General features: G+C 35.2%; 5 protein-coding genes and 1 pseudogene across 5 annotated transcripts; 1 reads left to right on the top strand and 5 right to left on the bottom strand.

Moving 5' to 3' along the window:
• Window positions 1-26,286: 26,286 nt before the first annotated feature.
• LOC133179863 (tigger transposable element-derived protein 6-like) lies at window positions 26,287-29,272 on the bottom strand. The gene is made up of 3 exons (XM_061314559.1): window positions 29,149-29,272; window positions 28,140-29,003; window positions 26,287-26,537 (listed from the first exon to the last, which is right to left on the bottom strand). The coding sequence occupies exons 1-3, from the start codon at window positions 29,270-29,272 to the stop codon at window positions 26,287-26,289; spliced, it is 1,239 nt and encodes a 412-aa protein (XP_061170543.1).
• A 6,523-nt stretch (window positions 29,273-35,795) lies between these two features.
• LOC133179862 (uncharacterized) lies at window positions 35,796-36,546 on the bottom strand (annotated as a pseudogene).
• On the bottom strand, window positions 36,474-40,642 carry LOC133179861 (uncharacterized). The gene is made up of 3 exons (XM_061314557.1): window positions 40,566-40,642; window positions 36,767-37,021; window positions 36,474-36,610 (listed from the first exon to the last, which is right to left on the bottom strand). Exons 1-3 carry the CDS (start codon window positions 40,640-40,642, stop codon window positions 36,550-36,552), a joined length of 393 nt encoding a protein of 130 aa, XP_061170541.1. The 3' UTR covers window positions 36,474-36,549.
• A 1,023-nt stretch (window positions 40,643-41,665) lies between these two features.
• LOC133179778 (uncharacterized) lies at window positions 41,666-44,216 on the top strand. Its single transcript, XM_061314468.1, has one exon. The coding sequence runs from the start codon at window positions 43,248-43,250 to the stop codon at window positions 44,214-44,216; it is 969 nt and encodes a 322-aa protein (XP_061170452.1). The 5' UTR covers window positions 41,666-43,247.
• Window positions 44,217-49,343: 5,127 nt separating this feature from the next.
• LOC133179777 (uncharacterized) lies at window positions 49,344-54,669 on the bottom strand. Its single transcript, XM_061314466.1, has 2 exons — window positions 51,580-54,669; window positions 49,344-51,436 (listed from the first exon to the last, which is right to left on the bottom strand). The coding sequence occupies exons 1-2, from the start codon at window positions 54,563-54,565 to the stop codon at window positions 49,836-49,838; spliced, it is 4,587 nt and encodes a 1,528-aa protein (XP_061170450.1). The 5' UTR covers window positions 54,566-54,669; the 3' UTR covers window positions 49,344-49,835.
• Window positions 54,670-54,758: 89 nt separating this feature from the next.
• LOC133179776 (rho family-interacting cell polarization regulator 1-like) lies at window positions 54,759-59,725 on the bottom strand. Its single transcript, XM_061314465.1, has 5 exons — window positions 58,155-59,725; window positions 57,302-57,394; window positions 56,981-57,145; window positions 56,506-56,649; window positions 54,759-56,030 (listed from the first exon to the last, which is right to left on the bottom strand). Exons 1-5 carry the CDS (start codon window positions 58,435-58,437, stop codon window positions 55,717-55,719), a joined length of 999 nt encoding a protein of 332 aa, XP_061170449.1. The 5' UTR covers window positions 58,438-59,725; the 3' UTR covers window positions 54,759-55,716.
• Between the last annotated feature and the right edge of the window lie 12,364 nt (window positions 59,726-72,089).

Raw genomic sequence — 72,089 nt, 5'->3', positions numbered from 1 at the left:
ATGTTTTTGAAGCATTTTCATTAAATGATAGACCATGTACATTTTTGTTATTTCTAATTTGGATAGCAAGTGTTTCTAATACGAAAATGAAGAGAAGTGCAGACACCGGACATCCTTGACGTATTCCCCTTTCCATAGAGCAAGATTTTGAAATCCATCCGTTATTTTTAATTTTGAAAGTAGGATTATTATACAGAGTTTTGATCATGTCAATAAAGTGTTCTCCAAAGTTAAATTTGCTTAATGTTTTGAACATGAAGTTATACTCAACAGAGTCAAATGCTTTTTCGAAATCTAAAAATAACAATATGCCATCAAGATCATGATTCATACAGTGCTCATATATGTCAAATATCAGTCTCGCATTTTCTCCGATGTATCTTCCTTTGATATATGCACTTTGTTCTTTTCCTATAATATTTTTAGCAACTAGCTGTAATCGTAAGGCTAAAATTTGTGCAAAAATTTTATAATCCACATTTGTAAGACTTATCGGTCTATAGTTTTTTAATTTATCTTTTTCACCTTTTTTGTAAATTAGGGAGATTATTGCGTCTCGTTGTGAAAATGGTAGAATTCCAGTTTCAATACTTTTAATTAAGCATGAGAAGTATATATCTTTAATATCATTCCAGAACATTTTATAAAATTCTGCTGGAAGTCCATCTGATCCAGGAGATTTGTTATTTTTCATATGACTAATAGCTTCCTTACACTCAAACATTGTCGGTAACTTATCGCAATTATTTTTCTCATTTTCGCTAATTTTCGGACATTCAATATTTTCAAGGTATTTTTCGATATCGTGATCACAAATTCTTTTACTCTTATATAATGTATTATAGAAATCGACTAAAGCTTTCATAATATCATCATTTTCTTGATAGACAATATTATCGTCATTAGTAACTTTATTAATTGTATTGTCGCCCTGTTGCTTTTTTTCTAGATTTAAAAAATATGCAGTACTTTTTTCGCCCTTTTCCATCCAGATGGCCCTCGATCTTATGTAAGCCCCTTTACATTTTTGTGCATAGAATTCATCAATTTCATTTTCAAGTTGTCGTTTATATCTCATATTTATGTGAGAATAGGGTTTATTTTCCAATATTTTAATTTGATTCTCAATAAAATTAATTCGCTTTTTTTTGGAAATTGCATTTTCTTTAGAATAGGCTATTGTAAAATTTTTAATTGATATTTTCAGGCATTCCCATTTAGCGATGGGGTCATGATCATGTAATCTAGATATTTCTTTTTTAATGAAGTTTCTTATTTCATTGCAAAATTTTTCTTTGTTTAAAAGTGACGTATTCATTTTCCAATAACCACTCCCTCTAATATTTTCTGTTGTACAGAAATCAAAGTATAAACCTAAGTGGTCACTAAATCTTGTCCCGTCATAATTAGGAGCTTTTCTTAATAAAATTTGATTAAATCTAAAGCAGAAACTTTCTGCCATAAATACATAATCAATTCTAGATTTGGGATTATTGTCCGCATCACACCATGTGTATCCCTGTTCGTTATTTTTATCACTGAAGGACCAACAGTCGATCAAATTAAATGATTTCATAAAGTTTCTTAAAGCCTTTACATTTCTATTATTTTCGATGATATCTATTTGACAGTTGAAATCTCCGCATACTATTAAGTTAACTTAATTCATAGCATGTTTATTGACCCATTTCAACATTTTATGTAAAAATATACTCTTCTCATTTTCATTATTTGGCGCATAAAAATTGGCCAAACTTAAAATTTGTTCAGATAATTTAAAATTTACCAATAATTTTCTACCATCAATAGAAGAATGTTTATCTAGTATTTCAATGTCAAGATTTTCTTTAAATAAAATCGATACACCTCTACTATACACCGAATTAGAAAAACTATGAATTTTATATCCATACCAACGTGAATTATAGATTGCTTCACTTGTTTCAACAAAATGTGTTTCTTGCAAACAAATTATGTCAAAATTTGCATCTTTCAGCCATTCAAACAACAAAATCCTTTTCCCATAAGTATTCAAACCTCGTGCATTTATAGAATAGGATGATAGTAGATTTGTCCCCATTTACATGAAGCTATATAGATATGCTTAATTACCCCTGGTCCTTTACATTTCTCTTCCTGTTAGAGTTTCGTCTTGCCTCTCGGATGAAGCCGTCCAGATTAGTCTGGTTATCGTCTGTATTCTTCCTTTGTAGTGAGTTACTTCTGAGTTTCCTGGTAAAGTTTGATGCTATTTTACTCAAAACCGTGCCTAGTCTGTTCTCACCCGGCCATTTATCCGGATTTGTATGGAGGGTGGCTTCTGGATAAAGTCCGGTTCCCCAGAAGATATCGTTTGTGGCTTCGGCGAATAATGTGCTAGCATCTGAATTTTCCAGTTTCTCGCGAAGTTCTGGTACCTGTGTAGCTTTAGCATGGATAATCTCCTCCATTACCGTTTGTTTTTGATCTTGCCACTTTTCTGGAATCTTCACTTTATCTCCTATTCTCTTAGCCTCCAGAGCTGTTGGAGCAATACGGATGTTTTCAGTAGCGTTGAAATCTCCAGAACGAAGAGCTTTAGTAAGCTGGTAGGCATGCTCAGCCGATCTGTGGGTTTCCCCGAAGACCTTGATATCACAGGGGAAAAAGTTAGATAATGGGTTTTCCTTTCCTTGGAACATCCATACCTTCCCCATGCCCTGAGGCGGGGTTGAAAGTAGCAAAAGCATACTACAAAGATTTTCCCGTTTACTGTCTTGTTTTAATCTGAGCCTGTCCTCATGCAAAGTGATGTATTCAGACACTTCTTCCTCAGTCTCTGACAACGCGGATAGGATAAGGTTGTCCGTAAAATAAACTGTTCCAACTGTAGTAACTTCTCAGAACTACCTAGATATGACGTCATAATAGCATATGACGTCAATTCACTACATTTTGAGATGACATGACGAGGAAAGTGTCGTAACTTTTACATTCCTTTCACTTGACATGTAAAGATTTTTTAGCGTTGTTGTTTGATTCAATTGTCTGGGTTGTTCTTTAAGCTGTAGTTGCTGTTATGATGTTGAACATTTTCAATTTAATATCGTTATTCCTTTAACTTGTCCGACATATTCAAACATTAACAAAGAAAAATGACTGTGAAACGCTCCCCCTTACACGTTGGTGGACAGAGTTACAATTTATCAATCGTGTAACAAGTGATTAATAAGGATAAATTGAAATTCAAAGGCCAAGTGAGATCAATGTGAGAGGTAATAGACAGTTTGTTAAAAGTCTGCATGGTACCGGTAATAGTGATAAAAGTGGGACAGATAGATACTAGAACAATTATTTTGTTGATTTTAATCGTACTATTTTTCTTGCTTTTTTGCAACAAAGCTTCATTTATCAGTTTATGGATACATTGTTGTACTCATGTGACCGTTAAGGCCCTTAAGCCTCTTGTAGTTGTTTAAGGTCCCTCCTGAACTATATCACTCATATGGAGCCGCCACCACTTGCCGGTGGACAGCTGCAAATTTTGTCCTATACTCGACACTTACGGCCATTGAGCAGTGAGGGATCGTTTTTTGTGCCTCACCTACTGCGACACGGGACCTCGGTTTATACGGTCTCATCCGAAGGACCGGTCTCCAAGTTCCACAGTGTTTGACCCTTTTAAACCTACCAAGAAGTGAGCGATTAAAAAAAAAGTCATTTAGTTCGTCTTATTCCTGATATGGAATCAGGGCCTCCCACTTATATATTTATTGAGCCCTTAGCTGAAAAACCGAAACAAGCTTGTAAGGGTTTCTGTATGAAAAGTTTCAACTCGCCATCACAACCTGTAATATTCAAATTAGCATTAATTTGTGTCGGCTGTGATGTTCCAGCAAGTAGTAAATTGTGTGGGTTTTGAGGGCATGCAGCAACTAAAGGTTGCAACAAGTGGATGAGAGCACTTGAAGATGGGGTGGGAGAAAAGAATAATGGTGGGTTTGATATGTCAATATGGGAACAGAGAAATTCGGATGTTCATAAAGAAATTGTAAGGAAGATTGTTAAAAGCAAAACAAAATCTAGTAGGGAAAGATTAGAGAAACAACATGGAGTGAGATATTCTGTATTGTTAGAATTGGAGTATTTTGACCCTGTTACAATGACTATCATTTACCCTATACACAATATATTTTTGGGGACTGCAAAGCGAATGTTTTTTGATATGAAAAGATCATAAGGTTTTACTACCTGGGCATTTTGATACGACACAACAACGAACTGAAAAAATATTTTGTCCATCAGATGTAGGAAAAATTTCCCAGAAAAGGGCGAGTAGTTTCGCCATTTTCGGATCCTTTAATGCTGATCATTTCAAAAATTGGACTGTTCTTTTTTTATCTATGCATTATAAGGGGGTTTTGCCAAGTGAGCATTTGGAACACTGGCAAAAATTTGTATTGGCATTTAAAATATTCTGTACACGAACTTTAGCAAAAAATGATGTGAAGGTTGTACATCTTTTGTTAATTTCTTTTTGTAAGAAAGTAAAACAGGCATTTGGTAGGAATGTATTACTCCAAATAAGCACTTGCATGCTCATCTTGACAAATGTTTATATGACTTTGGACATGTATATTCATTTTAGCTTCTTTTTTGAAAGAGAAAATGGGATTTTGGGATCAATACACACTAACAAATGAAATATTGAAATTCAGCTTATGAGAAGGTTTTAAATAAGTCATGCTGTTGACCTTTTTTTCGGATGAAAGAAACAATTTGGACCATATTTTCAAAAACTTCAAGGTCTTGCATGAAGACAATGAATGAGGGGCATTAAATCAGATGAACACAGGTTCCAGTTATGAGCTTGTCAAAATGTTATCTAAAGATGACTGTGTTGGACAAAGGTTCATTTGATGGTGTAAAAATATCAACACTCAAAAACTGTACTTTAAGTGAAAGGGATGTATTTTTTTTAGAAGAATGTACAATGTTTTATGTCCAAATATTAAAGAAAGTAGAATCCTGTTTGTAGTACCTGCGGATCTACAAAGTATAGTTGTTTAGTTGACTTTTAGGCATCAAACGGGGGAGAAATAATACTAAATACTAAATTATTTCATTGATCCTGATCACCCTATTTCTCTTGCTTTTGGGCAACAAAGCTTCATCTATGAGTTTATTTCATACTCTATGGATCCTCTTAATTGTATTATATTCAGGTCCTTTTTTGTTGTTTAACTTTCCTCTCGAGAATTAATTCTCGAGAGGAAAGTTAAATAACAAAAAACAAAATTTTTCCAGATCCTGTTGTATTTGCCAAAAATTAGCAAAATAAAAAAAAACATATACATGTCACTATATGAGCAATAAAGAATCTGACCAGACACAGGACAGTCATCCCCAGCAATACCAGAAACAACAGTACTGGACATTATTGGAATTATCTAGAGTGACATTTATCAGGAATTTAATTAATATAGTAACATTATCAATTCCGTATATTTAATGAAAGGTAATCTTTACTTTGGCTCGCCACCTCCTCTTTGCCCTCTGTCATCCCCTTTAGCCATCCGAGGTCTTTTTGTCTTTGGTGTCAGTTGTAATGAATTAATAAATAATTCATTTAACAAGTCATCAGAATCATTGGTGTCTGATATTCTAAAGAGAAATTCACTACTTTTAAACGATGAAAGAAAAAAAATTCAAAGGCAAATTCTGTTTTACCTTGAGATAGTAGTAGCACAACATCTACGTCCTCGAACACGCCAAAGTTTGAATTTAGATGTTGGCACAAGCATGCGAGTATGACATGGCTCTTTTTGACCACTGAGTACATTCGAGTTGTTATTTGGGTCAAGCTGCTTAAGCACACGGGTAAGACAGGGTTCTTCAGTGACTGGACTGGTAAAGCTCTGTTGCTGACAGAAGTAAACACATTTTGACCGCCGACTACATTCGAGTTATTTGGCACAAGCTGCTGAAGCACACGAGTGTTCTTGTCATGATCGGGAAGTAACGGCAAAATGCAGAGCTGCAATTGAAAAGAGAGCTGACTAATAACTTCTCCCTAAAGCAAATTGGGGGTACAGAATCAGGAAAATTGATATCTTCTATGATAGATGTCTTAACCCCTACCATCCATCCCTACCCCTTTCAATTTATTGAACACTGTTTAAACCAAACCATACGTTTAAATACATACGAGGGGTGATCAAAAGTTCGCGAACTATCTCTATATTTACAAAACCTTAATTCAGATCAGAATGAAATTTGGCACACATATAACCATACACGTTCTATAAATAGCAGATGTTATGCAATATTTTGCTCCATGTTTGTGACGTCACAATGTGAAAATGACGTCAATATGTAGGTGACTTGTTAGAAAAAATGATTCAGTCGTACTCGGGCAACGAACGGCTGTAAAGTTTAACATGTATCTTGTAAATTCCTTTGCAGTAGCATACAATAATTTGTATAAGGTTTATGAAGAATAAAGACTTGCTAGAAGTTCAACCATTAATTGGATTGATTGTTTTAGTGAAGTAAGGGAGATGATTAAAAATGATGTTTGTTCTGTTGCCCAATGAAAGCAAGCTGGGGAAGAGATGTGTCCTTAGTTGAGCAATTTGTTATAAAAGATTGCCAAGTTACAGTTAGAAAAATAGTTGAATATCTTAACAATAATATAATTATTAAATCCCTAAAATTTCGTTTAATTTAGACTTTAAACATATCAGATATGATAAAAAGAAGGCGCCCATACTTTATCCACAATGGATAAACGACGCTTCCAAGACAGAGGACTCGGGTTCTGATGGTCACCATGCTCATTCTGGGAAAGGATATCCTTATCCATCCTATTGCTGAGATTTGGCAATTCCTGACAAATGGATTGTTCTTGTTATAAAGAATAACTTGCATGGTAAGAAATATAAGACTCGGAAAAATCTTTTAGCTTCTGTGAACAGAACGCTACGGAGCATGTCACCTGACCGCCTATATCACGTGATTCGCGTATGGTCAGAACGGTGGCATATGTGATTTAAATCGGAGAGGACAACGTTAAAAAATAAGGAACACTGAAACCTAATTTAATTTCTTTTATGGAAGTAATTCAATTATTTCGCGAACTTTTTGATTACCCCTCGTACATTTTTATGGGACGAATTTAAATTTAGTAATCAAATTCAAATCTAGGGAAAAATCAGTACATATCAAATTGTTGAAGACTTCTTTAGTTTATCATTTCCATGATTAATTCAATGATTGATAACAAAAAAGATGTTCCGTTTGCGACCCTCATTGGTCATTGTCATCTCGAGAGCGAGATGACACATTACGTTTGAAGACGGATATGAAGCCCCAGTGTAAGCTGCCTTTAATAGCTGGTGGTCTGGCAAATGACACAATTTTTAAATATAGAGATGTAAACAAAACTTCTAAGAATGAGGGATCTGTCTTATTATCAAACAATTTAAACAGGCCATCTTTGAAAACACTATTCAGGAATCATGAAGAGTCATAGAGAAAGGATCGCATGGGTAGTGGTGGGCCTTCAAAATACGTGTAGTTATCTAGGCTGTTGCTTAAATGATGGTCAGCGTGCATGTATCAAATGCACTAAACATGGCATTGTTTAGGTCAGCCAAATTGTGGATCAAAAAAATTTACAGAAAAAAAAAAATCAAAGTGAAAACATTAAAATACTCGGATGAAATGCTTAAATACAACTGGTATGAATTGATGGCGAAAACTTTCATGTGTATTTTAAATATTCAATAACTTGCTGACCTTTTTATAATAAAAGAAATCTTATTCAGGAAATATATTGAAAGCACGAGTTAAGCAGAGATAAAAGTGTCTCTGATACAAGAATCTAAAGGTATTGGAAGAAAGATCATTAGAATCATTGTGAATATTTTCATGCATGTCTGTACTATTCTTATTTGTTATTTTTTTAAACATGTAAGAAATACAATATTGTTTGTGTAACCCCTGAATAAAAAACGAAATTTCTCACCTGACTAACAATTTAAGGATATATCATTAAAGCACCTGCAATAATTTTCTTTATTTAATATTAAATTGCATTGCTGATAAATGGCAAAAAAAATCCTCAAATAATTTCTCCTATTCTTGAAACATAGCCAGAATTTAAACAGCCTAAACATCAGGCTTGGTAAATTGGGACCCTTTTTCAGGAAATTTGTAAATGCTACAGGAGATGGGTGAACAAAGTGCGCAGAATACCTATAGTGCAACAAACATGAAGGTGAAAAATTAAAAAAAAAGATTGATAATATTTGCCTATGAAATAGCATGCATAGACTAAAGAGGGCAAAGAGGATCATTTTCTCGTTGTATAAAATTTTGTCGATTTAAGTGGATCTTCGCTCCATTTTTTTTTTTTTTTGAGTTTGTATTCAAATTTTCGTAAAAATATAACAAATACCCACTATGCCTTAGAAATACACTTTTATGACACAACATTCGCACCTTTCCAAAAAATACTTGATATTTAATCAACGGTCATATCACAAAGAAGATTTAAATTTCCACTATTCACTAAGAGCTGAGCAGCGGGGTGGTTAATGTGTTGGTCTCTAGGAAAAATTATTCGGGTTTTTATTGATAAGGGTTCGAACCCAACCAATACCACATTGGTTTTTTTTTCATAACAGAATAATTTCTGCCGAGAAAATTTTCCTTCGAATAGTTTTATTCATCATAATTTTATAAATTTTAATAATGAGAACTTTACTCTTAACAGCACGTCTCTGAGAAAACCATGCAATTTTCCAAAAATTGTCCGAAACTCAATGTTTGGAAACACTTTCTTGCATACATTTTTTAAATAAATGATAGTTGATATTTAAAAATGTTACACTTTTTCTCAAATGAACTTTTATTTTTTTCAACAGTTTGGTTAACATATAAATGGTCAAACAAATCTCTGGAGAAATCTTTCAAATGTGCAAAAACATCTATTTTTCAACCAGGTGTAAAATTATCAAATTAGATATCATAAGTGTAAATTATATTATAATTTCAAAGAACAGTTAATTTTGTCTAAAACAAAATTGAATTTTTGCCTTGGATCCCATTACATTATTTTTAACAAAAAAATTAAAATGCATATCTTGATGCGAATAATGATTTTTCTGAAATTAGTATAAATTTTATATGAAATAGTAAAATTGGGGGGCTCTTCATGTTATTAATCTCACATATTTTAAGAAGTATTTTTACTGAAGTACAAAATATAAAAAATCTGTCCTTGGCCTAATACAATGAGCTTTGCTATTAACACAAAAAAATTCGTTCAATTTTAGCAAAATTGACAATCCTTCAACATTAATATTTTTTTCTTAAATTATGTATGGAATGTAAATCTAATTAAATATGATTATCATTAATTCTAGGCAGAATTTTGTATTTTTTTACTCACAGTTTAAGCCTAATTCTTTTATATAAAGCTTGTTTTATATACTTTCGCCAATTTATGCTGGTCAATGTACGAGTTTTCTCCCCTTGGTGGAAATCTTCAAATTTTAGGTAGAAATGACATTTGCTAATGGCGGCCTCCAGTCAGGCCAACAATTCTCCGTGCTACTTTTCAAATTTCTGCAACGTTTTGTGCAGTGCCAGCAAAGAATTTGAAGAAAACAACCTTTTAAGTTTGCACGAGTTTGATAAAAGTACTTCTTTTCATCTTGCTGGATTACATGCATCAGAAAGAATACCAGGGAAGAACGCGCAGTTCTATGATTGTCCCGAGGCCCTTCTTATTCTCTACAGATATGGCATATTCCCAATAGATCCACGGTCTTTAGATTTGAAAATATGTCATAAACATAGAGAGTACTTTGGTACAAGATGGAGAAGGAGCAAAACGCTCTGTTCATATCCAGAACATTACGGGCAGAAGTCGAGGGGTGACAGGGGGCGCAAACCCTTCACTCTGCAATGAGTACTGGTTGAAAACAAGAACTACGTTACAAGTTGGAACTGGTAGGTAATTTTTTATCCGAATCAGCATTTTGTTTTTGCTCTGTTCAAGTTTACTAATTACCACCCAACTATGTTGTCCAAAATATATTGTTTTTTTTTTTTGCATCAAATTCAAACTCTAAATAGTAAAACTTACTTGTGGGTTTGAATGCATATGGAATGATAATGTTACAACAAAATTATATGTTTAAAAACCAGAATATGGCAAGTAGTGAATATATTTTGTGTTGTTATTAGCACTTGGTGAACAGTACTCATGGATATACATGTATAGGTATTTTGTAATAAATATATGTGAACTTTACAGGCATTTGCAAGCAGTGTCAGCAGTTTCTCAGGAGCAACATATCTAAGGAGTTTAAAGTTGATTTCAAAGATGAAATAGGTATGATTGAAAATGCAAGGAATGTATGAAAATACGTTCTATTTCCATTAGTGAACTCTTCAAAATTAGAGGCGCGTTTGGTCGTCTGTCTGGGACAGCATGGACAAAACATGCCAATCTCAATCCAACTTTAAATGTTAAATGTATTTGTCATTCCAATTAAAGAGTAGAAGAACTAAAAGACATATGTAAGAGAGCGAGAACCATAAATTTATCATCCATTAATAAAAAATACATTTCCGAGGCATGTGTATTGTATTTAGATGTACCATACGATAAATAGATACATACGATCAACAATAGATATAAATTGATATCGTTGTCATTCCTACTCTTGATGTATATAAAGTTCACAACAATAAAATATTTCATTTGCATTTTCTAAGGAACTGTTCATCGACATTCAACATATTGTTTACATGTTTATGTTACGTTTGTCCCAGAAATCCCGCGAGATTTGTACTTTTTCCGACTTTTTCACAAAAGAGCGCACTAAGAAGTATAACTCTTCCATAGTGGAAATAGAACGTATTAAATGGACAGTTTGAAACTTTATATACATTTCAGAGCTACATGTATTCTGGACATTGACTTCATTATTTAATAAGAAGGAAATGAAAATACAATGATTATGTGGTATGAAAAATTAAAACGTAAATTGAATCAGAGTATTTCGGAGTTATCCCATACCAAAACATTCTCACAATTTGCTCATGAGCAGCTCACATGAGGACTAACAAGATTTCCTCACGTGAGTCTCATGTGCAATTTAACATGCAAATTGATAAAATGCTCACGTGAGCAAAATTCTGCACATGAGGCTCATAAGGCTTATGAGGCTCATGTGCAACACTTGCTCACTTAAAACATAATGGAGAAAAATTGAAATTATAATCATATCATATATTTACAGCTGTCATCATAAAAATATAATTTTATACATTGTTGAACATTATATTTACATATACATATATAAAGTTTTCAGATAATAGAAATACTTGCATATTGAAAAACTATAAACATTATTTACAAATATATAACAATTTTATTCTGAGGCTACACATTCTTTGAAGGTATTAAAAAAAAATCATCACCATTAATATAACTGAAATGACATAAAATGTAACTTGTAAAATTTATAAATTGTAGGGCTGTGCGGTGCACCGAAAATTTTGGTGCACCGCGGTTCATACTGTTCGATTCGGTGCACCGATCCAGAATTCCGGAATTCGGTTCGGTTCAAAATTTACATAACACGTATAATCAAAAATGGCCGCCAATTGGAGATCAGAATTGCTTGTTCTCATGATTTTAATACTTTTTATAATGATTGTGCCGGTTTGAAGTCAGTGATTAGTTTTTTTTATTCCAAAAACACCCTTTACTTTGACAATAGAGGTTAGTTTAAATTGCTATGGGCTAGTAAATAGCCCGACGGGCTAGTGAAAAAGTAGCAGGTAATTTCCATGTTTTGCTTTGAAATCCCCAACCAATGAAAAAAATAAAATAAGTGTGGTTCTCTTGTTGTCTATCTAATTCTTTCAGCACTTCTATATTTATTTATTTCTAAAAACCATGAAAACGATCGTCTTTTTTTCTATTAATCCGAATTTCCTCCATTCCGATTTTATGGAAAATACATGTAGATATTACAATAATTGATTAATTTATTTATCATTGACTCAGAAGAAAAATACAAAATGAGAAAATAAGCAGAAGAAATATGAAAAGAAGAGTAATTCAATATGAAATGGAATAAAATAATGCAACCAAAGGTTTCAAATTTTATTATTTTTCTGGGCTAGTAGAAACTTTACTTCAGCTAGCAAAAATGTCAAATTCACTTGCCTCACTTGTTAGTGTCTCAGAAAAGTTTTTGTGAAGACTGGAGTAAAGGATTTTAATCAGTTTTTAAAGCAGAGGTTATCATTTTTCATTTATGATGAGAAATATTTTGACTGTTTTAGGTTAAATCGAACCGAATCGAAAAAAACCGAACCGTATCATTCTGAACCGAACCGAATCGATTGAACCCTGAATCGTCCCAGCCCTAATAAATTGACATCAATTCACCATACAAAGAACCAGATACTTATTGATAACATTTACAACATCAGTTGAACTTTTAAATGTTATTATCCTTGACCATGTAAAGAGATAAATAATCACTTTATAACATTAAACAACTAGTATGTTATATTTATAATGTGCTTCTCAAAATAACTTTCGACTTATCTTGATATACAGGTATATTTATATAAACTACATTTTATTCTATATCAATCAAAAGAGATTCTTAGTAGATCTATATTCAATACAGACGTCAACATTTTTTGGATCTCTTGCATCCAAGCACTTCCGGTTGATTATTGCATTAACGACAGAGGAATCCACTTTAAAATGCTGCATGTAATCTGAAAAGTATAATTGAATGACTTAACTGTAATTGTATATATTGTAATTTTTTTTTATTTATTTGCAAAATTTGCTACTCAGAATATTAACAAACATCACAATTTTTATCAATAAACCGTGAAAATACCCCTAGTTGGACTTAAAAATGTCACTGGTAGGCCTGGTTTTGTTGATTTCTCTCCTGTGGCAGAGTGCATTGCTAGGTACTTTGGAGTGAAGTAGAAGTCCAGCAAAGCTTTTTAAAGTTTTGCTTTCATTTTTCTTACACTTCCTCTTCAGGACTGCCAGCTTGACAGAATCTATGCATAGGGACTGTCCCTCAACAAGTTTTATCTACAAAATTTGTATGAAGTTCAGTATATAGTTTTCATCATAGTCAATCAAGCAAATAAAACTTTTTATTCATTACAATTAATAACTTGTTAGAAATGATTTTGAACTTACTCACTTAAAACATGTGTATATGTTGCATACCTTTCCTTCTCCAGGCTGGAAAAACTGGTCAAGATTGATACTTTCTTCCAGAGATTCATTTGACTGCATGACTGCATCACTTGTAGAATTTTCGGCTCCTTCATCTTCATTGATGAAGCTGGTTGTAGTCAAATTTTGTGGCCCATCCAGGTTTGAAGGTCTAGGAGGACTAAAGTCGTAGTCCATCCTAGAGGGCTGAAATATTTCCCTGTTATAATTAGGCTGCTGCCAGCGATCTAAAACATCTTTAATCTCCTGAATAAGTAACGGTAAGCTCTGTTCTGAAATAATTACAATAAAATTTTGCTTGTATCAGTAGTCATATCTGATATGAAATATAACTTTTAAGAATAAATATTATATACTAGTAATTGTTTACTTTTTAAAAATAATAAATCTTATTAAAAACAATTTAACATATGCAACTTTATAAATAAATAGAATGCCTCTCTACCTTGCCTGCTCCTAGCTGTGTTTTTAAATCTTCAGTTTCCTTTTCCAACCGAGATATTCTTTTCCTGCATTCCTCGCTAGAAGAGACAGCACAATGGATTAACATGATAAATGAAATAAAATACCCTGAATGATCTCATTTTTAGCTCACCTCAACAAAGTTGGGGGAGCTTATGTAATACCGTCTGTGTCCCAGGTTAAAGGTTTTAGAGCAGATTTCTTTTCAAGTACCTCTATGCCCTATATTAATCAGAGATGCATGGAGGATGCTTTTAGTATGTATCATTGTACCAGTCAAGGTTTCAAATGCTGCAATTTCTGCTGAAGAATGACCAGGTTAATGTTTTTGGAGCAGGTTAAAGTTTTTTAAGCAGGTCTCATTTCCAAGTAACTATAAGCCCTATATTGATTAAACTTGCATGGATGATACATCTAAGGATGCACATTACTGGACTTGCTTCGGATGCTAGTTCTGACGCTTTTTCCGGATTAGTGACCAGGTTAAAGTTTTTGGATCGGGTCTCATTTCCAAGAATATTTAAGCCATATGTTGACCAAACTTGCATGGGCGATATATCTAAAGATGCACACTAGCAGGCTTGCTTCGGATGCTGTATCTGACCTACATTTTCCAGATGAGTGACCAGATTAAAGTAAACTGTAAGGGCTATCAGAACCAAACTTGCATGGATGATACATCACTGGATGAACACTCTCAAACTTCCTTCAGATGCTTAATATGATTTACATTTTCTGGATGAGAGACTAGTTTAAAGTTTTTAGGCAAGTCCTTTCCCAAGTATTGAAAAATCTTCTTCTCAAGAATGGCACAGCCATGATTAGTCTTGTTGCTATGGAAACATCCTCAGGTAGTGTAGATTAAAGTTTGTTCAAATGATAATCTCCCCCCCCCCCCTTTTACAAGAGTATATATATATATATATATATATATATATATATATATATATATATATATATATATACATATATAATCTTTAAAAATCTTCTGCTTAAGAACAGCAAAGTCATTTGTTATATTGATATTAAAGCATCCTCAGGTATCACAGGAAGAAACAAGACCTTTCAGTTAAAACCGAGAGGCGGCTTTCAGTGACTTTTCAGTGGCCGTTCAGTCACTGAATGGCAGGTACATTTCAGTGACCTTTCAGCCACAATTCAGGTACCTTTCAGCGGACACATTTCAGTCATCTTTCAGTGACCTTTCCGTCGCCTTTCAGTGACCTTTCCATCGCCTTTCAGTGACCATTTCGTTGTCTTTCAGTGACCTTTCAGTCTTAATTCAACTACCTTTTCACTGGTTTTTTATTAGTTTGTCAGTAGTTATTCCTTAATTTTTTTAAAGAAAATTATTTACATTTTTAAATATGTTTTCTTATTGAATATAGACTGTTCTCGAAAATTATTCATATATTCATTGACCTGAGGTCAAGCTATTGAAAACGAGGCTAAGCTAGGTCAGCGTCAGCATCAACATGGAGTCAAACGAAAACACTCCAACATGTAAATTAACAATTTCTAAACGAGACGAATATTGTTGCGTGCCTTTATGTAATGGGAATGCTAGAATTCACCATGATCTCAGTTTTCATCATATTCCTAAGAAGCTAGAGATGCGGAAGAAATGGCTCGTTGCTATACGACGCGACGAAGGACCCCAGTTCAAGGTAGGCAAAATTATACTGACCTACGTACACATACTTAACAAGCTTAATAAGAGATCGATTAAAATTGTATGCCTTCATAATATTCACGAACAATGCATCCTTGGCAGTTAATGTGCAGGTTAGATACTGCATATCTAATGCTTAATTATCACATTATGGACGCACATCAATGTGTTTCGAATTTCCTCGCTATTCATTACGTGACCTAGCTGTGCGTAACATCTGAACATTTTCTGACATCATGTTAAGATTTTTTTTTAATTAGCTGTAAATTTGCAATTTATTTTTCAGATAGGAAATAACACTGTCGTTTGTTCGAGGCATTTTAATAAATCGAACTTTAGATCCACTTTAGTAAGAAAGTGTCTGAAAGCTGATGCTGTCCCATCTGTATTTCCGTGGACCCAGAATGCACCTCCCAGAAAACCTCCTAGAGAACGTCATCACTTACCTCAAAGTAGGAAAATTCTCAGAGAACTTCCAAGTAATCTAGTTGACCAGCTTGAGAGAACAGAACCAGGGAATCATGAAATAGACTCCACAGATACACATAGTCAACATTGTGACGGTGTCAGTGATAATGAAGCCAATGTGTAGGTTCTTTTATATAAAATTATTGATCTCCATTTTATGCAGTTAATTTACACATGCAAATGTACTCATTAGTTCTAAATAATAGTTAATATACCTGACCTACTTTGTACGTAAAAATACATCAAGTAAAATGAAATTCAATTAATACATTGAACAATTTTTTGAACAATTTTGGGTGTAACCAAACTTCCTTGGGCTCAATGCCATGGTAAGGCCAAGGTACGCTGGTAGAACTGCCAAAATATTTTACGAACTGTTTTGTGTGGTATTTAGTTTTCTTTGGATAGTTTTAAAATTATGTATTGAGAGTGTATTTTATTTTTCAGAATGGACAACCATGCAGGATGCAAGTTAAAAGTGGAAGAACTTCAGGAAATAATACAGAAAAAGAATGATGAAATTCATAAACTGAATGAAATGCTTTTAATGGAAAAATTTGGGGTCAACAGATTTTCTTATGATGATGATATGATTGAGTTTTACACTGGTTTTCCTACATACTCTGTTTACATAGCATTTTACAATGCAATTAAACCTACTGCTCAAAAAATGAAAACTGTGTATTACAATACATCTGATGATCTGAGTTTGAGAGGAAGACCAAAATCAATGATTCTTGTAGATGAACTTTTTATGTTTCTCTGTCGCCTTAGATGTGGCTATTTAACCGAGGACCTTTCTGTCAGATTCAATATTCACAAATCTACTGTGAGCAGAAAAATCTTAACATGGACAAATTACTTATATTTCATTTTAGGAAGTATAAACATATGGCCCACCCGAGAGCAAATAGTGCAGAATATGCCACAAGATTTTCAAGTCCTTTACCCAAGAACTCGAATTATAATAGATTGTACGGAGATTTTTACTGAAAAGCCATCATCTCTTGCTTTAGCTTCAAAAACTTTTTCAAGTTATAAAAGTCACAACACCTGGAAGGGCCTTGTTGGAATAGCCCCCCATGGTGCAGTTACATTTATTTCGTCTTTATATACAGGCTGTGTCTGATGTTGAAATCACTAAATCCTGTGGACTTATAGATCTTTTAGAATGTGGTGATGAAGTAATGGCCGACAAAGGTTTTGTATTGAACAAAATACTACAAGATAGAGGCATTCAAATAAGTACACCCCATTTTTTGTGTTCAGATGGACAATTTACTTCATCTGAAATTCAAGAAAACCAGAAAATTGCTTCTTTAAGGATACATGTGGAGAGACATATTAAGCGTGTTAAAGAGTACAAGCTTTTGCAATCAGTAGTGCCATTATCTATTGCAGGGTCTATTAATCAGTTGTGGACAGTTGCTAACATTCTATCCTTGTTCAGAAGACCATTAATAAAACATAAAAATTGATCACTTTTCATGTTTTTCATTTTAATTTGTTTTTACAAGTAAATGATCATAAAAAATAATTAAAATAAAACATATCAAGCTTGTCCTTGGCCATGTTCCAAAATTCCCCATCAAAATAAATTGTTTCTAAGTGAAATTCACTATCTAGCCAAATGAAAAAGTCACACCATTCTACCCCTGTAACAGCCATCTGCATTTGAACTTGGTAATAATAATTGTCATTCTTTTTTAAATGTAAAAGATCATCTGTTCGCTTAAGACATTTCACATCACTCAGGGCTTCACAGCTTGGGCACTTGATTTCTAGCAGACCATATGGTGGATTCCTTGATGGGCAGTACACCTTTCTATCCGGGGTTGCTGCCATCCAGTGACAATAGGGACTAATGATCACACCAGATGGATACAAATTGACACCATCATCCATAACCTATATTAAAAAAAATTAACAAGATTACAATTCTCTCCTTCCAATGTAATTACATTTCAACTTCCAGCAAATGTTATACATATATGATATAATATGATAAAAGCTTTTTGTAGTTCATTAATAATTATTCTACCACAGTTATTGACGAGATCAAAGAAATGCCGCGGACATTATTCTCCAATAAATGCGAACGTCATCAAAAAATTATCAGATCAGAAACACGTCAAACCTGTACAGTTGAAATAAATATTTCAATGTAAAATCTAATACTTATTTAGACCATATCGATGTGTCGTCTTACGCAGTCTAAATAGTGTGTATTGCCTGAAACAGCTGATAAATATCCCTTTTATAGCCAAGTCGGGCTGTTCCATGGACCTCCCCACAACATTTACACTCCGTGATTTTACAGATGAAATAGACAAATGATTTTGTCATTTTACATTCATAAAGATTAATCAATATATGTTACAAACAAATTTGTAAATAATTAAAGGATATTTTTAATCCAACGAAAGCTGAAACCGTCTGCATTTTATGCAATCGATACACAAGTAAACAAACAAATTGACTCTGGTGTTAAATGGAACAGCAAAATTTCGACATGGTGACCTAATTCGTTTCTCTATAGAGAAAATGATCAGCCGTGTTTTAGAGCTGTTAGTAGAATAGAAATAAAGTCCTTCTTGTTGTGAATGATGCAGAATAACCTCCTCGGTCTCAAATGTCTGAAATATAAAAGCCTCGGCTAACGCCTCGGCTTTTATATTTCAGACAACATTTCTCGACCTCGGAGGTTATCCTGCAACATTCACGATAACGCGGACTTTATTTCTTAATTAAATAACTTTCATATACAGTGTACCTTGCTATAATTTTGTGCAGCAGTGCTTTCAAATTCTAAGCCTCGTTTCATTGCTGCTGTTTGTACATGACGAACTGTCATCAGCCTTTCTGCAAGCTTACTTCCATCTTCAAGACATAAAAATCAAATAATTTTAAATAGACTGCCTATTTACATACTGTAGTACAAAAATGTTTCAAAAGTAATATGAATTTAAAATTTAAGAAATCATTTGAACTTATTTTTTCTTTATAATGTACACTACTTCTTTAAAAGACATTTTCTCATGTGCACAAATCCATATTATTTTATTAATAGTAACAGTAAATCTTATATAGGTGTTCCATATACGAAAGGGATTGATTTAAAGATATTGTAATTAAGATAAGAATTAGAAGTGCCTAATTTCTGCAAATACCTGCTCGTCTCTTTGCGATTTCCCCTGCTGAAGATGCTGTGATCCTTGATTGCCGCAGTTTATGCCACTTTGGATCCCTGGATTGGTCCCTTGTACTATGTTCAATTTCTAAACTTTCTTTCTCTGTTATTTTAAGCGATTCAAATTTCTTTAACTGTTGGTCATTTAACACAAAAGGAATGTCGTTTTCCATCACATTTTTTAGTGGTAAATTTGGAAAGTCATTACTATCATACAAATTAATGACATAGTCTGTGGACAATTTACGTTGATAACTCAGAACAGATCCTCTTGGAAATTTACCAAAGTCAGTTTGAACAAAATGTTGTGATTCACTTTTCATGCTTATATTCAAAGTGCTAAAAAGGAGTTGAGATCCCTTAGTGGTGTCTGTAAATGACTGTGCATCAAAAGTGTATCAGCTGATGATAAGGGATTGTACAACGTCGACTTGATTCCTTTTGTTGTACGGTATGGATTAGAGCGGTCATAACCTTGCACCACGATGTTGTCTACTTTATCCCCGCGCAGCTTTTCTCCCCTTGGAACGTGCCAGGTTTGAGGTAGTGAAGTTTTAGCAAAATCGACTGGAATGTACTTTATGTCTAACTGTTTGTAGTTTGCGATTTGATACAAGAGTGCCGTGACATGCCCACAGTTCCCGCTTTTCCCTATGACACAAGAGCAACTGGCCTCTACTATATCACTGTCCTGGAACATAACTTTTACATCATGTGGACTTTCACTTTTTTTCTGGGACCTGTAACATTTTGCTTGGACAAAGCTACCAACTGTGTCTGCATAAACTGCAAATAAAATTAAAAAATAATAGAAAATAAAAAATAAAATAAAAATCAATAAAAAAATTTGCTAGTTCATCGAACCAAACTGTAGGTGCTTAATTCAGGACAGGATCTCCCCTTTCCCCCTTACAGACCTCTGGGCCTTTTTCTACTTTCTCATAATTTATCTTCTGACATATCATCAATATGAAAAATTTACTTACAACAATACTTTTTTCTTTTTCTTTTTTTATAAAAATGTTTACTCCCCCCTTCCCCTGTGTTCTCAAACACTAATCCGAGATTCCTCTGACTCTAACCCCTGCTTTTATATTTTGACATGTGCACACTGTGACATGTGTCCCCTGCACATGTCAAAATATAAAAGCAGGGGTTAGAGTCAGAGGAATCTCGGATTACTCAAACACCTGTGTCATGCAAAGCACTACAATATGACATATTTAACTTGTTAATGTGAAAATCTATTAGTGAACACATATATATACGTTTGTTTATAAGGGGCACTTATTATCATTAAAATGTTAAAGATAAATGTAATTTCAGGGCAATGATTTTACTGTTCACAAAACTTCGGAGTATATATTGAACTGTTGAACTTACCACGCATAGAATGCACGTATTGTTCCGAGTAGTATTTGAATCCTTTGGACATTTGTTGAGATCCAGATGAAACTGATGCAAATTTAATATATATTTCGACGAAAGCAAATGTAATGTGCGGCAATATTGTTAAATCTCGCACGTTGTTTACACTGCTACTGGAGGCCGCCATTGCAGCTTGCCTAGTTTAGCCTCGTTTTGGCATACGTCATGAATATTTATTAGATAATTGTAAGACTCGTCTATAGAATTCAGATAAGTAGAACAGGTAATGGTTAGATGTTCAATTGTCTTTAAACTGTTTACTAGAATGTTGAATTGTGATTATTAACTATAACATTTATATCTAAATATAACTTTAAAAAATAATATTTATAAACATTAAAGATTACAATTCAGCAGTGGACTCATAAAATTGAAAACGATTTTCAAATTTCTAATTTGTTTCAAGAAAATTAATGTAGAAAAAGAAAATTATTCAAATGATGAAAAATAATATTCGTATCAGTATTTAATTAACAGGAATAGAATTGTCTTATTTTTTTCTTTCTGTAAAATCTCTTAATCTGTTATGAATATTTTCAGAAGTTTATTCAATTTGATAAGTTGTTAAATGAATAAACAGACCGTCAATCTAAAAAAAACCAAAACAAAATCGAGTATATCGTTCAAAATGCTTTTAAAATAAACAAGAAAAAAGTTTTCTTATTTTTTTTTTCAACTCTAAAAGAGTTTTTAATTTCTATTTTATATCCACCTATCACAGTGTATAATGCGGTTAGTTTTATGGAAATATCTGGTTATGAAAGACGAGACAGAATTAATGGAAGAAACCTTAATATTGTAAATTTTGTTTCTTAATTGTTAAAATCGCATAATATTTTAGCGTCTAAAGGATATCGTTTAAAATTATTTTGAATAAACAGAATTAATTATTTATGCCTCTTGTGGAAGAACCTTTACATTGTAAATTTTGTTTCTTGATTTATAGAATAGCATGATAATTTAGCATGTTAAAAGATACCGTTTTAATAATTTACAACGTTCTCCGAGATGAAGATCCATCTTGAATCATACCTCTGGAGAAACAGAACAGGTGCCCGTCACCGATAATTGTCATTATCCCGATAGGAGATGTGTAATTAATTAGTCAGCCTCAAAAATCTGTGCAATTAACACAGAATATACAAAATTTATACAAGATATATATACACACATCCCAGCTCCTCGATACAACAGGTGAACTGGGAGTCCCAATTCCATTTCCACAAATTTATTGATTTTAAATCATTAACTAACCAACAAGCCTCCGTGGTGTAATGGATAAAGTCACGGACTATCAAGCGAAAGACCACGGTTCGATCTCAGATGTCGGCATGAATTTTTTTTTCTTATCACTTTTTTTTAAATTTTGTTTTATTCGAAAAGAGATTAATTTAATACCATTATAATAAGAAAATAAAATCTCTACGTTAAAAAATAAGCCGATTATTCAATAAAAAGATACAACTGAAAGATAACTGAAAGGTCACTGAAATATAGCTGCCATTCAGTCGACTGATTGGTAACTGGAAGACCACGGAAAAGTCAAGGGAAAGAAACTTTTCAGTGACCTTTCAGTGGGCATTCAGTTACAATTCCGTCGACTGAATGGTATAATCTCATCTTGTGTATTTTAAAATTCAAGTCCCCCCCCCCCCCAAATACTGAACTGATTTGTGCTTATTCCAAGCCAGTGTGCTCAGGTGAGCGATGTGGCCCATGGGCCTGTCGATGTTTTTTTTTTCTAGTCACATCAACTACAAAATAACAAAATTCAACTAAATCAAATACATATAATGTAATAATAAACGTTACTAGATTTAATGGCAAAATTTTACATGTATATTTACTGTATCTTAAAATTTTACAGACAGAGGTGTATTTTCACTTGAATCAGGAAAGACCTTAGTTTTGCAGATTTTGCCCATTTGAGGTGATGCAGATCTTACTGTGTTTTTAGGTAAATATTCACTTTTGAGTTTGAAGTCTTCATCGACTTATCTTTATGTATTTTAACTACGTAACCTTTAATCCTTGGCTACCTCAAACGTTTTTCTCTGTCCAACCAAGTTTAAAATAACAAGGTTTATTTTTTGTTGAGCAAAAATAAAGTTAAATCATATGCATATAATATAATGTTGTGTAACTAGATTTGCTGACAAAATTTTATTTATGTATTCCTACATTTAGACAGAGGGAATCATAAACAAGGACTGATGTTAATTTTCTTTATGATAAGGCAAGAAAGGAGTGTGTGGATGAAACTGATATTAAGAAATCAACATTGCTTCAAAGTCCAGCAACCACTCTACCATCAGATATTGTAATATTACAGAGAGGATGGGCCTTTATGATAAACGTGATGACTTTAACTTTTCAATCGTCAACTTCCCTTACTTATGCAGCAATATACCTTCATCACCTGCATACGGGGTATATATCTCTCAGTTGATTCGATACGCAAGAGCATGCTCTACGTATGTACAATTTCTAAAACGAGGTAAATTATTGACAAATAAGTTGATGAAACAAGAATATCAGCTGTCATCATTTCGCAAGTTCTATGGTCGATACAATGACCTTGTCAGCAAATACAATTTATCATTGAGTCAAATGCTGACTGACGTTTTTCATACTAATTGTTAGGCCATTATTTACACACTGAATTGTCGACGGATTTTTCCGTTATTTCCCGATCATGACAAGGAGCACACGGCGGGTGTGACCGGTCGGCAGGGGATGCTCACTCCTCCATGGCACCTGATCCCACCTCTGATGTTTGGAGGTCCGTGTTTGCTCTGCTCGTATTTTGTATTCTATAATGGACTTTTGAGCTTGAATACTGTTCGTTATCTCCATATATTTCATCCAAACGAAGAGTCAGAAGATTTTCAAGGGAACAAATCAATTTCCTGAGGGAAATGTTTGAGAAAGGTGAAGTGACTGGACATAAGTGTGACGCAGAAGAGATGTCTGTTAAAATGAGAACAGTCAAGGATAATGATAGCAAATGAAAATTCAGTCAGCAAGAATTCATGTCATCAGCTCAAATTGCTAGTTACTTCAGTAGACTGTCCTTAGAGAAGAGAAAGATTTCACTCAATTCATATGAAGAAGATCTTGTAGTGGAAGACTTTGAAAATGATGCCATGGAAATCAGAAAGCTTGCAACCAACACTGCTTTTAATCTACAGGGACTGACATGCTATTTACATTGGTATCTGAATTTATGTATATCTCCTAGCAAGATTGCTGCTTCTTTTTTTGGAATAATGTTACCTGCATGTAACAAATTACTGGAAGTTAGTTAACCCATGCACTGTTGTAGTTTTAAACAACACAAGAAGGTTATTATTGACTTAGGTGTATGTTGACTTAGGTGTATATAGTTGGTTTGAACCAATTAAGATACTCGTATGTTTCACAAATACAATTTATATTTTGAGATGGAAATGATGTCAAAATTCATGCTAACGCGCTTCATGAAATATGCGTACGTGACAAGTCTGTGTGATTTACACACCAATGACTCACACAAAACTTAAAAACATTCCTTAAATAACCTCAGTTTACTTTTGTCGCCCTTATTCTGCTGGTATTAAAATCAAAGTATTGAGATACGTTGTCTACACATAATATTTGCAAAATGAAGTTTAAAAAAAAGAATCTTAACTTTGTCAATGATACTGCAAGAAAATGTAATTGACAAAAAATGAAAAGTTAAAATGTAGTGCGAATTTCCTCTGCATCACCATATATATAATACTGGAAAATACCTTCGGAAAAAAATTGCTTGAATTCACCTCAAAAGTTTACCCTGCGTTTCTTTTTCCTTTCAGTATACATGTAGTTTGCTTTCCTCGATAATGTTTAACGTGTTTCTCGTGTGTACTCTAATAGAGAAAGCTAATTAAAATTACTACTCAGTTCACTGACCTACTGTTGTAAGAATCGAAAGATGCAGAGGGGATTTAATACCGTCCACGATATCTATCTGTTCTTGTCATGAAACTCGTAATATTGCTCGATCACTGATCAAAACACAGTCCATGACTGTCTTAAGGAGGCTGGGGGGTCAACAAATTAACCATCAGATATAACTTAATTTTTTTAGATATGATATGCTGTCAACTATCATTTGACAAACAAAAATTTCACACATTTTAGTTTTAAAAGTTGATCATTTTTGTATATCTTTATATGGAACTCGTCTTCTAAAGGAGATCAATATAGTCTGAAAATGGCCACAACCACCCAGCCCTCTTAAAGTCGGTAACCTTCATTCAGTCCGCTCAGTAGAGGACATTATGATTAAACTCGGCCCCCGTCTTGTTTTGTCTTGAAAAGAGCAGTTACTTCTGAAGGAGTGATGAATCTTCAAAGTTACAAATTGTAAGAAATAGACAACTGGAGACAATGCAACAGTGAAATTGTGAACACGCTCCAGAAAGAGGACAAGAAATTGCCAATTGCTTAGTCTACCATCTATCTCCCTCTCTCCTATAACTGCAGATCCTAATACTATTTTCTCATTGGGTAAATTACACTGTATCATATACTGTTTCAGGAAAGACAATGTGAAGCCACTGACAATCTTAACTAATCTCAACATTCCAGGGACTAATCCTCCAGAAAAGGTCACTAGATGTCTTCTTAGAATACGAGGTTGTTGAGGGAGAAACAGCTGGCATTTTTGTCAGCCGTAAAAATCTCCTCAAAGACTGTATACGAAATAGCAAACATTCCCAACTCGAGATTCCCCATAGAAGTTGTAATCTATTGGAACATGCAGAGGACCAGGGGATCCGCGGAAAGAGTTATATTCAGTGCTCCTAAAAGCAACCAAGGAAAAAATAGTCATGGAAGGTGGATTAGGCCATACATATCAATTTATGATTGATCATAATAAATGTTGTAGTTTGCAAAACTGATGCACCAAAACAATTTCCCCAACGAACAATTAAAAGGAATTATAAAGTATATTAGTTAAAGTAAGCAAATATATTTTATAGTACTGTTATAATTTTCAAATACATACAGAATGTTGATTTGAAAATGTAAATAAAAATTAACTACGTTTAAATTCACTAAAGATTTCCAGTTTTTTGTTCTATGCAACCCATGGAATACTTCAAGGTGGGAAAATCCCAATTTTTATCATGCCACCGTGTCAGAAACTGCCTCTGAAGCGAGAGAGTAGTCTGACTGGATAATAAGAACAATTAGAGAACAGGTCAAGCATTACTCTTCTTGCATTTTCAGAAACGGAGTTAATTATTCTTTTGTCGTGTCTAATTGCTCTTTGCAAAATCTTCCATCTATTAATCTTCGTCTTCAATAAAAATATATTATGAAAAAAAAATTATATTTAATAAATAAAAAAAAGGTTTCGTAAAACGTTAAATATAATAAGCAACAAAGGGCAATAACTCTTACTCCTTTGATGTTTGTATGTTGTTTAACGTCCCTCTCGAGAATTTTTCACTCATATGGAGACGCCACCACTTGCCGGTGGAGGTCTACAAATTCTGACCTATACTCGGCACTTACGGCCATTGAGCAGTGGGGGATTATTTTCGTGCCAGCACCTACTGCGACACGGGGCCTCCGTTTACACGGTCTCAACCGAAGGACCGGTCTCCACGTCCCACAGTGGGATTCGAACCCGCGACGTAAGGATCAACTCCTTACTTCGCGACTCTAGAGCAGACGCTCTAACCACTGCGCCTGTAAAATTTGTTTAAAATTAAAGTAAAATTTTGAAATTTCAAAACATATACTTTAAATTCATTTGACACAATCACAACTGAAATAGTGTTCATTTGAAACTCTCTGTGAATATCCTGCGTCAACATGCATATATTGTGTCATCTTCTTTGATTCTCCTGTTGCGGCCTTCAGGGCCTCCGATAAATTAACACAGTTCAGTGAACCTTTTTTCATAAAAGTTGTTCTAGTATGTGATAGAACATTGGCACCCATGTAACTGGATTCCTCTCTATCCTTTGCCACAATCCAAGAACCACATCCAGGCTCTCCTAAAACGGGGATATTTCAGATGATGATCTAAAAAGCTAATACAAAATGCAGCTAGGATGTCGCACTGTGCCCAACAAGGTGACCAAATCTTTTGAAGTTTTAAATAAAGAGTATGTAATTGGACATAATAAAACATACAATCTTTACCAACTTAACTGAAGTTAACTAATCAATGTTAAACTAAAGTGTTCCAAGGAACACGTGTTGCCTGCTATAGAGTTAAAAAAAAACAATCTTTTTTATACGACACAAGTGAAGTGGAGTGCTTTTATGTACAGAAGACTAATCTATAACTCCAGTAGACTGGATAAAATGCCTGTTTAGATAATAGAATTCTAAAAGTATTATGCAACACTTCGACTTTAAAAAGTATCTTATCTGGATTAAGGTGTACATATACTCTAATTTATCTTTGGCAATTAAACTTGTACTTCTCCTCTGCAGATTGAATCTCAAAAGGTTCTTGCTTTCGTATTGATCAAAGGATTTATGTAAGTATTGGGGCATTTTTTTTAAAGAATATTTAACATATATTTAATTCATATTTAACTTAAAATCCTAACTAATATCATCAAGGCACCATCATCAACACCCTACTGCTAAATAATGATAAAAGCACAAAATTCTGCAATAGTTTATTTTTGTAAGCTTATTAATTTTCAGTGTATGATTATAATAACGAGGTATAGTCGAGGAAGTCATATTGCGAAGCCAACATTGCATGTATGCGTTGTAAAATGATAAAGTTTGTTGCCTCTGGTAGTAACACCGAAAACCTTTGGATATGAAACTAGCTATACCTCGGTTTTTAAGGTCTCATCCGAAGGACCCGCAACTTTCACTTCAAAGTGCCGAGCGCATGGCGAAGGAACAGTTGGCTACCCATTTCTTATCGACTTAGGTCAGTCGCGGCCGAGATTCGAACTCACGACCTCCCGATCTCGGTGCGAGTGCTCTGCCAACTCAGCACATATACATGTAACATGTGTTGAATATCGATGAGTTGGAAAACTTTATTGAAGATCACTCTGATCAATATGAACGGCAGGTATTCGATATCCTTATGAGATGTATGAGCGAAAAATCACGTAACTTTCAATGCATATTCCCAATGCACTTTAAGCGTGGATAATGTACATCTCTGCACCTCCCACCCCCATTATTATTTGATTTGAATGAAATTATGAAGGATGCGTGAAGGAAACCAGTTTATTCCCCAAGATATACATATACTTCAAATTGCAATTGAAATTACCAGTTATTCGTGACCTTGCAACAAATGGTACTGTTATATGCTTTCACAACTGCCGTTCATTGAAAAAGCACATACAGTGCTACCTCGATATATTGCCAACTTTTGTCCAAAACTGATTTTGGCATTAAAGCGAGGGTGGCAATATAACGAGTTCTTCCAAAAATTACAATTGTAGACTATCAAAACAAAGTCAATATATATACACAATTTATTTTGTTACATTTTGTTTATGTTACGTGTGTTAATAAAAGAACAGAACGCGACTTTCATTTCTTTTTGAAAAAGTCACTAATTGTTTTTTGTTTGCTAGAGTTTTGACTCAGTTGAAATAAATATGTCTGAATACTCAAACACTTATTAATTTCTTGTTCTGTCGTTCTCTCGTCATGCTCCAAGAACTTAAGAACGTTGTCGATACCAGTTTTAGCTTCTGACATTGACGGTATGTAAATATTTTTAGGTTCATTGTCACTGTCTTCAGATTCTGATTCGGAAGTAGGTTTTTTTACTGTCTCCAGAATTTCAGAGTCAGTTAAAACTTCGGTCGGGTTGGCGTCACGATCTGAATCGATGAATTGTCGAATAGTTAGTCTCATGTCTGGGTCCATATCTAAATCCTCCTGAACCCGTTGTAACATATTTTCAAGTTTGCTAGTACCCTGAGTGCTGTCGTCAGATTCTGTTATTCCTTCAGGTTTCTTGATCAACCCACTATGTGCCCAACAATTAATAATAGTCTCACTGGTTACGGAATCCCAAGCAATTTTCACGTATCGAATAGCAGAGTCTAAAAATAGGGACGGTGTTTCCCTTCGATCGATACACTTTATCAAGTGAGACAACTGTTGTTTACTGTAATGTTTTTTAAAACTCTGTATAATTCCTGAATCAAGCGGTTGTAGGTGACTGGTTGTTGTTGGAGGAAGAAAATGAATTTTCACATTTGAAAGTGTTGGGATAATATGACTGGGTGCATTATCCATTATAAGCAAGACTTCGCGATTTTGTCGTCTCATTTTACTGTTGAATTTTTGAAGACAATCGGAAAAAATTACTGATGTCATCCAAGCCTTTTTATTATGTACATAGTCACAGTAAAGTCCAACATTGAAATTTTTAAAACAACGAGGATTTCCAGCCTTTCCAATAACAAATGGTTTTAATTTTTCACTGCCATCGGCACTGCAGCAAAGCGCGATAGTTATTCTATCTTTAATTTTTTTTCACACCTTTTGTCGCATCTGCAGTCGTTAATGATCCATCCGGAAGGAGACGATAAAATAAACCAGTTTCGTCAATATTGAACACATTTTTTAATTCATAATTTTTAATAACACTTGCAGCTTTTTGTCTACCATCTGAAATTAATTGAGGGTCAACACCAGCACTTTCCCCAGAAATGATTTGTGAGGAAATCCCATGACGCATCTTGAACCTCGATAGCCAACCGTTTGAATAAGAAAATCCAGTAATACCCATTTCTGTTCCGAATTGTTTAGCCTTAGTTTTTAGTATTTCTTCAGAAATTGGTATGTTTTGTGCCCTCGCATTAGAAAACCACATAAATAAAGCTGATTCCATATCAGCATAATGAGCACTTCTATGACGTTTTCTCGGCGGTGTACCTTCACAGTCGACATTTTCAAATTGACTTTGTCAGAATCTCACCAACTGTCCGTCTTTTTACATCAATATTCCAAAGAGCGGTGAAATGGTTTGCCAATTCCTGCTGGCTCGATTTTGGGTGCAACTTAGAATATTGCACAATTATTTGTTGTTTTTCGTAATCTAAAGTTGTGCGTTTCCTCTTGCCTGGTGTTTCCATTATTAATTGAAATAACACTGCTATCTTTTAAAAAACAACACCGAAGACTTATGTTTAATTTGAGTTTTATTCAACATTATCTTTAATTTACCTGAATTCCATGTCCAGCCAGTCACGCTTCACCGAAACCACTGTCAAAGCACCGTCCGCTATGATGTCTAATTCACCGACACGTGCTAGGTAATTGGCATTGTTATCGAGGGTTTACCTTAGATAATTTGACTATTTGTTTCTCAAACACAGTGGCGGATGGCAATAAGCGGGGGTGGCAATATAACGGGTGTATTAACACAGGGGGAAATCCGTTCTTGGAGATTTCTTGGCAATAAGCGGGGGTGGCAATATAACGGGGGGCAATATACCGAGGTAGCACTGTACATGATCTGAGAAAAGATATATTCTTTAAAAAAGTTGATGTTCTTGCATTGTGTGAAACCATAGTTTACAAATCTGACCTGCAACTATGTATTGACAAATTTTCGCACTTCTGTGCAGATCATCAGCAAAGTAAACATGGAATGTCTATTTTTCACAAAGACAACATTAACATCCCCTTAGCATGTTCCATAAATGGAATAGAATTGCTCATCTCAAAAGTGAATCAGGTTAATGTATGTTTCATATATTGTCCACCAAGAAATGCAACAAAACCAAATTTTGCCGCATTAATGGAAGTCCTGCAATGAACCATAAATTTGTCCCAACCAACAATTGTAATGGGGGATTTTAACCAGGATGTCCTAAATAATTCATCAATTTGAAATTTGCTGGAACAAAATTATTCTTTTCATCAATTGATGAACTCGGTGACATCAGGCTTCTTCAATTTCCTTGCCAGAATATAATGGGACAGAGTGGACAATTTCCCTACACTAAAAGTATCAGAGTGAAGGTGATTTCCAAGGACAATGAATTCGCTTACAAAAATGACAAGGGGGAAGACAGAGTTATTAACTGCTCAGTTGCAGACTCATCCAAGGCTGTCAAGTGCACAGTCTATGACAATACCAAATTTCAGAGGTTCAGAGAAGGCCAGAGTCTGATTTTTAGAAACATTATGAAGAAGTTAGACGCTGTGGTTGTAACCACAAATACAAAGGTGTTTCCGTCCACAGCTGTTGAGGTGCCTGAAGATATTGTGACTCAGGCCCGCCACATCTTAAACCCCCGCCAGCACCCACAAAACCTGTCTCTGAGGCTTTGAGGTCCCCCTAAAATTAGGGTGTCTATCAAGGGCAAAGTTGTACAGGTAAGATTTAAGCAACTTAAACTCATAACGTCATTATACAGCAGTCAATAAGAACGAGGGCGCTTTTGATTGACATTCGGCAGGAATCTGGGCGCATTTGAAAAGTGAAAATTTCATTGATCTATCAAACGAAATTTTAGCACTCTTTTGATCATTTGGGTTCCTGTGAAATAGGAAAGGGATATATTTTCCCGAAATTGTATTTTGATTTGCTAAAAAATGACTTGAAAATAGGCTAGATGATTCATTTGGTACGAAATGTCACATTTTTAAACACGTTTTTCTAAAAAAAATTTATCTCTGGGTCATCTCTCCATGATTTTCAAACGTTATTGGTATGAATTTTAGTTCAAAGAAACAAACAATCATTTGTAAAAAATGGAGAGAATACCCAGAGACCATAAAAAATGAACTTTTTCCAAAAAAATTCCAATGTGTAAATGCGATGCTTTATTGACGTTTTAAAAGCCAAATTGTACGTGTAGCCGTGATAGCTCAGTAATATGCGTTACCCGTTCAATGCAAATGGAGTCGGGAACTTTTTGGTTCGATCCTCGCATGGAGCGTTAATATTTTTTTTAATGAAAGCAATCAATTCTTTTGTCAGTTTAATATTTTTGTCCTGATTTATTTTAAAATGGGTATATTCTGGTTCTGTTGCATCAAGAGCGAAAGCAATTCTTACTACATGTAACACTTTAATATACACGTACTTGTAATTGCATTTAACTATACCCTTATTATCTTGTAGGTGTTTATTATTTATGTGAAGCATTACTATCTTAAAGTTTGATTATTAAGATAAGCGGACCTAAATATTACAATTTGACATGTTATTTCATACTAAATATAACATTTTCCTATGTGCGTAGCTTTGTAAAGCCTGTCCAGCTGTGGTCAGCCAACCAAATCGTGGACATTTAAACTATAAATGTTTCGTACACATGATTCCTGCAGATCACACGCCAAACACGCCCATCTTCTTTAAGAGAGCGAATCTTAAATTATTAAAATATATCTTTAGTATTCTATGGAAATAATAAAAAAAATACATATTTGCACAAATCTTTTCATTATTTTCAACATTACAGGAAGAGGCAATAAGACAAGTTGTTGTCAAAGAGAATCAAGTCAAAGTAAAAAATATCTTCCTGGAAGATGTCTGAATATTGATAATTTCTATTACTTACTTTTATTGATTTGGTACATAACAGGTTTAATTTTGGCTTTACTTTAGAATTGGTTTGTAAACTTTTTAAAGGGGCATGTGATCAATTGCATATTGCCATTTTGTTTACATTTTTTTAATTCAAAAATAATTTCAGTTTAATGAATTGAACGACAAGGAAATTTGTAAGCAGGGCACGATCTTTGTTATTTTTAATGTTTACGTTGCGTTCAACTTTTTTTGTACTGTGCACACATTACCGATTATCAAAAGAGGATTTAAATGAAAAAAACTTGTAAACAGTGTAAACAAAAACATAGTATCGATGATGGTGATTTAGTGACTCATGTGAGAAAGATCTGCGGGAAAATTCAAATGAGACTATCGAGGGGGCAAATGACATCATCTGTGACATTTTCCAGTTATTAAATGTGACAAGTAAGGATGAAGAGAAAAGTGATTCTGAGCCTGAAACAGTACCAACTACAAGGAGAAAACGTAATCGTCCACGTCGTGCTAAACAACGAGAAATACCAGATCTACAACTTACGTTTGAAGAAACTCGTAATCAACAAGAAAATGACAAAGGAATTGGGCCGATTCTTCAATTGTTTGAGAAATTTTGATCTGAAAACAAACCATCTAGTAGTGTAATCACAGAATTTGATCCTGAGTGTACCTTTTGGGACAATAGATAAGAAATTCTAGAAGTTCACCAACATGTTTTGTGTGTTAAATGGATGGAATTGAATAAAGTGAGATTGAGGATATGTACACCTAAATCAATGCGTGATGTGGTATCTCCATGATTCACCAGTTTCAGGACACTTTGGAATTCAGAGGAATATTCGTAAAGTGAATCAAGAGTTCTAATTACTGGCCAAAAATTCTTGAGTATGTGACCGATTATGTGAAATCGTGTTATGTGTGTGAAGAAAGAAAGAATCCACAAGGACAAAAGCGAAGTATTATGGAATCGTTCATAGCAGGAGGACGTTGGGAAAGAATAGCAGCAGATACTGCTGGACCGTTTTCTTGTGGTAGCAGATTATTTTACGAAGTTTGTTGAAATATTCCCGATCCCAAATATGGAAGCTGAAATTGTCGCTAATGTTATATTCAAAGGATGGATTAAACGTTATGGATGCCCTTCTGCGTTACAAGGCCGACAATTCGAAAGTCAACTTTTTCAAAACTTGTGTTCATTACTTGGAATTCAGAAAACCCGTACAACTCCGTTTCACCCAAGATCAGATGGAATGGTAGAGAGGTTGAACCGTACAATTATAGATATGCTGTCAAAATACATTACCTTACATCAAAATGATTGGGACAAATTCCATGGCTTACAACAGTACTGTGCATGAAACAACTGGAATAAGTCCTTACCGAATGTTATTTGGAACAGAAATGGTGATGCCGGTTGATTTATTCTCTGATCAAGATAATAGTGTCATTGGTGTCTCAAACAATTATCATGACAATGTTCGTGAGTTGAAACGAAAATTAGATCAATGCCATGAAATTGCTAGAGAAGAAACCAAGAAAAGTAGCCAAACTCAGAAGAAAAATTATGATCAAAATGTGAGAAAAATTCAATACTGTGTTGGTGATACTGTGTGTCGTTTCCAACCTCAACAAATATTAGGAACCAAACTTAAACTTGCAAGAAATTGGGAGTGGACCTTGGGTTGTGACTGAAAAACTCAGTGATGTGTTATATCGAATTCAACATTCTATTTCTTCAAAACCTGTTGTAATTCATGCGCACAATCTTAAACCATTGAAAGTGAACAAGACAACTTATTTGAAAACGCAACGCATTATTCAGAAAGCTACAAATAGTGAACCAGATGTTATCATTCCAAATTTATGCCCAAGTGATGAAGTCCCTGAAGAGAACATTGAAGGTCAATTTAACAACACTGGAAATTCTGAAGTCGAAAACACCTTACCTGTTAAAGACAAGACCCAGGATATACCGTTAGAGAGGAACAGGGAGGAGAATAATGGACATTTGTCAACCCAAACCCAGATGGAACCCAAGAAAACAAGACTGGGCAGGCTTATAAAAACCCCAACAAGATTTAGAAAATAAATACTTAAAATTCACTTCTATGTGAACATGTTCCAATGTTTTGACTGCAATATTACGTACAAATATAAAAGGAATTTACAAAGACATTTAGAAGAACACCATTATTCCAAGAAGAAAGTTTATCAGTACATTTGTCAACGGATATTTACAGAATTTCAACTTTAAAAGACATTATTTTTCGCAACACAGTTTAATGGAAGTTTTAGATGACCTTTCACCAGAAGATATTCCAAATTTTTCTAATGACCGGAATATGGATTTTACCGTGAAAAGTGACAAGTGACTTTTATGAGGATATTTCATCTGATGAAGAAGAGTTCGAGCCATCAAAAGATTCTGAGGATTGTGACAAAACCGAAGAGAATGCCGTGGACAGTAATGAGGAAGAAAAAGACAATGTTTCCGAGGAAAAGAAATCCATTACCATTCAGTTAATTGATAGAAAAAATGAACACAAGGAGGGACATTCAGAAATTATTAAAGAAATAAACTTTTCTTATACTGAAGAAATGAAAGAGGTGCCAGTGATGGACTTGTTATCAGATTTCATGGACGATTTCTTGGACAATTTTTATGAGAGTAATAAATGAACTGTGACCATGTATAAACTTGTAAATAGATGACATTTTGATATGTACATTGTGGTCTTAAAAAAACATGTTGTGACTCAGAGGAACTTAAGTGATGTTTTAGGAAGACCTTTGAATTTGACTGTATAATGTAAATTTTATAGTTTGCAAAGTAATATATCAGTTCTTTTGGTAACTTAGTACTAAATTCAACATTTTACCTTATTTTTCATGGATGTTCCAACAATACCTAACAGGTACATATCACCTTCTTCAAACAGAAAGGAATCTGCTTGAATTCGGTTACTTTTAACCAAGTTTCGGCCTTTTTTCAATCGCTTTTACGTCCGCAGAACATTGTTACCTGTGTAATAATAACTGTAGGGCTGTCACGAGTACCCGAAATAACCGAAAACCGCTGTACAAGTTGTTCGGTTCTGGTTCCATTTTTCCGGATTTCGGTTCGGGTCTGGTTTATATATTAGAGTCTGTTCAATACAAAAAATGGCGTCGAAATCAAAGGAATGGTGACGATAACAGTGATAAATAAACATCACAACTGAAATCTACTTCATTCCATGACAAAACACTTGTCACGGATTGATTGTATTTTGTTTAACGTCCCTCTCGAGAATTTTTCACTCATGGTGAGACGCCACCACTTGCCGGTGGAGAGCTGCAAATTTTGTCCTATACTCGGCACTTAAGGCCATTGAGCAGTGAGGGGTCTTTTTCGTGCCAGCACCTTCTGCGACACGGGACCTTGGTTTATACGGTCCCATCCGAAAGACCGGTCTCCACGTCCCACAGTGGGATTCGAACCCGCGACGTAAGGATCAACTCCCTACTTCGCGACTCTAGAGCAGACGCTCTAACCACTGCGTCACGCGGGGACAGTCAAAATTATCTTTTTATACATTTAAAAAAACACACTTCTTCTTTCTCGCTGCTCCACTCTTCTGCAACTTCTCTCTCCACACCTTAAAAGACATTTCATCCTTCTTGGCACAGTATCGGTACCCCATGTACTGTTGATGGTTTGGTGGGGTCCTGTCTTCTCCACACTTTCCACATTTGACTGTAGTGGCTGTTCTCACATACTTCCTCTTTGGCATTCATAGCTCTTCCTGCTCCTCTTTCCTTTTCAATACTGCTCTGTAGAGTATGGAATTTGGCTGGATGGAATCAAAACTGTAGAGTTACCAATTTGGGTAACCAGCTGAAAGGTGATTCCATGGTTGCTAGGAGTAGGATGAGGGAGAATAGGAGCCACTGTAGGTCTGAATGTGGAAGTTGGTTTCCTTCGTCTCCTCTCCTATTTAGCCATGCCAATTGTTGAAGGTGGGTCGTGGAATGAAAATGGTTCTGTGCTGCCTGAAGGAAGAGACATCGGCTTAGACACTGCCTCTGGTGCCCTAGCAACTGTCATAGTGGGTATAGGCAGCACAAGTCCCTGGAGAAGGACCTTCTTGTCTTGTTCCTTACTTCCTCATTGAACCTGCATTTTAAATTTTAAATACATGTATATCAATTTTGCATTCAAGTGCCACAGAAGTTTTAAAGTTCAAAATGTTTATGTTTTAAATTCAATGTTATTGTATTTCTCTAAATAATGATTGACTTCTATCAAATCAATTAAAAGCAAAGACCTCAACTAACCACTGCTGAAGTGTCTTGTTAAGGAGAGGAAGCTGGATATCGGTCACCTTCATTGCCAAGTGGTTATTCAAAATGGTCTTTCTGATCTTGTGTTAGGCCTCAAGGACAGCATTCCATTTTGTGATAACCACCTTGCCATCTCTTCTCTGGTCACTCGGGTAAAACTGGATCAATTTCTCCACAGTTGCCTAAGTGTAACGGTTGCAGTTTGGCCACTGGGCAGGACTTTGGTTCGGGCCCAGAATTACCCTAAAAGCAATTCAATGTTAGTATACACAGACCTGGTGGAATTAACACAATTTTACATAATTACATAATTTTTTTTTAAATTAATAGTTCTTGTGAAACAACACAATATTGAATAAATGAAGGCATAGATATCTTAATACATGTACATGGTTTTACCTCTCAATACTCTCTACTCCTGGAGCAACTTTCTTTTGTTTGTGCCTGAATCTTCCCTGTCCTGGATCTTTAGAGAACAGAGATGGGAAAACTGTCCGCCTCCTGTCATACTCCGAAAGTGCTGACCACAGATCTTTCAGTTGCTGAACTTGTGCTGTAGTCATTGTGGCCTTGTCCCTTAGTGTCACTAAAGAGTCAGCCAAGGCAAGCACTTTCGTGTATCCAGAAATGTTGTCTGGTCCCACTGTGCATGTCCTTAAAACAGAATTATATAAATGCTAACCACATAATAAAAAAAATATTAAAGGAAACATGAGTCCCCTTAATTAAATTGACTTGAGTGTTGAACAAAACAATTTCATACAATATTAAACATTCATTACAGAAAATTAAAAAAAAACGCCAATAAAAAAAACCCCAATACCTGCATTTTTATTTATAGGAAATGAAAGCCCCAAATCTCTACTTCATATTGATGTCTGAAATGGGATGACATTTGAATTTATATACTGAATTGCAATATGGACGGGCCATTTAATGGATAAAGTGAACCTACCTCCATTAAAAAATGATAATAAAAATAAAAGAGACAAAATCATGACTCCAGTCAGGTGGTTCCAATTTACTCATCTGCACTTCATCTGGGATTATTAATTTAAGTATCATATGTTTTGGTGCACGATTCTTTGATACCTGCCAGTTCCAACTTCCATTTTATTTATAGCTATTCTTGTGCTGTTGAGATGTTGATAATATGAGCTTAGAGGAGTTAATTAACAAACCCTGAAAAAAGACTGTTGGTTTAAGGAATCTAAACATAAATAGAATATATCTAAAATAAACCCGTTCATCTTACTTTGTATTTACAATCAATATTCTACCTATTATTCTTTAGCTACTTCTCCGCCTTGTGCTGAACCTCTTTGTAACGAGTATCACACAATGTGTTTGTGGGCAACTCCACCATATTTCAGAAAATCAGTATTAATGTCAGTGAAATTAAGAACTTCACAATAAATTCAATATATCTAAAAATTAAACAATTCATCTTACTTTGTACTTACAATCAATATTCTACCGCTTATCCTTTAACTACTTCTCCTGCCTTGTGCTGAAGCTCTATGCAACGAGTACAGTGTTTCTGCTAACTTTGAAAACCAAGGATCATGACCCTTTGAAGTAAACTTGCGGGAGTCAAAGAGAATTTTTAGGGTCAAAATATAATCTGACTTTGCGTTCATTTCTTATAATAGCCATGCTTTTAAAAATCATAATTTGAAAAATGAAAGTAAAATATAATTGTACTTCTTTTTGCAGCTTCTGCCATTTGGGTTTCGCGGAATACATTTCAATCTAAAGAGAACACCTGAAAGTTGTTAAAACGTTTTGCAAAATTGTTTATTAATGATTTGAGCTTTGCTCACCTTTTTGTCATCTCCCTCGGGAGATGACACATTAAGTTTGAATCACCGGAAGTAAAGTCCTAGTGTAAGCTGCCATTGATAAGCTGGCAAAGGGACTGACGATGACACGATTTCTAAATATAGAGATGTAAACCAAATTGACCAAAGTCTTCTTATTATTATTAAACAAAATGGTCCATCTTAAAGTTAAAGTAAAACTACACCAGTGTTCATTAAGAGTAATAGAGATAGGATCACTTGGGTGGTGGTGGGTCTTCATTAACGGTTTATATACATAAACATTGCATCTAGGCTATTGCGTAAAACGATGGTCAGCGCGCGGGGATCAAAATACACAAAGCAAGGCATATTGAATGTATCAGCCAAGGCGTGGATCCAAGATTTACTGACGAAAGAAAACAGTGAAAACATTGAAATAACAACTCACATTAAATGCATAAATACAATGGCAAAAACTTTACTTTTATGTGTACTTTAGTCAATCGATAATTAATGCCGTATATATGAAAAATAAAACAGAACTTATTCAAAAAAAAAAAAAAAATAATTATAATAAAGTTCGAAGAAAAGAAATTTTGCCTAAAAACACAATTTAGGCAGAAACATAAATGTCTCTGATTTAAGTAACTCAGTGCTGCAGGCATTGGAATAAAGATCATAAAGAATCATTATATAAGTATTTTCTCGGATGTGTGCACTATATTCTTTTTTATTTAAATTTACCGGCCCCTGTAGAAAAGTATTAGGAAAACATACAGTTTTCTTTACCTGGCTCGGATTTTAAGAGTTAATAAACAAAGCAACTGTTATCATTTTCTTTATGCAATTCTAATTTGCGTTTTTTGTCAATGAGAAAAGGTAAAAAAAAAAAATCACTCCTCGTATTCTTGAAATAAAGCCAAAATTATAAAATGTGTGTCTCATGAAACAGCCTATAAAATCGATGTTGGTAGATTGGGGTTCTTTTCGATGTGTTAATACTTAATTTTAAATGGTAACGTTTCAATTTTATTACCTTTCTATGCATGATTTTTTTCTCAGGAGCCTATACATGTACATGTACTTATATTATACATAATATAGCGTTAACACATGAATCTGCATATTGGCAGCAGAAGGACATGATGCAGGAGTGTCTCAATTTTCCCCTTGATATTCAAAGTGGCTCGATAATCAATCAAATCCCAATGGCTCGATGGCCAAGTCACTTCAGACGATACGATTAAGGAAAATAAGGAAAGTCTTGGAATTAATTCAGGTTCAGATTAATTTAAGTTGGCGCTTTAAAACTTCTTTGCTGCCGTAGTAGGCGGCTAAGAACTAAAGTCAAAAGGAACGCTAAGTTTATATCCATCTTCTTTCGGAATAATTGTTAAAGCTATATATGGCGTATCTGAGCTAAAAAATAAAAATACGAGATTGGGTGTAGCTAAACATGATATATGTTATTTACGTTGAAATTAAATTTTTCACCGATTTTGAATTTGAATAACCTCATGTTTCCATAGTTCGACTGATTAAAAAAAAAATTAAACTGTGTCTGTTAATTAAAATCTGAATCGGTAAATAAATCGGTTTTTGCTTTAAATTTCTAATATCTTTGAAACGTGATTGATTTAAATTGTGTAATTTACAGGAAAGTCCTATTTTTATATAAAGTAATAAAACAAATAGAAAGATCTTTTTAACATAGGTAGTCTGAACTTATTTTTTTAAAAAAAAAAACGTAATATATGACTTTAAATAATTCTTACGAATATTTCTCAGTGGTTAGAATTTTTTACAGACATGATACAAAATATATTTAACCTGAATAAAGCATATTTACAACAGGTAAAATAATACAGGCACATAGCACCAGGAGGGCCGTCCCCTTCCACTTTTTTCCCCAAACATTGAAAAGGCGCACCCTTGACCCCTCTTCCACCTTTTGTTGCAGTATGGTACGTCAAATCATCCCATGAGAATGTATTATAATATAAAATATGTTTGTCGGAAAAGTTGTAATCCCTCCTTCCAAGAAAAAAAAATGTTGAGTTTGGAGAGCCCCCTTTTCTCCTTGTCAAAGATTGTTCAGCTAAATCGTCGATTTTTTTTTTTTTGTCCTCCACCCCCCATTTTTTCAAAAGCGATGCTACTGCTTGTAATAGCTGAGAAAATAATATAACATTCCACTGTTTATTCTGTGACATTAATGAAGCCAAAGAGATGACATTTCAGGCTTTCTGGAAAGCCAAACTTGTTATTAACATCATTTCAGCCCACTGATATAAACATGCCGATGTCAGATGCGACATTTTTTATTCGGATTTTCGGTTTTGTTAAGGATTAGATAGATTGTTCAAATAATTTAACAGATCGTCGATTCTAATTACCATCGACATTTTTCATCGACATAGGCTGTGAAACTGTGTTTCCCATTAGCGTGGAGCTTGAAGCGGTGCATCCCCATATCCGATGAAGGTCAATCCTCCATTACCCCGTACTCATTTTTCTGAAAGTCCGAATCTTTGTGGGTCACTTAGCCTGAAATTTTTTTTTATCTCATTTAATTTATCTTAATATTATCTATTGATAGGAATAAATGTTAATTACTTGTATTGTGTAAAAAAAAAAACAACAACAACAAATAAAAATAAATAAATAATGAATCAGAAACTAACAATTCACAAGAAATTGCAAATATTTTTAATGAGCACTTCACAGGAATTTCAAGTAAGCTATTGCATAATCTACCAAACTGCAAATTTGACCCAGAATTGTTAAAACAATTTACGAAATCTAAACTTGGTGATGAAAACTTTTTTAGCCTTACACCTATTAGCGAAACTGTAGTATTTGATTTGTTAAACGGTCTTGATGTAAATAAATCGGCAGGCATTGACTTCATTGGACCTCGTCTCATTGGACCTCGTCTCTTAAAACTATCAGCTAGTATCACTGGAAAATCAGTCACTCATTTAATTAATACTAGCATTAGTAGTGGTGTTTTTCCATTGAAGTTGAAACAAGCAAACGTCACCCCTGTATACAAAAAAGGTAACAAAGCACACCCTAGTAACTACCGTCCCATTTCTATACTACCAACATTATCCAAACTAATTGAAGAGCACATAGCAAACCAATTGCGAGATTTTACCTCAACTTTCGATCTAATTACAACATCTTAATCTGGGTTCAGAGAATTTCACTCTTGTCAAACAACACTCACTAAACTAACAGATGCTTGGTTGCATGCTATGGACCAAGGTAATCTCATAGGCATAACATTCTTGGCTTTCAGCAAATTAAAGCTTTTGATCTAGTAAGTCATGACATTCTTATGGATAAATTAAAGAATTACAACTATGATCAACTGTCAATTAATTGGTTTCACTCGTATTTGAATAACAGGACACAATGTGTAAAAATTGGTACATCTTCTGATGTCTTACCTGTCACAGCAGGAGTGCCACAGGAGTAGTAAGGGGGACAGAGAACAGTCAGTCTACAGTCAGGATGACGTCATGGGTTTTTCCCAAAAAGGTCATATGAGGTCACAGTCAAGGGTGGAGTCTACAGTCAATGACGTCATTGGGTTACCTTAGTGCAAAAAGTGAGTCTACAGTCAATGACGTCATGGGTTAACTTAGTGCAAAGAATGAGTCTACAGTCAAGGAGTCTACAGTCAATGACGTCATGGGGTTTTCCAAACATTATAGATCACGATTTTACAGTCATGGGAGTCTACAGTCACTGACCTTTTTTTTTTTAGACAATAAGAATAAATACCTTGTAAATCTCAGTTGTGTTGTTATAACGATGGCAACTCAGGGAAAGCAGTACAAATGGAAAATTTTAGCATGGAATGCTTTAAGAAGAAATGAAAAGAAATGGACTTTACAAGAAAGTCAATGGTTTGACAGAAAAGAAGACTGTATTGCGGATTTTAAGGAAAAAATGAAAAATGGTTACGACATTGCAGACAGCTGGGGATCTGAAGAATACATATTAAAACGTAGGGTTATGCCGAAAAAGTACTTTCCACAGACCTTAAGAGAATATAATTTGTAAGGTTCAAGTTGACACCAAAGGGTTTTCCAAATCCCGCCCACGGAGTGGTCATATATATATAAATGTGCAATGTAGTAGATAGACAAAACATTTTGCTTAAAGATGGCTGAACAAATGGTAATGATGGAGCTTCTTACAGGTGATTGTGGTAACGAATGCAAAGGGATGTTGAAAGAGAAATTGAAGAAAAAAATCGCAATCGTAATTCCTAGCTTTTTTGCGATTGTACTTATCATTTCTTTGTGCGTCGCTGTCAGTGTCTTACACGGGAAGAAAAAACTTACGCCTGTAGACTGTGTGTTACGCCCTACACTGGAAAAAGATGTCATTAAAACATGTTCCTACGTGGATCGGTACCCCCTCTCCAACGAAGTATATGCCATGATATGTGCCAATGACACCATACAGATTGACATACGACGATTTCAGTCCGGAAAACCGGGGAACGAAGGAATTACTTTGAGTAAAACACAGTGGCAGTACCTAAAAGCATCCGTAGATCACATGGATGGATCTATTTTAAAAGCACAAAATCATATATAAAATGTTGCAGGAATAAAATGTAGAATTGTCAAAGAAGAGGGACTATGGACAAGACGGTGAAATTTTCAGACAAAATAACGATCATCCTTATTCCCTATGAAGATCGGAAGGGGGAATGGATGACCATGGCTTTGGACAGATATCGTTTCAAAAGAAGAATAAATTATATTTCAAAAATTCTAAATCCTATACTGGAGAAACATTTACAAAACTCAGACGCCAATAAGGATCTGTAATGCCGAAAACTACAGTCAGCGTGTTCTACAGATCTACAGAAAAGTCATATCGAAAGGGGAGTCTACAGTCACTGACGTCATGGGGGAGTCTACAGTCAAGGGGGAGTCTACAGTCATGAGTCACGTGACTTAAAGCATATATAAACTTGTATCATTTTGAAAATTTTCATCAGTCTTCAGCGTATCTCAGATAGTATCTTGTGAGAAACCTTGCCATCAACAAAAATGGAGCAAAAACATCAAGACTTGATAAAGGCAAACTACTCGACATTGGTGAAGAAGATGATGGCTGTTCATGTTGCGGGGCATCTTTACACCTCAAACATAATTACCGATGAAATGAGACAACTGATAGACGCTGAGAAAACCACCTATGACAAAAACAGGAAATTGATCAGCATCATTTTACGTCGAGGTCCGAGAGCTTTTATGGGGTTTAGAACGGCATTGATGAAAGCCAATCAAGCTGACTTATCCCGACTCCTGATGAATAAGGATGATGACACAAAGTCTGAGTACGAAAAGAAGCTGGCCATGGCAAGATCATTAGTCGTTGGTACTAAAGAAAGAAGTTCAAGAAACGCTGATCATCAACAGTCTCAAGAGCCAAGATGTAGAATAAGTTTGGACGACTTTAATGACCTATTCCTCACGGTCATGCCTTTCAAGGGGGAGATTTACGTTCACATCCGTCACCTCACAGAATCGCATGGCCGTTTCATTGCCACCAAGAAGGGGGTTACCTTTCCCTTAGCCCGTTGGTTAAAGTTTGAATCTCTTTTACCAGATATTCAAGACTACATAGACAACACTGGAAAAGAGGACGAAGAAGCACAGTGGCATGTTGGTGGTGGTGTGTTCGTGTCATTATCACCAGGCTATCCGACAGTGGACATAAGACACTTCTGGAAGCCAGACAATGTTCAAGAGCCTATACCTACAAGAAAAGGTGTTACTCTGAACAAAAACAAATTTGTCAGACTTAGAGATGTCATCGAAGAGTTACATGGATATGTTCCAGAACTAAAGGACGTTGACTTTTGCATGCTCAGTGAGTCTCATCAAAATCAACTAGGAATGTTAAGCTGTCCCGAATGTACCCCTTTTGGCTACGACCCACAAGACAACATGTCAATGGAATGTAACGCGGGGGATTTACCAGACATGGAAACCATCGAGAGTGACCTTGAATGACAATGAACACTAAAATGATTAATGATATGAATGTAACATATGTATATACTTATATGATTGATTGTGTATCAGTTTTTGTGTTATTATTTCATTCTAACAATATTAAAATAAAGTAGTTCAAAACGTACGATGTTTTTTTTACAATGATATAAAAGGGAACATTCGAAAAGAAATTGTTAGTATGTTCCAATATGTCGGACTACACGGATTATTTAAGAGAGCTCTACTACACCCCCGGTAAACCGGGTGCATATGCAGGTCCTGAAAAATTATATCAGGCTGTTAAAACGGAAGGCAAATACAAGATTGGTAGACGGAGGATAAGACAGTTTTTAAACAATGAAGATTCTTATAGTCTGTATAAACCTATTCGTAAAACATTTCCGCGTTCAAAGGTGATAGTGAACACAATTGATTCTATGTGGGATGGGGACTTGGCAGACGTTTCAAACATTGCATCTCATAATGATGGTTATAAATTCCTCTTAGTGCTTATTGACATATTTAGCCGATATTTATTTATTATCCCCTTGAAAAATAAACATCACCAAAACATTGTTGACGGTTTAAAATCAGTTTTCCAAAGAGGAAGAAAACCTAAGACCCTTAGAACAGATAAGGGTAGTGAATTCAAAAATCGTTGGGTAAAGACATTTCTGAAGAAAGAGGGAATCAACGTCATGTACACTCAAAATGAAACAAAGGCAAACTATGCCGAACGGGTTATTCGTACCATGAAGAACCTAATGTATCGTTATTTTATGAAAAACCGAACCTACCGATTTGTGAATGTCTTGCAAGACCTGGTGAAAAGTTACAACAATAGACCTCACAGATCATTAGGGGGGAATGCCCCAGTTAATGTAAACCAAGAAAATGCCGATGAAATAAGACTAGCGGCTTATCTGTCGACGAATAAAAAACCAAACCTGGCAAAAAATGATCTGAACAAGCCTAAGGACTCGAGCAAAACAAAAGTGCCCAAAAAAATAAAACCCTTTTTCAAATTAAAAATTGGAGATAATGTCAGAATATCACAGCTAAAACACCCTTTCCAAAGAGACTACCAGCAGAAATGGACAGAAGAGTTTTTTAAAGTGAGTGAAAGATACAAAAGAGGCCAAGTACCTGTGTACAAAGTAAAAGATTTGGCAGACGATCCTATAGAAGGTACTTTCTACGAGTCTGAGCTTCAAAAAGTCGTCAAGTCAGATGACGTTTCTTATAGAGTGGAGAAAATACTTAAAAGAAGACGTCGTGGTACAACCAAGGAAGTGTATGTGAAATGGGAAGGATGGCCAAAGAAATTTAATTCATGGATTCCAGAGAGTTCTCTCGAAAAACAATAAAAGCCACAATTTTCTACAAATTGCCTTTATTCAAGATGAGCGTTCGAATGGTATTGACGTCTACGGACAGCTCTGAATATTTTGAAAACAAACCCCATTGCTTCCGAGTTCATTTGAATAAGCAGATTCACTTTGACGGATATTGGACTGTTGCCCTGACAGAATTTTCTACAGAGAGCTGGATTTCGTCTAAGAAGGAATCAGAATTGTTTGTGTGTTGCGATATTTGTGAGGAAACAATTACTGGGGGAAAAGAGGCACCCCTCCTAAGACGCATATACTTGGGAAAGAAACCAGAAAATATCACTTACGCACTTCCTTATTACATTCCAGTTAAAACTGGCCAATTACAGCAGATTGCTATATATATAACGGACAGAGAAGGAAATTTAGTTTCATTTTTAAACGGACCGGTGACTGTAACACTTCATTTCAAAAAGATTCCTTACGTTTTATGATGAATAGTCAGACTTACGTCAGCGATCCCAGACTATGGGAAGCTTTCTACAAGAACATGGCGGAGAAAAAATTCAACCCGTACAAATACAAACCAAAACAAATCGGGAGAGGTGTGAGAAGTTACAAGTCTTATGTCATTCCACTGAGACCTCACTCACAGTTAGAATCTGTAGATAACAGCCCTCAGGTGACCCCTGTAGCTGCGGTGGAGGAAAGAGCTAAAGTGGAACATGCCAAGGATGTGAAAGAGGGAGCTCCATTTGTCAAAGTGAAGGGAAGTATAAAAAGGCCACGTTCGGACTCTTCTGTCATTCCTTCAAAGAAATTGAAGCCAACAACATCTCAAACTCCGAGGAGAAAACAGGCATCTAAACCCAAACAAAGAAAGACCACCGGAGAAAAGAAAAAGACGTCTGTTAAGAAACAGCGACGAGTACCAAGCAAGAAAACACAGTCTAAGAAAAAGAAAGAATTTAATATTGATAGCTACAGAAGTATCTTCAAGCTGTAAAAATGGCATTTTTAAGCAGTGATAATAAGGACATAGCACAACCAATGGAACTCTCCCTTTTTGCATCCCCCACAAACCAAGTAGCGGTCGAGAAAGTGTATTTTACAGAAGCAAGACCAATTTCTAGCATAGGAGTGTCTGACACACCCATCGAGATCGTGGTGTCAGGCTCAGGAGCAGAATACATTGATTTAAAAAGAAGTAAATTGTACGTAAAAGCCCGAATTCTGAAAGCAGATGGATCGCCACTGGCAGCAAACGAAGAAACTGGTGTGGTGAACTTACCTCTACAAAGCATGTTCTCCCAAATGGATGTCTACTTGAACAACAAATTGGTCTCTTTCAATACCAATAACTACCCGTGGAAGGCTTATCTCAAAACAATTTTGTTCAGCGGGAAAGACGAACTCAATTCACAAAAACAATCTGAGCTGTTCTTTAAAGACGAGGGGAATCTTGGCGACGCAAATGCATACAACGGAGGCAATGCCGGTCTGGTCCTGCGGTATGGTTACACTCTGGAAAGTAAAGTCTTTGAGCTGGAAGGAAACCTGATGGAAGATATCTTTGATATAGATAAATACTTGATTAACGGAGTAGATATCTACATCAAACTCTTTAGATCCAGTGCCCCTTTTGTCATCATGTCTGCCACTTCTGCACCTGCCTACAAGTTAGAATTACAAGACGTCGTGTATAAAGTGGCCAAAGTACGTGTTGATCCAGGTGTTTTGCTCAACCACAGTAAACAGATCGAATCCACCCCTGTGAAGTATACCATATCAAGAAATGAACTAAAAATGAATACCATACCCAAAGGATCTACCGAGTTTTACTGGGACAATATATTTCCACAGGCAGTACCCGATCGAATCGTGGTGGCTCTGGTGGACCAGAAAGCTGTGAATGGGGATTACGCAGCCAACCCCTTTAATTTTGAGCATATGGGATTAACAGATATCGGGATATACGTCAACGGAGAAAGCGTACCTGGAAGACCACTGAAGACGGACTTTACGGCAGGACATTATTCAGCCGCCTATGCTCGTTTATTTGAAGCCTCTGGGAAATGGAACAATGATGCTGGACTGATTATCTCTCGTAATAATTTTGGAAATGGATACTCACTTTTTGTGTTTACGATAGATCCTTGTGGATTTGGAGAAGAGTACTTAAACCTGATTCGTAGGGGAAACACCAGACTGGAATTGAAATTCAAACAAGCAACAACCAAAGCTGCCAATGTCATTGTATTTGCAACTTTTTCATCCCTACTTGAGGTTGATAAATCACGTGACATTAACTACATTCAACCATGAATTCAACACATCTGTTAAACATGGTGAAGACAGATCCTTGCTTAAGACGTTACGTAAAAGGTGTATTTGCTAGTAATACATTGCCTCAAAGAGTTACAGAATTTCCAAGCGCCTTTATCGTCAATACACAACCTTTACCATTACCCGGAGAACACTGGGTGACAATCATTGTGTACAGTCCATTGCAAGCAGAGTTCTTCGACAGCCTTGGAAGATCCCCAGCAGATTACAGTCAAGATATACAAAATTTTGTAAAAACGAACAGTGTAAATTGTCGTTTCAAATCCGTTCGACTTCAACCTCGAAATTCCGATTTATGTGGACTTTATGTATTAGTATTTCTAATTGCAAGATTGTGTTTAAAAAACTCGTTCAATCATGTGTATGATTTATTTTCTAATGACATTCAATCTAATGACGGTTTTGTAAAAAGTTTTATGCATGAATATTTTATGTATCATTAAAAATCATGAAAAGTATATACGGGAGTTATTATATAATTGAATAAATATTTATATGTGTGTGTGACATTGCACCTAACTTCATTTTGAAAAAGTCTGGCGACTGAGAAACATGGAAACAGAGACTATGAATAAATGGTGGAACAATCGTTCCTTGCTACCTTTTTCTGCACCTACCACCATTTTAATATGTGGTAGTACACAAAGCGGAAAAATGCATTTTACTAAAAAACTTTTACAAAACGCTAATGGTATGTTTTCCATACCTGTGGATAGAATAGTGTATGCTTATTCTGAACATCAACCTATGTTTGAGGAAATGACGCAGACGATACCAAACTTATCATTACACCATGGATTGCCTTCTAAAGAAGACATAGAACAGTACACCGAGGGTATGGATCACATGGTACTGGTGCTGGATGATCTCATGTTACAAGTTGCACAATCTCAGGACTGTGTACATCTGTTTACGGTGACATCTCATCATAGAAACGTGAGCACAGTGATGTTGTCCCAGAACCTATATCCTCCGGGAAAATATGCCAGGACCATTTCATTGAACTGCCTCAATGTCATTTTGTTTAAGAATTACCGTGATTCTAGACAGGTCATCACCTTTGGATCTCAGATATTACCAGGACAGGTCCCCTTTTTCAAAGCGGCATACGAATCCGCAACTCGACCAAATTTCGGTTACTTGCATGTTTGTTTAGAACCAACACAAAACAGAGAGTATCAACTAAGGTCTCGTATCCTCCCGGGGGAGGAGATGATCATTTACCAACCTATATAAATAAGAATGATTTTGTCTACTCATTATTTAAACATGAAGCAAACGGTGAAGAAACACGAGGCTTTTTTAAAATTTCTCTTGTATGCTGACAGTGCACAGCAAAAAGTACTCGTTAAAGCCTTGACCAGTGAACAGTATGATGTGCTTAGTGAAATAGCACTTAACATTTATACGGGGACTTATCCTTTACTTAAAAAGTATATAAACCAACTGAAACCTTACGAATCACACATTCGATCTCTGGGATCCAGAGAAGTCAGCAACCGAGAGAAACGTCGGATATTAATCAAACATACTTCTTTAATATCGCTTTTAATAACACCTATTGTGCAACATTTCCAAAGAAAATGGCGAGGGAAATGATACTTGTGCCGAAACTGAAATATGAACATTTACTTCAAAAATTGGACCATGCCAAGGATCACTCGACTCAAGCTATATCCGAGACCGTCCAGACCTCGAAGCAAATTCACGAAGATAGAAGCCAGAATTGCAGCGACCAAGTGGATGACAACCACCTTTTACAAACTGGCACTGGTTATGTCAGTAAGAAAAAAGTCGGAAGACCTCCTGGAATCATTAATGTTCGACGGAAAAAGAAAAAAATTCCCTGGCTTACCTATTAACAATGTTATAACAATGAACAAAAGTGTAATGTGGATCATTTATTTGTAATTGTCTTTCAATAAAAGGATAACATTAAAAACTTTGTTTTTTTTCACAATTAAAATCCAAAGGGCAACGTGTCTAAGTTGGGAAGAATTCTCCTTTTGGTGTACACCATTTTATAATTTTTAGTTTCTACTCTGTTTAGCAATTTCCTCTTTCTACTGTCTCTGGATATTTTACAAGGGTTGACAATTTCGATTTGTCGGTCGTGTGAGGTACAGATGATGGACTTGATGGCATCGAAATTGATCAGTTTTGAGTTGGCCCAGTTCAGTGTAAATCCCCTAACTTTACATTCTTCTTTTCCCGACAACGTACGATAAGCATAATTCTTGGGACCCCCCGAGACAAATTCAACAATGTAACCATCTTGTGGGGCGATCTCGTTAGTCAACTCTCCCAAGTAATTACCAATGGGTAGATAACTCAAGTCGTCCGACTTTTTAGCCTTAAAAATGACACTGTCTGTATCAAAATACAAAACATTCTCGTTTAATTTGTCAAGAACACTGTATAATTTGAGTCGAGCCCACATGGTGGTAAAAGAAGCTAAGAATATGTTGGTTTTGTTATCGAACTGAGTAAACAAAGGGTTGTTACTCCACTCTAAATGGAGTATGTCTCTTGAAACAATGTGAAAATTGTGTGGTACTTTTGTTGGATCTGAAAGCATCTGAAAAAATTTTTCGGCTTCTGCTTCGTGAATAAACATAGACTGTTGCATGCCTAACCTTTGACCAAATTTACCCCAAAAGCTATTTAAACAGAGTTTTGCTAAGCATCGCAAACCGGGATTTTTTTTAATTTTGTTATAGTCTAATTGTATGCCTTCTTTTTCTTTGTATTCCCTGATGTATTTCCATTTAGCTTCTTCCGTAACGCATTCGGCTGGAAATCCCGAAGCCTCCTGTTTGATTTTTAAGAACATATTTACATATTTAGCAAACAATCCCCCCTCACACGACTCGACTTCGTATTTTGACGATTCGGTAAAATGATAGACCTCATAAATATTTAAAATTTTGTATCCTTTAGACGTTGCCGTTTGAATTTCGGGAGTACACCACGTGCCCGTGATGGCTCTGTCTTCTTCAGTACATGTACATTCACTCTGATTTTCACTGTCCGCACATGTGCGACACAGTGGAAACTTTAATTTTCCATTCGAGTTATAAGGAAGTACAGGATGATAAAGTTTTCTAGGAGGTAGAATTTTAATTTTGGCAAGTCCAAAGTACTGTGACAAGTCCTGGAAATTGTCCGTCACAATGGTAGGATGACCAACGGGGTAGCGACAGTATTTGTTGGTCCAAGGATAAAGACTGGTAAAGTCGTAATACTGTATGGTTTCGTCTTCTCCTGCTTTGTAATGTAGTTTAATGGCATTGGTTCTACCACCAAAAAAACTGTCCCGTGGGTCGAGTCGGTCTTGAAGATCTAGGGTCGACACAAACTGTTGCAAAACCGCATTCTTATCCAACTGATATTTAAACTGATGCTCCCATATAGTAACCAAGCTGTATCCCAGATTTTTAAGTTCTTTTTCTCTGTTTATTGTCATATCGTATAATTCTTTGATAGTTTGATTGGTGGAAGGATGTTTGGTGTAATTTCGGTCTTCTGGGAAACAGGAGGGACAGCCGTGGAACACACAACCTAGTTTTGAGATACAAAAAAAATTAAACATTTATGTATTCGTGGTTAAGTCCAGGTACGCCGCCGCCGCCCCCCCCCCCAATTTAGGGGGAAAGGGGGTAAATGTTAGATATAAAAAACAGAACTATATTGCCAGGGCTTACCATAAAATTCGTAAATGGTTCCTTTTCCGTTGGGACTCTGTACAAATCCGTCGCATCTGTAATTGGTCCCCGGGACATGATATTCACCCTCGTTGAGAGCGTGAGAAATGCTTAAAGGATTTCCCCGTTGACGACTTTTTTCCATTAGCCATTCTAACCACTGAATGGAAATCTTGCTATAATTGTCGCGTTTTGTATAACCTTGAGAGGGTACAACTGCTATGGGACTCTTGAAATGCCGTCTTCCTATCTGTATATTTTCCTCCTTCCTCAAGTCAATTAATGACGTCCACGAATCTTCGATGTTGATCACTTCTATTCCCTCAAGCGTGTGGACGTCATACCAAGAACATTCCCCGTCTTTGGTGATTTCTATCTTGTACTTTCCTTTCAAAAATAAAGATTTAAATATCCCCATGCACACGCTTGCAATGGTGACGTAATCAAATGGGTCGATTCCAAACGTGGTACTTTCCTTGACGGTTCCGTCTGCTTGTGGAATGTGTTCTTTGACGGTCGTCACCTTGATCATTAAATTTCGAAATTCCAGACAGCCCCGTCTCAGTATGTCAACGTCCGAGCGACAATATTGCAACATTTCTTCTCGAAAATTAAAGCTTTCGTTCTCTTTCGTTGCATGCCATTCTGCAAGCTTCTTCCGCTCCCCAGTCGACATGGCATCGTATCCGTAATATTTTAATTCTGGATATGGCCCCACGTAATTTTGATGGGCTTTGGTATTAAATAAATGGGGAAAGTAACCTTTGCAGAGTTCCTGTAGACCAAAAGCTTCTGGTATTTTAGCTAGTTTCATGGGAAGGAAATTGAGGGAATCCACAAAAGTTAAATTCAGTTTTTGGGCAATGTGCATGTACATGATTTTGGAACCATTGTATATGATCTTGCTTGGTCGAATGGAGTGTCGGTCGATAAGAACTTCTAAAACGGGATACAGGTCAAAACTTTTGGCATTGTGTGCAACTAAAATCGAGTCCCTGCAGTGTTTACTGGTAATGTAAGCACAAAACTGCTCGGCCGCGCTGTCACCAGAAAACACGAGTTCCCTTTTTCCACAAGTGTCGGTACAAGGGGGAAACATATATTCTCCTTTTCGGGTCCGGGAACATTTTGTACATCGTTTTCCACAATGATGACAGGTAGCACCCTCCACTAGTTCCATTTTTTCGCATTTGTGACAAGTGGTCTGTAGTACGGCAAAGTTTACTTTATGTTGTTGTAGACCGCAGGACGGATCTCGACAGTTTTGACAGAGTCTGCAGTTTAAGCACTGGCGTTCCTCCTTAACACAATGGCGACATCTGATGCAAGACGGTCTGTATCCTTTGTCGCAATGATAAATGTCATCTTGACGCGTCTCAAAATCGTAGAAAATAAATTTCTTGTTTCTCTTTTCCATATCACACGTATACGATTTCTGATAACAATTGTGTTCCCCCGTTTGATATTCCCGACAGTTGGGGCACTGCCACTCTTGACAAATATGTAAATGGGGAGAGCGCTTAGCACGTTCCAGAGTGACTCTACAATTTTTGCATTGGTAAAACACGTCACAGGCGGGGGGATAACTCTCTTTCTTGACAATTCTTTGTTGTTTGTGTCTCTTAAAACACGTCCAAGACCGACAGATCCGACCACAGCAACGACAACCCATTTGGACGTCTGTTTCTGGGCAGTTGTCATGTAAACATACTTCACAAGAGGTGGCACAAGAGTGTTTGGATTTATCTTTATACGGTTTTAAACAAGTATGGCAAAAATACGACGCCTTAAAAAATCCTTGTATCCTAGCAATTCCATGCCAGTGTTTTTCCTGTTCCGAATCCACGTGATACAAATAGAGACGAGGCTTACCCTGATCCTCTGTGACCCTGACAAATTTGTTTCCAACGGCAGAGGACACGACGTTGATCGAGACATCAAGTAAATTTTCAAAAGGTTCGATATCATTCAGACCTAAATACCTGTCATTGGGCACACCGGCTTTTTCACATAGCCCCATGGCCAGCTCCGTTTGCATTTTTTGTCTCGACGTTTTCAAGATATTGTCATAATATGTTTGAGAAATAGTGCGGTGTTTGAGGGCGTGATCTAGCATCGTTCCAGGATCATTCCTCACTAAATTATTCCATGTTACCGTATCTACTTTCTTACACGTTTTTAGAAAACACAGACCGATGGAAATGGCCATACATAAATTGTCATTATTTTGAACGTGAAAAAGTGATTTTTTCCTTTCTATACTATTTTTAGGACCGAAAAGAGTTGTAATGGGTAATTTTCTAGGGTTACCTCCCCCTTTAGGTAAGTCAATGGACCCGATGGTGACTAGCAGGTTTTCATCTACGGGTAAGCTTTCGTTCGAATTGAGTACCTTGGTGATCTCAGACATGACGACATCTGCATTCAATTTTTCCCAGGACTGCAGCGGCACGACGATAGGATTGTTTAAACTCGGATGACTCAGGACCACCCTTCCCAAATCCGCATCATGACCCTTGGCCTGCGACAACAGGTCGTCGAACATCTCGTGTAATTTGTTTTGGATATCTATTAATTTATCCCCCCTCCACTGTTCATTGAATTTGACCTTGAACGTGGTGTCGCGGGCCAGATTTTTCTTGAAGGTCCTGGTATCTCTCTTCCAGATATAGTAAGGTTTTGCTAATGTGTCCTTAGAATCAGAACTTTCCCCACCGCCCCCCACCTGTCTACTTGTAGAAGGTTGATTGCCATCATTGCAAGAATGACACGTTTTTTTAGGAGGAGACTCCATATCAGAGAGAACCTCCTGCCATAAGTCGTCTATGTGCTTTTCCCACTTAAGTTCCTTTTCATGCTGGAGTTCTCTTAATCGGTTCTCGACCTCGACATCACCAACTAAACCATTCGCTGTTGCAAATAACTGCACGGCATCTGAATCCACCAAGGAGTCCAAGATTTCTTTGAGGAGACTACCGTCTGACATGTTCTAAATTAAAAATTTCAGACTGTTTATGAAATTCTTTAAAATATACTTTTCAAAATATAACCTGAAATTCAATAATGTATTATATTTTTTTTATATTGTTACACCGCAACTCATCTAAAGAAAAAAACAAAACCTTTTTTTAACTTCAAAAAAACTTTTATTTAAATTCATAAACAACATGATTGGTATATTCAATTGCAAACATGTAAACTGCATGCTAAAAATCAACTGTATAATCAAAAAAACATCTCTCATAAAATAGCACAAGTTATACACAAAATCCGTGTAAAGTTACACATTATGCAATGTGAAGTGTTAATTTTGATACAAAAAATTAACAGTAAACATATTAAAACTCCTGAGGAATTCACTCGTGTAAAATTCTGGTTCCTTTCTTCTCAAGAAAAAAAGGAATCAGTATAATAAATGTGATGTTTTCAAAATTAACAATATAAGTCATGACAAAAATAATAATAAATTGCACTACCCATGTGCAAAAAACTCCATCACATAAACAAAAAAGGGTGTGTATATGGAAAATTCTGATTTTTTTTTCCAAAATACATAATATAAGTCATAAAAGAGAATACAAATCACACAACCTGCAATCAACTATTCTAAATTGTATTTCTAAAGTAGGAATTTACATTATCTCCCTTCCTGTCTGCAAAGAAAAAATCCACCTTCCAATCAACCAAACATAGAATAATTTTCAAAAATCTCTCTCTCGTAACCTTGCACAGGTTGTATAAAATCAGTGTAAAATTACACATAATAAAACATGACGTGTTAATTCTAATACATAGATTAAAATGTTATTTCAGTTTTTATCATAAAACTAATAAAAAAAATCAAATGTGTAAAATTCTATCTATTGTTCCTTTTCCTTTCTTGAAAAAAGAATCAGTATCATAAATCACAAAAACAATTCTAACATTTTGGAAAAAAATTATCATTTTTTCCTCTCGTCCACAAATGAAACACAGAAAAGTAAGGGAAAAAACATACATATCATACAAACTATAAATTCAAGACATCAATGTCTTGTTACTACAGTGTCATCATGCATATCTCATGTGGTTTCTTTTCACTCTAATGGCCTAAACCTTTGACTCAAACTCTAATAGCTTAAACCTTTGACTCAAACACTAACTTTTTTTTTGCATTTTAGACCTTGTGTGGGCACTAACAGGAGACGGTCTAATTAGGGGTTTCAACGATTGAGGCGTGTGGAAATTTTCACCACTTGCTGTTTCAGGTGTGACAATCTTTGGCTGGGGTGGTGTTGTTGGCTGGGGTGGTGCAGTTGGCTGAGGTGGTGATTGGACTTGGTTAGGGATGTTGGATTCTATTGGTTCATCTTGCGATTGAGGATTGGTGGTATAATGAATTCTTATCTTGATGATGATGATAATCGACAGCTTCAAGAAGACTGTAGCTGTGATTCCCCAAGCTAGGAATCCTAATAAAATTTTTTAATTAGATTGAACATCCTTTATGAAAGAAAACAATTATCTTTCGAGAATAGCAAAACTTATAAAAATATGTACACATTTTTATTAAATTAAAATCTGAGGTCCTTGGAAACATATATTTTTTTTTTACCTGATCACGAGAACTACCAAGAATTTTGTTTACTGCTCTTCAGTTATCAGACACATAATGAATATCAAATTCTATGTCATCATAATCATCATCCGATTCAGAATAATGTCCAACATGTGCCAGCTCATACTTTGATGGCAAACTATTTTTTTTCTTAACAATTTGATTCTTTCTGAATAAATGTTTACCAAGAACACTTGTTTGTTTGTTATTACTAATCATTTTACACCTCGGACATATTTTCCTCATTTTTTTAACATTAAATAACAGTAGAAACATAAAATTTAATACACATGTCAACATGATGATATTCATATACAAACCAAATTTACCATAATATGCATCTTTTTCCTCCCCCTCTGTGTCACTCTGCAGTTTGGCATTCACTGTCATAGATGTCTGCTGTTTGGGATTCGCTGTCATTGATGTCTGCTGTTTGGGATTCACTGTCATTGATGTCCCATCTACACTAACATCTACCAATAAAAGTTTCAGTACACAAAAATTAGTTGCAACAATTCAGGTGTTGTGGATATCCATGAGTAAAAACTTTTACATTTAATTTTTTGATGTAACAAAAAATTACTGGTAATTAACAACTAAATTTTACCATTTTTCATTAAAAAAAAATTCAAAGAATATAATTAACTAATATATACAGTGCTACTCTTTAATTTTAATTTTACAGAAAATTTCAAAGGGTAAATGAGGTTAGAAGCAATCTACAAAAGTAACAAAAGTTTCATAGTGAGCTTTATCTTTTTTTTTCTACTAGAAGGATGTTTAACTTATAACAAATTTTCTTACCAAGAGTCTTGCTGAGCGCCAGCCATGTTGCTTTCATGGTGGTCTCTGTTGCTTTCGTGGTGGTCTCTGTTGCTTTCGTGGTGGTCTCTGTTGCTTTCGTGGTGGCCTCTGTTGCTTCCGTGGTGGTCTCTGTTCTTACTTGGTATATTGTTGTTCGTGTCATACCTACAATATTAAGATGGAGTCATTAAACAATTGGGAAGGATGACTACTAATTTAGTAATCAATAATTCAATTTTATTTTAATGTGCGGTACACTGCTGTTTTTACTTTGATTACTGAAAATTTCAAATTTAACTTCGAGTTCGGCACATTTCTCACCGGAAGTCTTGTTGCTTAGGACCCTCGCTGGTTTTGTGGTAGAGTCTGTTGAACTCCAACTTGGACTTGTCTCCATAGACTCTCTAATAGGTGCTGAAAAGGTACATTAATTATTTGGAATACCAATTCAATCAATAGTCCTCCAAAGGGAAGTATGTCATTAAAATATAAAACACACTCTATTGCGCTAAAATTTTCAACCACTTGGCCTTTGTCAAGCGTATAAAAACGACCATCTTAAACAGAGCTAGGCTAATACACAACTTACTGTGACGTAATACCTCTCGTTGGGACACGAACCCGATCTTAATTTGGCACTTCTAAGGTGCGGATCCAAATACCATACATTGTATCAACTTTTCTCATTTAGATTCAGAGGTGTATTACGCCTATCACTTAAAAAGGCTGAAAATTTTGCTAAGAACTGAAATCCCCCTATTCCGGATGCAGAATTAAAGGGAGTTTTTATGCAAAAAAAGGCTGAAATCAACCAATCGACTGAACGTTTCAGATATTTTCTGCCAAGTTGATTTGTCTTTCGGAACTCATCAGGATTCATAATAATGAACCGACATTCCATAGTAAAAGACACAGTGATGTGATTGGTTTATGAAAATATCACGTGATCACATTTTTTTTCTCACGGTAATCTCAATGAACCGGTCACTATATACCAACACAAATACCACAAGAACATTCCGTATTAGGACAAACAACAAAATTTTTGTATAAATGATAAACTAAGCGGTCAATATAGGTTATATGTATATTGTACCGATTTTACATAAAATTTACTAGACAACTTGACTTGACTTTGATACCCACAAATCTTCTCATTTACATATGTACTTACTGAATACATCGGGGCAAGTATCTCCATCTCTATTTCGCACGACTGGAAAGGGTAGCTTTCTGTTCCCCACTAGATTTATGTTGACTGTGCACTCGGAGACTCGAATTTCGCGAATTTTAAATTGCGCACCAAGAAAAATACTATAACAGTTCCATCGCGTTTGCGTACAATCTACAACTCCAAGGTAGTTTGGACATCTATGACATCTAATTTGCGCACAAACAATTGTATACCAGCCAAAAATTAAACACATCACAAAACACGTCTTCATCTTTCCGTTCATTGGAGTGGCGCGAATTTTGCACGGACTTTTCACCCGTCATCAGTCAGCTGATTGTAAGGGATAAACTAATAGGGTAAAGGCTAATGCGGGAATGAAAAACAATAGTTCTAGTGTGTTGGGATAATTATACTGACATTTAATATGATGGCTCGATCAGTGCAGGAGGAATACATGATTTCAAACTTCATAAATTGCATGTCACTCATACATTTAGACCGTGTAACAGCAGTACTCTCTCTCTCTCTCTCCCTCTCTTTCTTTAAATTTAAAAATATAGAAGAATATAGAAGATAAGATAACACATCAGTATTGTGTCAGTTGAATCTAAAGTAAAACGTACTAAATATCTCATTTCTCTCTCTCTCTCTCTCTCTCTCTCTTTTTTTTTTTTTTTTTTTAATATATATATATATAGTCTTGTGTATCTACATACGGAAATAAAAGTAACAATGCTTGTACTGATACTAGGTCATGTCAGGACACGCTACACTACCTTTGCGCAGGTGTATCGTGATAAAGCGGAATTTTTAAAAATTATTTAGAATTGCGCGCTTCCATTAAAAGAGATTATGATGAAAGGTAAATTATCATCTAACTATGTATGATTAACAGCTAATTATTCAATTGACGTTTTAAAAACTTCAAATGGATATATTAAAAGGGTCGTGACACACACAGATAAAAGCCATGACGTTTACACTTATTGAATACTAGGTCATGTCAGGACACGCTACACTACCTTTGTGCGCAGGTGTATCGTGAAAAAGCGGAATTTTTAAAATGATTTAGAATTGCCCGCTTTCATTTGAAGAGATTAAGTACGACAGATGATGAGCTAATTAATGCATCAAATTAATTACTGTTCCTCATATCCAAACTTAAAAAAAAAATAGCAATGTAACCATGACAAACACCCTAAAAGACTATATACCATTTCTCTTGTATAACTTTTCCGTCTACTTACTTCCTCCCTATGGGTATAAATATGGGAGGAGTAATCTTTAACGGTACCTTTCACCAAAAAAAAAAGAAGAAAGATAGCAGTACTAGTGAGAGAAAAATATGGCAGACGAAATTTTCAACTTTCTGTAAGTAGATCAGATCTTAATCTAATGTTGTTAATTGATAACAATTCTCAATTTTAACTTTTAAAAAGATCGTTGTCGACCAACTTCAGATATCCGATGTATAATGACCAATATTGTTAGTAGGATTTTTTTTTGGTGAACCTGATATCAATTTGAAGGGCTTATCAAATGAAAATTATCCACCATAGAAATTTTCAGAATTTTGATTTATACTCGAAGCATCTCACCTTTTGATTTAACATTGAAATTTATGGGAAGAGTGCATTTAATTCTGATATCTTTAGATGAAATTATATTTTTTCAAATAAATCTCCTGGTAGAAAGTTACATATACTTCCTCTCTATCAGGATATTAATTAAAATTAATCTTTTACGATGTAAATTTTCAGAAAATAAGATTTTTCTCAATTTTATCAAAAGTAGATAACTCTTCACGAAAGTCCCGAGTGCAAGAGGGCCAGCTTCTAATTATGTACAATTCCTGTAAATTTGGTGTACTTCACTATTGTCGTTACTGAACTATGGTTATTTATGATCATTTCAATCACTAAGATGTGTCCATTTACCTCTCATTACATTTTTAGTCATTCTGTTTTATTTTATTTCAGAGATCTTACAAACTCCGCCAACTCTTTCGAAGAGTTTGAGGCTCTATGGGTACAGATGGGAAAAGATCTTGAAAATGAAGATTCCCCCCCTTCTCCTCAAAGAACGGTCACAATCAAACCTGTCGATGCAAATACTTTTGAAAGGTACGAACTTTTACAATTAGAGTTATCGTTCTTACCACACTTAGACTTAGTCTTGCTAGGAGATATATTATATATATAAATTATCGATTATTCCTAAATGATTAAGCTACAAATGATGTTTTAAGATCAACAAAAGTGTATGTTTGTTTTCTCAAATATTTTTCAGTGCATCAAATGAAAGCAAGACATTCATTACATTAGAACCATCAACCCCCGTCGTCCCGCCGTCCTCAACACCCAAGTACTCCCCTCCAGCTGATGAAAACTGGCCACCAGTTGTTGTTGTAGATGAAGAAACGGGCGAGGGATCGTTTGAAAATGTGGAGAATTCTATCCTCACCTCCTTTAGGTGAGGTCTTTTCTTTGTATTATTTAGTTACAACCTTTGAGTGTAGAGTGATAACTCTAGTTTCAGTAAAGAGTATTTTTTCTATGAAACATCTGTATTTATATACCCACTGTTAAAGACTCGTATTTATATTTCATTGGATTAATGTATGACTAAACTTAATTAAAAATGTATAATTTCATTTTTTTTTCATAAAGAAGAAAGCATCCTGAAAAATATAACGCACTGGAGAAAAAGATGCGCCAGCCATTGAAGGAAAATGTGAACGAACAATTTAATATATTGAGGAATTTACATAAGAGAATGGCTGAGGATATGCAGCAAAGCTCCATCATAATTAACCATTTAGAGGACAAATTTGAATGCTGAGCTGGACCTGCCAGAAAACATGTGAAGTTTTCTTCTTTATAATTGTTCATAAAGAAGTTGTGGTGATGAATTTGTAAAAAATGAACTTCTTTAAGACAAAGAACTGTAATGATGAATTTCACAAGGACAGATTTTATAAGAATGTTACGTAGTTTATACTTTCAAAAAAGATTTTTTCATCACTTTTGTTATATAGATTAAAAAAAAAACTTTTATATTGTGTGAAAATAAACATACCTATAGATGATAAAGTGTTTGGTGATTTTTTCCCTTTACATCTGAAATTTGACTATGAAAAGCTTGTGAAAACTTGGACTTTTTATACCGGTGTAATCATAAAATTGTCTGGGTACAAATTTCTTTAGAAGTTGCATCGTAATTTCCTTACAAATTGCTATGTCATTCCCCAAAATGTTTTAAAGTTGCATTGTCATTTCTCTAAAAGTTACAATGTCATTTTCCCTGAGTGTTGCTATGTCATTTCGTAAAGATCTACAAGTTACTATGTCATTCCCCACAATGTTTTAAAGCTGCATTGTCATTTCTCTAAAAGTTACAATGTCATTTTCCCTGAGTGTTGCTATGTCATTTCGTAAAGATCTGCAATATCATTTCACCAATTGATAACATCAGTGACTGTAGAGTACACCTTGACTGTAAAGTCACCTCTATCATGTTTGGAAAACCCCATGACGTCATTGACTGTAGACTCCTTGACTGTAGACTCATTCTTTGCACTAAGTTAACCCATGACGTCATTGACTGTAGACTCACTTTTTACACTAAGGTAACCCAATGACGTCATTGACTGTAGACTCCACCCTTGACTGTGACCTCATATGACCTTTTTGGGAAAAACCCATGACGTCATCCTGACTGTAGACTGACTGTTCTCTGTCCCCCTTACTACTCACAGGGATCAATATTAGGCCCATTACTGTTTTTGTTATATATTAATGACCTTCCCTTACCTGTCTCTCAAACATACATTGATATGTTTGCCGATGATGCAACTCTACATGTTTCTGAGAACAATATATCGTGCATTGAAACAGCTCTAAATTCTGATTTAGTAAATATTGAAAAATGGTGTTTAGAAAATCAAATGGTTTTAAATGTTGATAAAACAAAATGTATGCTGATGGGAACCCATCAAAGAAAATCAAACTTAAATAAGTTGAGTCTGCATGTTTCTGACAAACACCTTGACAATGTTGAAACAGAAAAACTACTTGGGGTTCATATAGACCATACACTAAATTTTCATAACCATGTAGATTCAGTCTGCAAATCTTTAACATATAAATTATTTACCTTGCGAAAAATCAAGAAATTTCTTCCTCTGAAAACCAGAAAACTATTCTACAATGCCTTTATACTGCCTTCTATTAATTATTGTCTGACTATCTGGGGTAATGCACCAGGCAGTTGCATGGAAAGAATCCATAAGCTCCAAAAACGGGCCGCTAGAATCATACTTGATGCAGCTCCTGATGCACCATCAAAGGCACTTAAAAATTCCCTTCAATATTCTGGTGTTCATTTATGGAACAGTTTGCCTTTAAATGTAAGATGGGCACCAACTCTATCAGTCTTTAAGTGAAATGTAGAAAGACTTATCCTCAACAATAGTATTTCATTATTCTAATTTGATATCTTTTGTATATATGTAGATATTTGTGTTGTCATGTCTTACAATTGCAAGATTATATCACTTTATCTGTCATTCTGTTATATTTGATTGTTATTATCATTATGCGATCTTGTAAATATTATGTATTGGATGTCTCAATTACTATTTGTTATTCTTTGATATTTTTGATGTAATGTTTGTTGTAATTAGAAGGCCCTGAGGAAGAATAGTGTGCCACACTAATCAGACTACCTTCTCTAAATAAAGTATTATTATTATTATTATTATTATTATAACAAGCGCATTAAAGACAATGTAAGTTATTCACACACACACACACTCTCTCTATCTCTCACACCTAGAGGGAGAGAGAATAATTGCAGTTCGTAAATTTTTTTTTTACCTTTTTCATACTATTATTCTGGGTTTTTTTTAATTATTATTAGAAAAAAACAATGCCGAACCAACGAAAATTTTACAAGCATACCAAGATATCTTCCTACAAGGATGTCGTCTCAGAGAACGATGTGGTAGAGGAGGAGACGTCTGGCATTTTTGTCAGTCATGTCAACATCTTCGAGGATACAACTGACGAAAGTGCAACCCTACCAAACATCAGATTCCCCATAGAAGTTGTCTTCTATGGAGAACAAGCCGTTGATCTTGGTGGACCAAGAAAGGAATTTTTCTCCCTCTTCTTGAAAGAGACAAAGTCAAAGCTTATCACGATGGAGAGCGGATCACCGAAGCTAAGAGTAGTTGATGAATTTATTGCTAAAAGCTACTATTTTTATTCAGCTGTTGTTCTCTGTAAGTATTCCCAATCTTCCAGATACCAATAAAGGTCAATTATTGTTGTTTAGTTATTGCTGTAAAAATATACAAATTTTTTGCGGGTTAATATAAAATCTTTTTGTTTGCAAAAATGATACAACAGAACAATATCTCTGTGGAGAAATGGAAGGATTTTTAAAGAAAGCAAATGTCATCTGATCATGTTTTTTTTTCTTCAAATGAATGAAGAATGTTGGGTTGAGTCCGTTATAAAAAGAATTAATATTGTCATTTTGTAGGAGCACTTACTTACTTTCATTTTATTAAAGATCTTTGTTAATTCAATGCAGCTCTCGGGATTATTGAAGGTGGAGAGATCCCCAACTTTTTCCCAGCAATCATGGCAGAAACTGAATCCGAGGCACAGGATCCGTTTCAGAAAGGGATGAAGAGGGTTGGAATTTATCAGGTAAAATCTTAAAAATGTTTTGATTCACCCCTGCTTCAGAGTCAAGTAAGCTTTACTGATCAGAATTTGTCCGTGATCCATTTGTCAGTCATCTGTAAGATTTTCACAATTCTGACATTTCTTTTTTTTTTCCTTTGTTCAAAAAAACATATTTTTTATAAGTCCAAATAATGACATGTCCGCTGATGTAGCTTCGTGTAATAGAGTGAAACATTACTGGGCCCGGTATGATTCACTTACATTGAAGGATAGCGTTTTGTACAAAAAATGGGAGTCAGATTGTGGAAAGGAAGTATTATGGTTAATAGTCCTGCCTAAAGAATTACAGAAATATGTGATGAAGTAGTTACACAGTTCTAGAACTTCTGGACATTTAGGCGTAAACAAAACTTTGGAAAGATGTAGATTTTATTGGTTTAATATGAGGAAGGATATTCAACAAATGTGTAAAATCTGCGATGTGTGTGCTGCAAGGAAATTATCAAGGACCAATGAAATAGTACGTTGTAGGAGCTCCGTTGGAAAGAATAGCAATAGACATTATGGGCCCTTTACGTGAAACCGAAAGAGGAAATCGTTACATTTTGGTGATTGCGGATTATTTCACTAAATGGACTGAAGCGGTGTCAATACCTGATCAGGAAGCCGCAACTGTTGCATCTGTTCTCATTGATCGATTTATCAGTGTGTTTGGTATTCCTAAAGAAATTCATTCCGACCAAGGAACAAATTTTGAATCCGGACTGTTGAAGGAAATTTGTGATTTATTAAATATGGAGAAAACACGAACTACACCTTTTAGACCAAAATCAGACGGGATGGTAGAGCGTGCAAATCAAACAATTCAAAATATGTTAACAGCTTTCATAGATCCTATGCAAAGAGATTGGGATTTGTTTTTATCGATTGTGATGATGGCTTATAGATCTCAGTGCATGAAGCAACGAAAGTGTCGCCTTCATACATGATGCTTGGAAGGAAAATAACTAATCAATTGATTTGATGTTCGGCGAAGTTCAGCATGGAAACCAGAAACAATTCAAGTCATATTATGCATTTCAATTATGTGAACAAATTAGATGTGTGCATGATTATGCCAGGGAAAATTTAAAACTTACTGCAGATACAATGAAAAGGAGATATGACAAAAATTTTCATGAGTATAAATTGTGTGATGCAGTGTGGTTACATGACCAAACGAAGAAGAAAGGGTTATCTCAAAAATTGCGTAATCATTGGATAGGGCCGCTTTTAATAGTGAAGAAAATAGGTGATGTGACATACAGAATTCAGGAATCTCAGAGACAGATTAAAACCGATTTAGGAGAAAACAAACCAGAATGGATTGTTAGTGAGGCTATGGATAGTGAAATAACGAGTACAATTTTGGCTAGTGATGGTGAAAATATTCATTTAGATGGAACTGGTGGTGTTATGAGTGGTGATGTTGTTAAGAGAAGTGATGATAAGAATGTTGATGGTGATATTGATAGCATTGGGCCTGTGCACTGTAGTGACAGTGTATCTAAACGTGCATCTAAAGAGAAAGGTGAAGCTAGAAATGAGAAACGTGCAAAGCGAAATTATAAAGTGCCCACTCAATATAGTGACTTCTATGTATATTAAGTGAGCGCATACATATTTTATGCAGTCTGGTTATATCGTGTTATTACTTCATTTAATATTTGTTTTTTAATTCCAGGTAACCACTTATGTATGCAATATGTGTGAGAAATTTAAGTCAGAGAACCTATACGCAGCAGATGGGCATGCACAAGAGCAACACAGCGGATTTAAGTATCGCTGCAAGGATTGTAATTCAACACTTTCAAGAAAGGATCAAGAGCATGGATATTGCAAAGGAGGATTTAGTTACAGTATTATAAATATAAGAACGGATTCTACAGGAAGCCAGGCAAAGGGGGAATTAGATAAATGGTGTAAAAACATCCTCCCGTTGCAGATTACCAGTTTCCATCGGAAGGCCAATGCCTTCCGAGTTCAAATAAAGAATCGCTCTAACAGACTCATGCTTGGACGTGAAGTTAATTTGCCACCTGATATTGTGACTGGAATGTCAAATCTTACGTTGACTGAATATGAGCCAAATGAATGGGTGAGGCATCTGGACAAGATTATGATGGAGGCACACTCGTTTGCGAGGAAGCAACTTGACAGGGTACAGAGAAGGCAGAAACGCCTATACGATTTGAAGCTAAATGAAAGGACATATCGTCTACAGGCTAAATGAGGCAACAACAGTAGGACAGAGTCGCAAGTTACAGTCACCCTGGAGGGGTCCCTACCTTGTCATTTCAGCAGATCCACCATTATACACTGTTGTAGATCAGAAAGAGAGACGATTTACTCTACATCATGACAAATTAAAGAGATGCAATGACAGGGAATTGCCATTGTGGATACGGCGACTAAGGAACAAATATTTTGAAGGGGATGAGAGCTCACCTGGTGTCGATAGTGAGGAGAACACATTCATTAATACAGATGACAGCCTGGAGGATTCAAGTGAAACAGATGATACAGTTATAGAGACAAACGAGCAGGACATTGTTGGTGACCTGGACAAAATTCAAGAATCCACTGGTACAACTAGGGCAGGAAGGAAGATCAAGAAACCTGCTCGTCTGGAAGATTATGTATAATTAGAAGTTGTGCTCTTTTTATTTGGTTTTATGGTGCCAGGCAGGCTTGAAGTCAAAACTTATTGAGGTTATTTATCTCAATAAGGTACTAATAATAGTGTTTTGTTATTTGATGATGTAATATTTAGCAGTGTCTATTTTTGTATAGGAAGATGTCCGATTATATGGAAGAAGCGTTTTTTGTGCCAGACTATGAAGAAGATATGGAGGATAGTGCAGTAACTACATCACAGAAGTCGAAGAAACTGTCTGGACGGAAGTGTCCATTGTGCACTGCCAGGACACCAGCTATAAAGCCCCATGTTTTACGCACTCACCTTCCTTGGTATTTTGGGGCCTTGACAGCATGCTGGAAATGTGGGGTTCAGGAAGGGAAACAGTGTTTTCTTAGAGCTAAGCATACCAATGCCGAGGGCCATCCCGAGGTTGTTTTGTTTAATGAGCCCAATAGACGTCGTTGGGTCACTCTAGTGAACGGTTTGCTCCACCGGATATGTTTCCATATTGGACTGGGGTCTCTGCAGCATCTTTATGTGGAGGTTACAAATCCTGCAGCGTCAGACTTCACTGATGATGAGATTGAGTTACTGAACCTATTTGAGGATGCTAATGGTCTTGCCAGGTCCAAATGTTTTTCCATCCATCCGCCGCCATCTGTGGCTTCACTCGTCCATTGGAGGGTCATCTGTAATCTTTTACTGCTCCTGTTACCTGCTGGGCAGAGAGATGTGCTTTCAACCATACAAGAGACAACTTTTTCTGGAGACTTAGTAGTACCAGCTGTTTCTCTTAGTCAGCCAGATCCACTCAAACAACATTTTGGGGATTCACATTTCTATCTGGACATCCTCCTTTCGCGAACGGGACTCAGGGATTTCGCTGCATTAGAGGATAAATATGGTGATTGACTTTCAACTTGATGTGTCAATTACTAACTATGTATTTCCAGATCACTGGGAGCGATTCCGTCAGCAGGTTAAGGATCCAAGGATCTACCTTACCTTTGGTCTCCATCCCACATTGTGAAGAGTGATTTCTCCATATATAATGCAGCTGCGGGAACTTCTGAGTGAGCCTGGTTGTGTTGGTTTAGGAGAGGTTGGCCTTGACTTTACAACTTCCTGCCGCTGTAGTCCCAGATGCCGTAGCCTACAGCAATGCAAGAGAGATTCGCTTGCGTGCCAACGATGATCCTTCCTGAGAGAAATTCTTCCTGTAGCTAAAGACAGGGACCTCACACTAGTGGTGCATTGCCGAGAACTACACTCCGGGTATGCAGCTAAAGAATTTCTTTCTATTTTAGAGGAGTTGAGCCTGACAGACTTGCGAATCCACAGGCACTGTTTCATCGGGAGTACGGAAGAAGCCGTTGAATGGATGGACCGATTGCCAAATGCAAAATTCGGCTTCACTTCTAGCCTCCTTGGGTTGTTTGAAACAGCAGATGCTCTTCGTGCCATGCCCATGAGTAGGATTTTACTTGAGTCAGATGCCCCATACTTGCCACCAACTTCCCGTATGAATATCAATACTCCATGGGCCCTTTTGCCAGTTGCGGAGAGAATTGCAGACAACAGTGTTTGACGTTCTGGGAAAAACCCTCCATAACCTGAAGTGCCTTTATTGTATTTAATTCATATTGCTTCATGTTTATTGTATATCACATAATTCTTGCAATGCGGTGACTTGCCGCATTATTTGTTTGTATTTCAGGTCCCGGATAGGATCAATTCTTTGGAACAGGGGGGAATGTAGTACAATTCGTTATATGTATCCTGTGCTGAGCCCGTGTACAGTGCTGCTATCCTATAAGTTGATAATCCTATCCTATCCGCATGTGAGTTAAGGCTTCGTATAGGCGTTTCTATGTAATGAGCTAATAAAAACGCATAAGAGGTATATTTATTAATCAGAGAAAGTTTTGATTTATTTTATTATGCATACTTAGTACCCACGATATGTTATAGCCAGTAAACATTATGACGTCATATTATGACGTCACTGATCTAACCTACTGAGGTAATAAATCACATGAATAAAACAGCTTCGGCGCAAGGGATTACCCTATTTATTTTTATATAAAAATTGTATAATGCTAAGAAGAATATTCTATAGATTAATAAAACTGCTGCACAAATCCTTGACATTTTATCATTTGATCGGAATTTGATGAAAAGTATACCGGACGGTACATTTTTACCCTTATTCAACTAAAAACTTTACGAATAGAAATTTTACAACTGAGCTGTTGATATTTGTGCAGCAATACCAGCAAACTTTGGAATATATTGCTTCTTTATACACTTGTTTCAGTTAAATAAAATAGAGCATGCCCTTGCGCCGAAGCAATTTTGTTGATGTCCATTATAATCTTGTGTAGTAAAGAACAATGACGTCATAATATGACGTCATAATGTGTACTGGCTATCTCATGTCATGGGTACCAAGTATGCATTAGACAATAAGATTTAACTTTCTCTGTATAATAGATATATTCCTTAGGCATTTTAATTAGCTTATTTGCATAGAAATGCCTAAACTTAGCCTTAACTCACCTGCGTCCTATCGTGAATCCTGCATCCACAATCCTATCCTGTGATTTCAGTCTAATCCTATCCTATCCTATCCTGCTACTTTCAGTTTTTTAATATTCAGGAGTTAATTTGACAAAACGAAAAAAAAAATAATAAAATGACCATCATATAAAAATCAGTTATAATTATGGATTTTATTTAATATGTTTTAATGATAAAAAATAATCGAGATCGACATCCAATTAATTCCCGACACCCCACACGAATTAATTTTCGAGTACCCAGTTAAAATGTAAACAAAGGGACTGAAATAAAACATAGGCAAGTACTGATCTAGCGAACGTGTATAGAAAGTAAGCTTTCAAAATAATTATAGAAAAAAAAAATTATAATCCGACTTTATTTTGATTTAATTTCACATACTAACGATGATCGAGAGACGTAACGGTATCTGCGATTTCTTTTATACACTTTGATAAATAAATGGGATTAAAGTTAGAGAGGGGAAATCGTGGAAATGGGGGGAAAACAACAACTTAGACTTCAGATACTTTTCTTATGTTATGATTATTAATAAGTAGACCAAACGAACAAAATTTAAGCTTTTTTAATTATGAGAATCAGACTATTAATGTCTATACCTTCATGCGGCGAAGATACAACACTGTATAATAACCGTACCCGTTGAAAATACAATTTCTCTACACATACTAAATAATGAAAAAAGGAGGATATGTTGGATGTTTTAACAGTTATATGTTTCATGTAAAATTTATGCAAAACTCTATTTTTCCCTAAACTGTAAACTGAGCACCATGAAAAATAATACATGTATATACACCTAACTTAGATTTTATTCATACATGTACATGTATGACAAGACCATAAACCGAGAACAGACATTTAGAATATCTTGACTTTTATTTATTAAACATGTAAAAAATTATTTAAATGTATGATTAAAATTTGTTTTATATTCATTTTAAGTTATTCTTGTCTGAGATGTTCAGTCCATCATTGTTTGAATTTGAATATTTTATATACATGCAAAAACTTTATCATGTTTGCTAAATAAAAGTCAAGATATTCAAAATGTTAAATTTTCTGATTTAACTTCACTTTGTTTTTAGTTTATGGTCAGTTCAGTGTCATGCAAATGTATTTCAATAACCATATTTTTATGAGTGAGAATTTAATTTATGTTTAATAGAAAACATTTTCATAAATTTTCATAGTCAGATAGATTGACAGCAATAATTATTGCAGTGAACACGCACATATTCCTTCGAATTCTTTCTTATAAAACGTGTATATGAATTCACAGTAGTTTCAGTATTTATAAGCCATATTTGAGTAAATTTTGTTTTTGACCTTGACATTTGATCTTGAATGTTATTCAGGGTCTAAATGAGGAACAAAAATGCTTGACCAAGTTGACAATATTTATTCAGGGTAATTGCCTCTTCAGTAACCGAATAGTTTCAAAATTGTCAACAATACACAGAAAACAAATACTTCACACACCGATCTCCTTAATAAAAAACATCATGATTTCAGAATCTAGGGGACTCTTGAACAGTGGTTTGAACATCTTTCATATTTATTCCAGCAGCAGATGAGATGAACTGCAATATGTACGCAGCAAATATGCAGGATCGTCCTAAAAAAAAAAACAAAACAATTATTGTCATGATTATAACAATATATGCATGTAGATTGTGCAATTTTGTCATATACATTAAAACTGTATTTTATTGTGATTATCTTTCTCATTTCATGTACGACTGGCTGAATTTTACCTTTTTCTCTCCCAGCGTAATGCATGTAAAGAAATCAAGCAAACTCAAATCTTAAACTGCAACTTCATAGTCATATCTTAATTAAACAATTATAATTTACTTGTAAATTGTAATTCATTTCACCTCGTCAACTTGTTAACTAGTATGAGTACATTTGTTTGGTTTTTTCCTCTATTTTGAATTTTTCTGCTTGTATTAATCTATTTATGTTTTTGTTTTCTTCTTTGCTTAAAATTTGAATAAGAAACAAATATGAAAATACATATAACATGATGATGACCAGAGCAATAACACATTGTTTTCAGTTTTACTCTCTCTTTTTTTAAAAGAAGAAAAATCACTTATTCAGAGAATCTACAGAAACTTCATCTCAACTCAGATAATGATATGTATGTATTATATGATACCCATGCATAAACACATGTTAATAATCATACCTACTTTTTAAATGTAAAATTCTTCTTTCCTCACAAATATTTTGATGAGGGCAGGCAAAACCAAGTATCATTCTCTGCAATGAAGAATACTGAATGATTAATTTATAATTCATAATCCAGAACAGGTCATACATACAATGTACATGTAAGTGCTGAGTTGGCTTATAATACAATTTAAACAGTAGCATAAGAAATGATTCTGTCTTTATTTTATTATAATTGCACTCAAATAAAAAAAAGCATTTTTTTAAACCAAAGTACGGAAATAATATAGTAATAAAAAACTAAAAAAGGCATAATACATCTTATTGTTTTAGAACACATTGAATCATGACAGAGTATTTGTAAATTTTTAACCCCCTACCCTTCCTACACTACCTATTTTTCCACACCCGATTTTTGTCTATATTATAATAGAATAAAATTTTGATAGCTCAAGTCATTATAACATTGTTTAAAGGGGGGGGGGGGATGTATAAACATGCACACATGTACAGTGTGTAATATACTTACGTATTTGATATGTACTATATAATTAAAACTAATTTGATATTGTATAATTAAAACTAATTTGATATTGTATGATATTTTTTTATTTTAATTTTTATATCTTTACAACAAATTGCAGAGTGTCATGTCTCACTAAGATGACAAATTTATAGTCTAAAGAATAAACAATTTGTTTTGATGTTTTATTAGGCTGTAGCATTGTTAATCAATCATAAAATATACAATAAACAAAGCTGCATATGAGCATTTAAGCTCTAACAAAAACCAGTGGAGAA

The sequence above is a fragment of the Saccostrea echinata genome, unplaced genomic scaffold (genome assembly GCF_033153115.1).
Source record: "Saccostrea echinata isolate AGI-Se365-2 ecotype Australia unplaced genomic scaffold, CSIRO_AGI_Sech_v1 ptg000005l, whole genome shotgun sequence".
NCBI lineage: Eukaryota > Metazoa > Mollusca > Bivalvia > Ostreida > Ostreidae > Saccostrea > Saccostrea echinata.
The sequence above is the reverse complement of the archived record's forward strand: the minus strand, read 5'-3'. Positions and strand labels throughout refer to the sequence as shown.

Coding starts and splice junctions, on each gene's coding strand:
- LOC133179778 (XM_061314468.1), top strand. CDS start 43,248: ATGGAGCAAAAACATCAAGACTTGATAAAGGCAAACTACTCGACATTG.
- LOC133179861 (XM_061314557.1), bottom strand. CDS start 40,642: ATGGGGATGCACCGCTTCAAGCTCCACGCTAATGGGAAACACAGTTTC. Junction 37,022..40,565: donor GTCGATGAAAAATGTCGATG/GTAATTAGAATC, acceptor TTCTGTTTTAAG/GACATGCACAGTGGGACCAG. Junction 36,611..36,766: donor GGAGTAGAGAGTATTGAGAG/GTAAAACCATGT, acceptor AATTGCTTTTAG/GGTAATTCTGGGCCCGAACC.
- LOC133179776 (XM_061314465.1), bottom strand. CDS start 58,437: ATGAACGGAAAGATGAAGACGTGTTTTGTGATGTGTTTAATTTTTGGC. Junction 56,650..56,980: donor GGCGCTCAGCAAGACTCTTG/GTAAGAAAATTT, acceptor TTTTATTGGTAG/ATGTTAGTGTAGATGGGACA. Junction 56,031..56,505: donor GGAAAAAGATGCATATTATG/GTAAATTTGGTT, acceptor AAATTTTATTAG/GATTCCTAGCTTGGGGAATC.
- LOC133179863 (XM_061314559.1), bottom strand. CDS start 29,272: ATGGGTATTACTGGATTTTCTTATTCAAACGGTTGGCTATCGAGGTTC. Junction 29,004..29,148: donor CCCTCAATTAATTTCAGATG/GTAGACAAAAAG, acceptor AAAAAATTAAAG/ATAGAATAACTATCGCGCTT. Junction 26,538..28,139: donor AGAAATTAATAAGTGTTTGA/GTATTCAGACAT, acceptor TCCCCGTTTTAG/GAGAGCCTGGATGTGGTTCT.
- LOC133179777 (XM_061314466.1), bottom strand. CDS start 54,565: ATGTCAGACGGTAGTCTCCTCAAAGAAATCTTGGACTCCTTGGTGGAT. Junction 51,437..51,579: donor AACCATTTACGAATTTTATG/GTAAGCCCTGGC, acceptor TCTCAAAACTAG/GTTGTGTGTTCCACGGCTGT.